A 71,828-nucleotide genomic window follows, 5' to 3' on the forward strand; every position below is an offset into this window, starting at 1 on the left:
GAACAAAAATGGAGTGGGAGGAGATGAAGAAATCCCAAAAAACCAAAATGTAAGTCACACCTGAACCAGCACAATGGTGTATGAGGAAGTGCCTGTTGAGGGACTGGGGTAGGACCATTGAGGCAGGGGGGGTGGGGGTTAAGATGGGGAAGTCTCTGGCTGGATGCCTGAACTGTACCCTCACTGAGGTTTGGCAGATTTCAAACATAACACAGGGCCTTTCTGGTTGAAAATGGGGTGGGGAGGTATGGTTAATAGTAATATTTCAGTAGATTAGTGTCTGCACTCATAAATGATACTTTCATTTTATATCCTAGGGGCCATTTGTGGGTACAACCTGCCACCCTGTCCTTGTGACATACTGGTGGGCATAAAGGCAGGGCCAGCAGGATGGTTGCCTGGTGGGCTCTCTAGGGCAGGAATGTGTTTGCATGCATGAGGGGGGAAAAGGAGTGGGTTCTGATTTGGAGAATGTACACTTATCTAAGAATATTTGGTTAACCCTGAGCTTAAATAAAAGGAAGAGTTTGGTAGAGGCAGGCAAGGTGAGAGAAGTGGCCCAAATCCTCTGTTGATTGGGGGACCAGCATGGGGGGTGGAGGGGAAGAATACTGTCTGGAGTTTGGCCAGGTTCTGCTGAAGCAGGTCACCCACTTAGGTCAGGGTCCACAGGAAGAACAGGTCACCTGGGCTTCTCTTCTGGTCACAGCTTCAGCTTTGGATGGCAGCCCCTGCCCAAGGATGGCAGGACCAGGCCAGGGGAGAGGGCTGGGTTGCCCCTGGTGGTTCTCATACAAGGTGGCCTGGGGTTAGAGGGCCCCTGGGCCGAACCTAGGCAGCAATAGGTGGTTCACAAAGAAATGTCAGGGAGACGCCAGCATTAAAAAAGAGAGATGTGTTTATTCCATGATCAGTACAGACCAAATGCATATTTCACTGTATGAAAGTCAAACCAGTCAGTGACTCCAGATTTTGGCCAACACTGAGGCACCAGCAACGTGGTGTAGAGTGGGTTCTCATGGCACGCGAAACCTCACCAAGAGCTCCAATTATAAAATTTTTTTTAAAAAGTGGAGGAAAGGCAGCCCGGCTGGTGGGCCAGGTGTCAGGTGGGGCAGCTCTGCCTTGTTTGTGGCCCAGGCACCCACTTTGTTCCCTGGCCCTTCCTTGTCCGGTTAAAAAAAAAAAAAAGATCTGATATGACAAAAACAAAGAGAACCAATGGGCGCAGGTGGGAAAATGAAAATAATGCAGCTTTCTGGTTTCGTTTTATAATTAAAAATAGACTAATAAAGTTTGAAACTGAGTAAAATATAGGCAGTTTTTTTTGCGTTTTGTGTGTTTTTTCTTTTTTTGTGGGTTTTTTTGCGTTTTCTTTTTACACCAGTTTGGTGGAGTCACCAACAACTTCAAACAAAGATATGCCAACTATGTTCACTACACAGTACAGCCACGGTCACACACTACCCACAGCGCGGTGGCAGCCGCTGCTCAATGAGGAGACGATCACACCATTTCGGAGATAAGCAGTGCCATTGTGTCTGGAGAAGAGAGAATTAAAAATAAAATAGAATCCAACAAAAAATATATATATAGAAAAACAAAACAAAACAAAAAAACAAACCCAGAAACACAGGTGGGAAGGAACTGACTTTGGTTGGTGGCCTCACTCGCCGGACGAGGCTGGCCCACACACGCACGTGTTGACAGTTACCTCGCTCCAAATTGCCATGGACACACACACACCTCCACGGCACTATTCCCTTTTGCACAAGCGAACACTTACAGAGAGCGGCTCTCAATTAAAGGCTTGTGGGGGAGGGGAGGGGTAGGGTCTGTTCAAGGCAAAGTCAGTGCCAGCAAGGGGGTGGGCCAGCGTCCTCGCCTGTTCCAGCTCACAGGTCTGCCCTGTCTCCTGGGTGCAGGCAGCAGTGGCTGGGGGTGGGGGTGGGGCGGGGAAACGGGGGACAACTCCCAGCAGGCAGGACGTCATGAACGTCACTTTCTTGGGGACAGAAAACCAGTTGTGGTGGCAGCAATGATGTCCTGTGTATACTGTGTAGACATTTGGCGGAGAGAAGGGCCTCTGCCCCGCACTCAGGGATGCTGGGGCTTGGGTCTGGCCGGCACTTGCTCATGGTGAGGCGTGCTCTGAGCTGATGTCCTGTGAGGGGTGGTGGGACATCCAGCTGGCTGTAAGGCAGACAGGCTCTGCGATCCTCAGCTGCCCGTCAGGCCTGCCCCGGGCGTAGCATGCAGGAGGGCCAGGCCCGGAGATACCCCCCTTGCTGCTGCTACTGCCTCCACTGCTGCCCCTAACACTATGGTGAGTCAACGTTTTGCCAGAAAATCAAAGTCAGAAGTCACCTAGGTGCTCTCAGAAAAGATTTTCTTCAAATATTGACAATAGATCACTCTGGAAATTCATGTCAATGGTAGCTGCCATCTGGAGGGGAGAGGAAGGAAGAAAGGAGTGAGACGTGGTACCCTTCTTTGTTCTTGCTTTGGCTCCCAGACACCCCTCCCAAGATCTCCAGCATGGGCTGCTCCTCCAGGGCCTATATCCTGGAACATCACAGCACCAGGGACTGAACCTAGTAATGTGCAGACTTGCACCCTCTTAGAGGGTGACGTCAGGCTCTGGATTCAGGGACCTTTTTCCAACCCCTCCAGAGGATGAACCCCTCACCCAGTGGCCCCTTCACTTACTGCTTCCCGGCGTCTTCGCTCCTGCTCCCGCTTTCGGGCCAGCTCCCTCTGCTGGTCCAGCATGGACTGGGGTTGGGAGCTCTGGGCCTGGGGGGCAGCAGCAGCAGCCACAGCAGCTGCTTGTTGCTGTTGCTGCTGCTGCTGCTGCTGCTCTTGCCGCTGCTGTTGCTGCTGCTGCTCCTGGCGCCGACGTGCCTCCTCATGGGCTCTCCGGGCCTGCTCCAGTGCATCCTCATCCTCTCGGCTCCTGAACAGAGTAGGCCTCCTGGTCAACCTTGGCTCTTCAAGCCCCAACAGTCCTGAATCCCACCTAGAGCCCACACCCACCTCATGCGCTCCTGCCGCAGCCGTTCCTTCTCCTTTTCTGCATGCTCAGCCTGAGCCTTCAGGGCCTTTTCCCGTTCCTCCTTCTCCCTGGCAGCTCGGCGGAACTGCTCAAAGCTGTCACTTGATGACTTGGCTGTGGAGGATGGGGTGGTGGGATGCTTCTGCACCAGGCTAGCCCAGGAGCCCATGTTCTTGATTTTTAGGTCCTGCAACACAGAGAGACCGTGGGGAGCATGAGGGGCACAAGCCTTAGGACATAGCAGGAAGGATGAGGTGTGGCTGAGAGCCTATCAGGGTACAGCCAGGGTCCACAGTCCCTACCTTTTTGGGTGCAACTGGTGTCTTTGGCTCCTGTTTCTGCTTGTCTTTGTCAGGAGCCCCTGGTGGGGGTGCATTTGGCTCAGGGGGTCGAATCACAGGCCTCCCGACATCCACAGGCTTCATCTCTGCCCCTGGAACACAAATAGCCAATCTTTGGGCTTAGGTCCACTGTATCCCGAGGAGCACAGCTGACTGGCCCACAGAATAATTTCATTCAGCACAGGCCTGGGGGGCAGAAAGGGCACTCACGCTGGGGTAGGTGGACGGGGGCCTTGATGTTTTCTGGGTGCTTGGGGGGCTCTGGCCGCAGCGAGGGGCTGAAGGGCTCGCTGCGGATGATGGGCGAGTGGATCTTCTCCTCCTTCACCACCACCAGGGGCTGGGGCTGGACCACAGAGGCTGCGCGCAGCTCCTGGGATGGCACAGGCATGGCAGCTGGTGAGGTGGACAGGCATCCCTGGCCCTGGTCCGTGCCTGGCCCAGGGAGCCGTGGCACAGCCCTGCCCTTTACCTGCTTCTTAGGCTGAACGGTTTGCTGGGGTGGCGACTGGTGGGTCAAGCTCTGGAACTGTGGCATCTGGGGGGAATGTATCATAAGCGGGGAGGGGGCTTCACGGAGGTGACCTAGGAGAGGAGACAAGGAGCATGTCAGCAGGGTTGGTCTGGAGGTGCAGGACTCAACACAGGTGGAAGTCTGGAATTGCCCTGTACTGTGGCAGAGCTGTAGAATCAATTGTGGGCTCGTGGTGTTTGCAGGAGGTGGGCCAGGCCATCTACCTTCATTTAAGCAAAGGCTGAGGAACTCAGTCACAGGGTTCTAACACTTGGGGCAAGACACGAGTCCAAAAGCCCCAGTTCAAGCCCCCTAGGAGGAGGCCATCATAGCATGTAAGCCTGACACTGGGCTTTACTGCTGAAGAAGCAGCCCTTTGTCAGTGGACCAGCAGCTCAGAACCGAGCAGTTGGAGAAGTCACTGAGTTCAGCCCAATTCTTTTACCCATTCTAGCATAGGACACCACCTTGCTTGAATCCCTGATATGATCTTGGCCATCTCCAACATGGGACAAGTGCCCACTCTGCAGCACTGTGCTCCTGGTGCTTCCTCGTACTTCACTCAACAACCTCACTAGAGCTCTGCCACTGACATCCTCCAGGTCTGCCCCTGCTATCACTCTATTTTTTTTTTAAAGATTTATTTATTTATACAAGAACTGGGGTACAGGCCAGATGCGTGGGAGGGTAAGAGGATTCACCAGAGACAGAGAGGGGAAAAGAACAGGCAGACTGACAAAATACACTGCTGAGGGGAGCAGCGGGCGAGACAGGAGAGATCTGCCGCGCCATGTGGGATTCTCGCCGGCCGGTCGGGATCCAATCCGCGCTGGAGAGGCTGTGGGACAGCTTCACAGTGCAGCACTCAACCACCTGTACCACCAGGGAGGCCCTGCTATCACTCCATTAACACAGATGACCTCAGACCCTCTGCGGGTGCCCTAGTCAGGTGTCTACTTTCAAGAGCCTGGAGCGGATCACACACTCCAAGTATGACAACTCCCATGCCCCTCTCTCTATAGCCAGAACCACTCCTAACCCCAGAAGGTAGCCAGTTACTCTGAAAAGACACAATATTGGATCCCATCCTGTCCCTACACCTTAGCCTGAGCCCCATGTGACTGGTCTCACCACCCTTGGAGCTGGGTGGTTTCAGTCTTAGTATGCTAGCATTCCACAGGTATATTTCCTAGGGAAAACTTGCTGAGACTGACCTGGGTGATGGTAGGTTCTTAAGCCTCTGGTTTATGGGAATCTGGGAACCACCTGCCTGCATCACCCATCAGCACCTAACGGGATTGGTGCCTGCATGATAGCTGGATGCCTGCCAAGACTCCTTAGGACTTTAATAACTGTATTTGGCCCAAAGTCCTCAGATGGGCTCCAACCCACCTCACTCTGATCCATTTTAGGCCTTGGGAAAGCGGACCCAAGGACTTATAGGACAGGTGGTCAGAGGGAACTTGCCCCACCCAAGTGCTAGTTCATCTAAAGGCCACTGTTGTCCGCCCCCCGCCCCCTCAGGGAAGCCAGGCCTTGTTCAAGTGTGGGAACAGGAATAGCTGGCAGGCCCAGCCCCGGTCTTTCACAGTGAGGATGGCCAGCTGTTCCCACTCAGGGTGTGGCAAGAGCAACTTGGCACCTGGCAGCTTTCTGCTAGTTTAAGATCAGTCACAGCTTAAAGTAAACATTGTTCAGACCATGGGCAATACTGCTGCATCCAAAAATGCTACACAGGGGCCTCCCTGGTGGCGCAAGGGTTAAGACACAGCCTGTGAAGCTGTCCGCAGCCTCTGTAGCACGAGTTCAATCCCCTGCCGGCCAGGGAGCAACCCACATGGTGCAGCAGACCTCTCCTGCCTTGCCCGCTGCTCCCCTCAGCAGTGCATTTCAGTCAATCTGCCTATTCTGTTCCCCACTGTGTCTCTGGTGAATCCTCTCACCACCCCCCACCTCTGGCCTGTACCCAGTTCTTATATGCATAAATAAATAAACCTTTAAAAAAAAATGCTACACAGCCTACACTGCCTAATCTAGGGGCCTCACTCAATCCTGACCTTCATATCACAAGTCTTCAACTGGAACATCTCCCCCCACCCCCTCCTAGGGGTCAGTCAGGACATTTTGGTCACACACACTCAGAAAATATGTGCCTAGGAAAGGTGAAAGGGCGCCTGATCAAGGTTGGCAGGAAAAGGGGAGCCTAGGCCAGGCTGGAGATAGGCTTAGGTGGGCCCCAAAGCTACATCTGAGCTTCAGCCCAATTATCCTTAACTACAACGTGTGTTTGTATGTGTGTGTGTGTGTGAGAAAGAGAGGGAGAGAGAAAGTGTGTGTGTGTGTGTGTGTCTCTCTCTCAAGGCCAAGAGCAGGTCCAAAGACCCCAACTGTCTAGCTCTCCCTCCCACCTCTGCCTAGACTTACTCCCCACCCTGTCTGGTAAACCAGCACCTGCTCATCCTCTGGTCCCTTCCAGGAAGCCTGTCCCAGCTCCCAAAGGTGGACAAGGTACCATCCCTCGGCTCCTGGATTCCGAACTAAGCAGAAATCACCATGCATCTAAGAGCATTATTCTCAATCATCTCACCTTGCAAGATAGAAATCTGACAGACAATGCATAAAGCACTAACATCACCTCCTCTCCAATCAACACAGGGCGGCCAGGTTGACTCTGAGCCATGTCAACCTGTAATGCAAGCTGACCTGTGCATGGCACAAGGTAAGACTGGGCTGGAACCAGCCTCCCCAGAGCCCAAGGGCCAGAGACCACTTACCAGTTGAGTAGGGGTCCGACTTGTGGTGCCGGGGTGAAGGGTGGTGCTGGATGACTTGCTGAGGCTTGGCAGGCTGTGGTGGGGGTGGCTGTTGGCTTTGGGGTGGGTGGGGGGGCTGCTGGCCTGGGGGTGGCGGGGGCTGCTGGATGTGAGTGGGGAACTGCATGGGTTGCATGTGCACAGGCCGTGGTGGGGGCTGGTGCTGCTGCTGGGGAGCTGGTTGTGGCTGGGGCGGTGGTGGAGGTGGCTGCTGCTGCTGTAGCTGCTGCACTGAGGGGTGGGGTGGGGGAGGCAGGGGTGGCGGGGGCTGGGACTGCACCTTCACGGAAGGGAGTAGTGGTGTGGGAGGCTGCACCTTCTGCAGCTGCTGCAAGTACAGCTGCATATGCATGGAGGTGAGGGGCGGGGCAGGTGGCTCTTCATCCTCCTGGAGCAGCACTTGGGGAGGCTGGGCCATGGGAGGCTGTGGGAGTAGTGGTGGCTGGGCCAAGGCAGGTGACACAGTCGGGGGTCGGGTGGGTTTGGGGGGCAGGGCAGCAGCTCTGTTGCTGGGTCGCGATGGCTGCTGGGGCAGTGCGTTGTGCAAAGCTGCAAGGACCAACAACACAGCAATAAGTGGGGCCCAGGTGTTGCAGTCTGGTATTTCTGTTCCATCCTGACCTCCCACTGGTCTCCCTCCAACCAGCAATCTCTCCCACCAACTCCAGAACAAGAACGGTTCCTAGGGAGATCCACAAGATCAGTCTTTGCCAGTGTCATCCTTCCTTGGGTTCTGCACCACCCCTTCCTAACATTAGCCCTCAGGTCTCAGGGCAGGCCTCCCTTGAATCCCCAGGTATAGGTTCTCTGGGACAAGGGGCAGTGCGTTCCCACCCCTACCCCCTACTAAGAGGGATCACATCTTTTTTTATCTCACACAATGCCAAATCCAGCAGAAGACTGAGTCACTGTCTTGTGTATCAAAGCACTAATTCCATGCTAAGTCTGTCCTGGCGGAAGAAGGGCTCCATGTAATTTCCCCAACTGTTCTGGGAAGCTGCTGACTTCACCATAGAAACACTATAGCTGAGAGGAGTTAGACAAAGGACCTAGGGTGCCCCGTACCCCATGGTCAAACCATGGTGGGAAGGGGGTCTCCTGAGGCTCACCTGGAGGAGAGACCACCGAGTGCTGGTTGAGATGAGGTGGAGTGCTGTGCTCGGGCGCCTGGGGCAGGTGGGGGGGCAGCTCAGGCTGCGGCAGGTGCAGGATGGGCTGGGTGAAGTGGCCTATAGGGTCGAAGACACTGCCTGGGAGCTGAGGCTCCAGGACAGGCACCTGGGCGGCGATGAAGGGTGGAGGCGAGGACTTCATTGTGGGGGCCCCCTGCTGCGGCATGGACGTGGGAGGCGGTGGGGGCGGGGGTTGCTGCTGCTGCTGCTGCTGCTGTGGAGGTGGAGGTGGTGGGGGTTGCTGGGGAGGCGGCGGGGGCTGCTGGGGCACCGGGACTGGGGCCGGCTGCATCTGCTGATGGTGATGGTGGTGGTGCTGCAGGCAGGCAGACGGACAGACAGACAGCTAATGTTAAGCAGGCAGAACCCAATAGGCCAGACCCAGGGTTTCTTCTCCCCCAAGGCCCACAAAGACAGGTGGCCACTGCTCACCTGATGGAGGTCACCCCTGAGACCACGTACCTTCTTCTGCTCCCTCCCAGGGTGCCCCTTCTTTTTTGACTTTGGAGCAATCTCTGTGGAGGAAAAGAAAATGTGGTGAGGTTCCGGGGAGAGGACTGTAAGGTGGCTAGGGGCACAGATCAAGAGGGTGAGCTCAGGAGCAAGGGCCCGTAACCACAGGGGAGGGTGGCTGGATTCTGTCTAGGATGGAGTCAGTCTCAGGGAAGGGAAAGACATGTGACATGCAGGGTGTCACCTACCCATCTGCTAATTTCCTAGTGGGAACAATCCCAACCCCCTCCGCCCCCCAGCTGCACACATGTGGCTCCATGAAAGCATAACACCCATGAACAGTGGGGACTGAGCTGCAAAAACTACCTTGTTCACTGTCTCCCCTTGCTTACTGGTCAGAGGTCACTATGGTGACTGAGTGTACCACAACTTGCTTTATCTTGGAACACGATATTCAAAATGACATCTATTTGACAGGTAAGCAAAGTGAGGTTCAGAGAAGTTAAGGGACTTGACCCAGTCACACAGCTCAAAAGTAGCAAAGTGGTGGCCTCCACTGCACTGTCCGGTGGGGTATGTGTGGTGGGGGGCTTGCTCCTTCCCAAGGGAGAAGAGTGATGCAAGGTGGAGTGAGAGACTGACCAATGGTGCTAGCTAGCAAATGCCACAATCTGGCCATAAAGCCACAGGACAGGTGAGGAGCATGCTGACATGTGGGAAGGACTCAAGGGCACCTAGGGGAGCATGTCAGGGGAGGGAGGTAATGAAGAGGGTTGGCCAGTCAGCCTCCACAGGATGACCAGAAGCAAATGGAGAGTGCCACTGTCATGGTCAACAGAAGAGGAAGCTGCCTCCAGCTTCCCTTTCTTCCCATGGAACCAGGCTCAGAGAAGTCCCTGTGTTGGATTGTGCCCTGGCTCCTTGGGAGTCATCAGCTTGCTGCCATAGTTATGTGTATAGGTAAGGGGAACACCTGTTTCTGTTAAGGAGCATTGAAGTATCAGCTCATCCCCTTTGCCCCCACTGACAGGAAAGCTTTGCCAGCTGGATGTCCCTCGCCAAACTCTGCTAAAGATCCAAAGAGGGAAAGTCAGAACCAGGGGCTAGAAAATGATGGGAGTCTCACCAACCATCAGGTGGGAGGTATGACCATGGTGCCTTTTGGATTCTTGTCACCGAGGCATCACATGGCTCTGCCTGGCACCCCCTGAACTCCTTGCCAGGGTGCTGACTCTTGCTGTTGGTGTTGGAGAACATGTTTTGCCCAAAGTGAGGTTACCTCTGCCTGTAGCTGCTTCAGGGAGGGCAGTGCTAAGATGCTGTGAGGTGTATGGCTTCAGGGTGCAATCTGCACCAAAAGGGATGAGAAGGGACCTTGTGCCCTGCAAGAGCTCATCACTCCATTCAAGAGACAAGACAGTGACACAAAATGCAGCAGCTACAGACACATGTCCTCATACAAATGCAGCAACTGGAGACACCTGGGACATGGAACTGTAGGTCGCAAACCTGGACAGGATACAGGGCTCAGGAGTCCTTTGGATGACACTTGGGCAGAGGGACACTGTTGAGTGTGAGACATAAACAGTGGAGTTTGGGTGATTTGCAGGATGAGAGCCACCAGGCTGGCAACTGTTGAGTTGGGGAGGAACACTGGAAGTCCAAAACCAAAGGAACCTTTATGTGCTGGGGAAAGCACAGTATGGTATGCAGAGGCCACCAAGCCAAGGGAGGGAGAGCCTGAGGGGTTCTCCAGGACTGGTTCTTCTATCAGCATGTTCCTCTATCAGCATGGACTGCAGTAACAGAAACTGCAGCTTGCGGCAGGGCAGCTGCTGGCACAATGGGCATGCCTTTGAGGGGTATGGGAGTGAGGGGAAGGAAGCTAGGGGGATTAAGGGCCAGTAGGTAAAGTCTGACCAGGAGATGACACCCTGTGTTAGAGTAGGAGGCGGCTGGGATGGACAAAGGTTGAGGGAAGTAGTTTTCCCTACCATAAATGAGGGGTGGTTGTTCTTAGCTCTCCCTCTCCACAGCTGTGAGCAGAGAGGGCCATATAAGAACATGTGTGTGTTTGTGTTGGGGAGGTGGGTTCTAGGGAGCAAGTATCAGCTGCCTTGCAAAGGTCACTGGGAATAATCCAGGCCTCTCCTAAGTACGGGGGTTGGCCAGACATTGAGTGAGAGAAAGGGTGAAGTGCACAGCAGACCACTAGAACCCAAGGACTAGATAGAGGGGCCGGCGGAGGGGACCAAGGGTGTAGAGCGGCTTGGGATAGCTGCATCTGGTCTTGTGGCCCGAGCCTCTGACGGGAGTTGCCGGTAGGAAAACAAGACAGGAAGTGCACAGCATCACGACACACCAGCCCCAGACACCCCGACACAAAACTCTCTAGAAAGGGTTACATGAAGATGGCCTCAAGTACTGTGTGATCTTTATTCCATGAAAATCTTGAACTGAACACAAATTTCATCTTTACATAGGTTAATTGTACAAAGAATTAAAACGTTTTTTGTAAAATCTGATTAAAACACTGATTTCTCCCCCCACCCCACCCTAAGGGAACGAAACAGGATAAAGGGGAGGACAAAGGTAGGGCAGAGCACAGAGCCCCTCAGATGAGCTGACAGGGAACCTCCCACCCTCCCATAGATCTTCCTTAGGCCTGCAGGCTGGTTAGTATGTCAGACTTGGTTGGTACCTCCCACTGCCACACTGGGGGCTGCTGACAAGGAGAGAGTAGTCCCTGGTTTCTCTACTTTGATCCTGGGACAGTGGGCACAGGTGACAGCTCAAGTCTAAAGATCATTCAAGTTCTCTGTCAGATGGAAGCCCAATGGACAAGAATGATGGCACCCCTGACAGTGAGGGTATTAGGACCCCTGCAGCTGAAAGCCAGCCCTTAGCCACACCCATTTGCATACAACGTGGAAGGTAGCAGTGCAGCCCATGGCCAACACTGTGGCAATCCAGGCTGCCATTTATTCCAAATAGCAGACCTTCCTGGAAAGACAATGCCAGCAACATCCCAAGGTCCTGTGGGAATCTCCAGGCATGAAGCCCCCCAGTCCAAGCCATGTACAGCTGCACTAGGAACACATCAGGCACAGTCCAAAGAGCAGCTCAAAATAAGTCTGTTTGGCAAATGGAGCTGGAATGGAGGCCAACTGGCCAGAGGATCAGGGAGCACCAGGAATCCCCAAGTAACACTGCAGGGCCTAGGAAGCTCTGGGGAAGCTGAGCTAGAACCCAAAGCCAAGGCTGGACTAGGGCAGTTACAGCTGCACAGACCCCAAGGAGAATGGGGAGGCGTGGCCCATGGGCTTACATCACCATGGTGAAGCGAGCCTCCTCAAGCCTGCTTCTAGCTCCAGGAGAAAGTCAGGCCTTTCAGAAGCACATACAAATTACACTTAAAAACCAAAAGGGAAAAAAAAAAAAAAAAAAAAACACAAAACAAATACCCCCCAATACCCACCAACCCCCAAAAAATTCCCCCCCCCCAAATAATAACAATAAAACAAATCAAAAAAAATCTCCCTGAAACACAGATACTGTTTCTTAGGGAACTTTTTGTGTCAGGCAGCTTGTTTTTGCTGCAACAACTAGATTCATGACCAAAAAAGGGCAGAATTTGTTTTTATAGGGGAAAAAAAGTCTATTTAGTACCTCTCAGAGGGCTTGGATGATGAGGCCACCCTGCCTGCCCAACCCCCAGGGCTGCCAGCATCCTAGGTGGTTGTACAGGACTGGAGACTGGGAGTGTCTGCCAATCCCTTAGAGATGAACACCCATCTGGCCCTGGGGGATTCTGAAAACCCCATCACTGACTGTTCCAATATCCAGGCTTCCAGAGCTCTTTCTTGCCATGAGCCCAGATGCCAACTATGCTGGGGCAGTAATGATAGACTTTAGGGGCCAGGTCAGCTGGCTGTGGGGCGGCTCCACCCAAAATGCTCCTCACACTGCAGCTAGGTTCTGAGATGCAGCCCGCTCCTAAATGCCTGGGAGAGCAGCCCGAGAGGTCCTTTCTCTATGTGACTGTAGGAGAAGAGGTCAAGGAAGTTGGGAAAATGCCCAATGGCAACATGGGAACAGTGAAGATGAGAGGAGAGCTCCAGGGATTTGAGAGTCAGCTGTGGCTGGTGAGATAGCCTCCGGCTGATGGGAGTCTCATCAGCTATCAGAAAGGTGGCTACGGGACAGCCTCACTGAGCCATCAGGCTATATACTTGCCTCTAAAGCCCCCATTCCTCACTTGGGAAAGCTCTAGATGTTAGAATGTTCTTCCTGTATGAGATCCTTCCTGGGCTAACATCATTGCAAGGCCCAGGAAGGAAGCAGTTAGGATCCAGAGTCCCAGAAAAAAGGAGGGGATGGAAAGAGAAAACATACTTGTGATGGGGCCCTGCACACGGAACAGCACCTCATGTATGCATGTGCAGGGGAGATTGTCATCACCCTCCAGGGGATGCCACCCACCCAGAGAACCCCAGATGACCAGGGAGGTTGGGTGGGATAGCCAGGCAGTCTTTACACAGGAGACCTGGGCGGCGGGCCAGGCAAGCAGCCTTCCCGGAGGCGGGACTAGGCGTGTGCTGCTGGACATGACTAATCCACCCGGGGGGAACAGGCCCAGGGCTCTGAGGAATTCCATAACTTGATGGAGTCCTGTCCCTTTCACAGAAGAAAATGGACTTAAGCTATAGCTTGCTGGGAAGGAATCTGGAACTGAAGACCGTTTTATTAAGAGTCCGTGTCCATTGATTAGGCAGGACCTACATAGAGGGAGAGAGAAACCAGTGTGAGAGAAATGGTGTGGAATGTACCATTCAAGTCACAAGAACAGAAGAACTGTAGACTAAGCCAGCCTCCTGTGCCCTGCTCCATGACAGGGCACGAGAGAATGGCACAGGAGACTAGGAGGCCTGCCCCTGCCTGCTCAGTCAAGGGTGGAGACAGACCCACCTTCCCAAAGAAGGGACACAAATCCAGCACATATGGATGTCTACAAATTCCTGCACCTGTTTATATTTCTAGACAGAACTACTTCCAGTAACATGTTCATACGCATCCTGAGAGCACGCTAGCATTTCCTTTACCTAAATTACTTCTTTTCAAGCTGAGAGGCACCCCTGCCAGCCCTACTTCTATCATTCCTGAATATCAGCCTGGTGCAGCCCTTGGATTAAGAGATTATACCCTCCAGGGTTGCTTTCCTACACTCCTTTATTTTAGGGGGTTGCTGGCCCTTTGGGCTTAGATTGAGGTAAAGTAAAAGCCCCTAAGAAAAAGGCTCTGAGGTACAGAACATCAACCAATGGCCTCATCTCTGATTTCCTACAAACCCCAACAAACAGAAAACAGATACACACATTGTTTAAAAACAAACAAAAAAGGCCAATGAAGAAAATCTCATTCCTTGTCTAGGCCGTCCAATGTGATTCCACTTAACAGGGAAGGGGCATGGGGTCCATTCCCACCCACAGGGCAGAGCAGATTCCTCTACTGGAGTCTCAGATGCAGCCAGCACTCCTCTCCCAGCTCCCCAAGTGGGTGCATGGGAAAAGCCCGCCTACTACCGGCTTCGCTCTAGACATTCCACAAGCTGCTCCCGCCCATCCATGAGCTGGAGAATCCCACCAGCTGCAACCCCTGCCTGTGTAACAGGTCACCTAGTTTCTTCCTACTCCCATCCTACCCTCATAAGAGGTCTCCTCCCTCACACACCCTCCCCCACCCCAGAAAAGTGTTGCACCCTTGGAGGGGGCAGCAGCAGGTCCCAAGATGGGACTGGGATCAAGACCCTCAAGGACCCTAGGGGTTTGAGCTGAGGCTGGATGTCTGGGAAGTTAGGCTCCATGGCCTCTCTGCAATTTCCAGTGCAAATCTTTCCAAAACACCAAGCATTCCTCTCCCCCCACCCCCACCAGCCCCAGAGCTATTAAGAAACACCCACATGTTCCAATCCTGGGAAAAAAGAAACCAAGAGACTGAAATAGCCGAAGTGTGCTCCCACTGCAACTAGAAGTCCAGGCCCAAATCCAGGGGAATCACTCCTCACATCTTCTACCCGGTCCAGCCCAAGTAGCTGGGGAAGAGGGTGATGAGTGCTCCTGAGAGGGACATGAGCTGGCAGTCCATCCCTACCCAGAAAAACCTGTGGGTGGCATTTGGGAAGAGCCTAGAGTCAACAACATGATGGTGTAAAAGCTGGAGGGAGGACTCCTAGGACACCCTTGGTGCCCACAAGGTCCCAGCTCTGCCCACAGTCCACCCATGACTATGGCAGAAAAGGAGGAACCAGAATGCCCACCTCTGATTGCCCAGAGAGGTCTACACGTGGATGCCATGGGGCTGGAGAAGGGTGGAACTAGTACCCTATTACACTCTCCCCATCCCAATAACGAACCCATGAGCAGAACCAAGGTTTAGCCAGAATCCAAGCACAAGGAAAAACTAAAACCCAAGCAGGTTCAAAGATGTGGGGCTGGGCTACCATGCTTTGTGCCACTGGGTAGGGGAAAGGAACCTGGTAGCATGGGACCAAGCTAGAAAAAGCAATTCCTCTCCTAAGTCTATGGGTGCACCTCCTCCCTTACTGCCCCTCCCGAGCAGCCAATGGTGGCATCTTTGTCTGTGGACAGCAGCTAGAAAAGAGGTTCCAGTTACCACCCCCAAGCCCATTTTTGTGCCTGTTTCATTTTGGTGAGTCATGTCTCAGGGCCTTGTTGACAGAACTGACCCCTCAGTACAAGTGACAAAATAAGCCCTCTTAGGAGTTTCAGTTCTAATCCAAATGGAAACACAAGAACAGGAAGGCAAAAACAACTATGCCTTCAAAAGACAAAAGGAATACCTTCAATAACCCTCACCCTGCCCCTGTCCAACATCACTTCTGGTAGGACTGCCCGTAACTGGTAACAGAAAATCAAGGTTACCTGACTCCCTGAACCCAGCAACTGCTGGAGGAGCCGCTGGGGAAGACTGTGCAGTTTCCAGTGCAGGACAGGGTGGTGGACAGTCAATTCAGGGGTAGAGGGCACAAACTATGGGGCAGGTCTCTCCCAAGAGAAGCACCCAGTTGGCTCACAACAGAATTCTCCAGTGTACACAGCAAAGGAAAAGCCAGGATCACAAAGACAAAAGGGAGTCACGCAAAACTCAAGGTGGGAGGGTGCCGAAGAAGAGCATCAAGTCAGAGGCAGCTGAGTGCACTGTGAGGGCCAGACTGCCAGAGCCTGGGAGCCTACAGACCGGCAGCTCTGTGACTGTAAATCTCACTCTCCTTTCCGCCAAGACAGCTGTTCCCAGGACTCTCAGATTACTTGTTGCACAATCTTTTCCCTTTCTTTTAAAGGGGGAAAAAAATGTGAAAAAGTAAAGAAAACAATCTCCACAGCAGAACTGCTGGAAATGCCCTCACAGCTGCTCCACAGCAGACGAGTGGAGAGGTAGAGACTAGGAGCCTTCCCGCCCAAATCAAATGCACCCTGAAGAGGTACTTGGGGGTCAGAGACAAAGGCCATGGTCATAGAGCGGTAGTAAAGACATCAAGATGTGCCACATCAGGAAAAAAAGCAACATCCCCCTCACACACACAATTTTAACTATAAGGTCCTCTACCAAAAGTTCAGCCTTTGGAGTTTTCTTTTGGTGGCTCAGAGTCCTAAGCAGAAAAGCCTGCAAAACTCTGAGTAGAAGCAGTCTACTAGAAAATTTAAAAAGTGCAAAAACCCAGAGCCAAGGCAGACCCAAGACATTGCTGGAAGCAAAAGTGAAAAGTCAACGGCCACTAGGAATGCTAATTAAGCCTAAGAATACAGCCATTCAGGGAATACAGGCCACTGAACACAGTGGGCTAAGGCTTGGGGCCAGCCTTTTCTGGACAAGCATGGTGCATGGTGCCCCCTACTGGATGATAAAAATTAAAATACAATAGGGATGGAGTTGATATGCAAGAAAAAGGGTTAAAGGATGGTGGCAGGAGGCCAGCATATTACCCACAGCAGTCTGCATAAAGCAGGAGTTCCCTAACTGCATAAAGAACAGTTTAATGAATTTCATGTCATTCAGAGCCACTGAAAACAAGGTAATCCAGAGCACTGAGAAGCCCTTATCCCATCCACTGCTTTACTGTAAAAGGGAAGAATAAGGTCCAGCTCACCCCTCACTCCCCCAAACAGGGTCATGTGCACACTTGCTCCAGAGTTGTTTAAGGGATCCTCACAGTTGCTTGGCACCAGGTCCCGGCATTAACATGAACCGATGGAGTGGGGCTTATTGGTTATCTCCAGTTACAATCAAATACCAGAGACGAAACAGGTCCATGAACACACTAAGAGTCTTTGTTGCCCCAAAACATGTTTCCCATGTGGATCTGCTCAATGAAGCCTGCCTGATAGGGTGTGCCTGAGGCCCTAGAGCGCTGCTCTCTGGCTTAGAGCTAGACCTGTTCAGGACAACTCGGCTCTCCCAGACATAGACGGCCTCACAGCAGGGGCTGGTTCCCAGGCTTCTTTCTTCCCTAGCCTCTCCTCTGGGCCAGTCTGAGCATCTGCTCCCCTGGGAATAATCAGGAAAACACACATTTGGAGGAAAGGAAGGTGGGTGGTGGGCTCTGTCCAGCCACCAGGGGCAAGGAATGGTGGAGTGGGCCAGTGGAGTGTGGGAGAAGGGGCTGTTAGAGGCACAGGACAGGCGTGTTAGGAGCAGGGAGCACACTGGGGAGGAGGGCAGTAGCAGGCGGGTGGCAGGGGCTGCAGCTTGCAAGCAGCACCACAAACACTAGAGCCCTGCCAACCATGTCCCTAGAATGGCCACACTGCATGCAGCTGTGATACACTAAGACACAGGGCTGGGCAGGGTCACACAGTAATGTGGATGCCACCACCTGAGCCTAACACTGGCAGCTGTGTCCTCTCCCTCCCACTCCCCATCCCGTCCCCCAGGGCTCCCCTCCCTCTCCACCCTGAGTTCTACACTACCAACATTCTTAGTCACTTGTCCTTCCCTCAGCCTAGGCCACGGGACATGTGTCACGCTACTCACCACCACCCCAGTTAGAGGGTTAACAGGGTGGTGGGATGGATGACAACTGTCTCCAATTGCCAGTAGCCTAGACACAGGGCTGCAAGGGTGTGAGCTCAGGCAGAGTGAGACAAGATATGAAGATAGATACCCAACCTGTTTCGGAGTCTTCGCTGTCAGATGAGCTGGACTCGCTGGTGCTCTCTGACTCCGAGGATGAGAAACCCTTCATCTTAGAGGAGCCAGCAATCACATCCACTTTCTCTGCTACAATCAAAGCAAACAGGGACAGTGTCAGGCAAGGCCCTGACCCAAGAGATGACTGTTAGCCAAGTGCACACCCATGCCCAGGGGAGTCAGGGCCAGCAAGGCAGGGGGCTGGCTAGTTTCAATCATTCTAGACTCTGACCAGTCCCATGTTCCCTAGAGGCACACTGTTAACCTACTGCAACCAAGCTAAACACTGGGCTTATGCTGGAATTTCAAGATCTTTCAATCTCTCAGAAAAACCTCTCGAGGATTCATCAAGGATTCAGAAGCTATTCCCCTAAACACAGACATTGGTTCATGTGGGCTCCCTCAGCTACTTATTTGGCAGTAGGTAGAGAAGACCCAGAAATCTTTCTTCCTGCCATGGCCTAGCTCAAAGGCAGCCATCCAGGGATAAAAGAAGCTGCTGATGAGAGCAAGGTTTAGGACAGAGCAAGGTGTAGGTGAGCCAGCATGGCCACGACAGAGAGTGAGTTAAACTTTACAACCCCCAGTTCTACATTGAGGACACAGATTTTGTAATCAAAACAAAAGTTTGCATAGAAAGAGGGCTAGGTTCAGAAGGTCAATCGTGGGTGTCCATGGGCCTAAGGGAAAGGGCACCAAGGAGAGTCCCAGGGCCCAACAGTCTTCTAGGCTGGTACTGGGAATAACCCGCCTCGGGGCCCAAGGACACCTTGAGGTTTCCTCTTCTTGCGCAAACAGGAGGTAACATAGCGCTCCAGTTCCCGCAGGGTGGATGGCTTCAGGGTCTCAAAGTCAATCTCAATCTCATCTGGATTGGAGTTCTTGAGTGATGGCTCCCTCGATTGGATGATGTGTACCACTCGACCTAATTTCTCGCCCGGGAGCTTGTTGATGTCCAGGCTGAGCTGCCGTTTCTCCTCATATGACATGGGCTTACATTTGTCCTCTTCCTCAGACTCATAGGCAGGTGGGGGTTTGCTTTTCATTGGCGCTGGCTCCTTCTTGCTATGGAGGGACAGATGCAGATATCATTAGGAAGGGAGGCTCCCTAGGTGAAGCAGAGAAGCACAGGCTTCCCAGGGAACACCAAGTTCCTCCACCTGTGCCCCAAACTTGTGGGAGAGAGGCCTTATCACATCCCCCTTTTGGCAGTCTTCCCATGCCAACCACACTCCCATCCCAACCATCCTCCCCCTCACCATACAGGGTAAGTACCCAAGGCTCATTCCAGGGTCCCTTTCTCCCCACCCAGGCAGAAAAGACTGTGGGAGGGAGGAGGGGGGTCTTGTAGGCACAGACCTCAAGGTGCTGTTGCTGTTATTTTTCTTTGTCTTTTTAGGAGGAAGTTCCTTAGCTTTGTTTTTCTTATTCTCCTCTACTTCCTCTTTCTTTTTGTGCTTTTCTTTTTTCTTTTCCTTCTTGTCTTTCTCCTTTTTCTTTGGTTTATTTTGCTGGGGCTGCGAAAGGGCTGCAAGCTGCTCATGCACCGCTTTGAGCTGTGAACCAGATAGGCAATACATTTCACCCATCAACCTGAATGGACCCCAGGTGTCAAGGTTTAAGGATGAGGGAACTAGGAAGGCAGGAGGGTAGGAAGGCAGACATGTGGCAGCGAGGGCTTCACAGCAGGCTTTGCAGAGAAAGGAACAGTCAGGCAGGCAGCCCCAGTAGAGATGGACATTCTGATTCTTGCTCAGCTCCTCCTTTCTGCCACCACAGGATCCAGAAGCCTTGCTTCTACCTGGAGAATGGCCCGGCCCGGCCCTACCTGCCGCCCCGCCCCCATTTGTGGGATCAACAAATAAGAGATCTGCAAAAGGGAGAAATACTGGTCCCATGGGACCTAGAAACAAGGATCTCTTCTGAAGACCTTTAGTGAGACTACCCTCTATGGTTCACGGATCTAGGAAGACTGGGAGTGGAGCTGGCCCACTGCTTACCTGCTCCTGGAGCTCAGCCAGTCGTTGGGCCCGCTCCTCCTCAGAGTCATCAGTGGAGCTGTCACTGTCTGTGGAGCTATCACTGCTGCTGTCGCTGGACGAAGGTGGAGCCACAACCTTAGTGGGGGGTGGCACTGCCGGGGAGGACACTGCCACCACAGGCTCTTCAGGCTCATCTGGCATCTTGGCAAAGCGCATCTCGAACACATCCTGGGGGGAAGCCATGCCCGTGAGCAGGCCGTGGCCCAGCATCACCATGAGGAGCAGAGAGGGCTGGACTGATGGAGAGTCCCCTCCCAGCTCTCCCAATGTGCCTCTCTCAAATCTCACTTTGAAGAGAAAGGTGCTCTGATGTGGCCTGGTATCCACTCCCCAGGAGGCAGTCAGCCGGCTGAGGACAGCAGTGGGCTGAGGGCAAGACCCACAGAAAGTGTGCCCTGAGGCTCTGCACATCCCAAGGGAACCTTCTGAAGGCCAGGCTGGCTTCTGGACACTGGGACCCAACAGTGAACACAGTAGGAGGTGTTGTCCACCTCCAGTCCACATTCCGGCAAGGAGAGGGTGGAGTCTGCAGTTTCAAAGAGAGCAGTTCAGGCAGAAGCAATAGCATGTGCAAAGGTCCCAAGGTGGGATTTGTGCCCAGCAAAGAACACACGATTAGTGAGGAGGCAGAGTCCTGGCTGCTGCAGGTATGTGTCTGTCTCTACTCCCCATTCCTCACATTACCTCTGCGGCAGACAATGCAACTGAGCCATGCCACTGGACAAAGGAGTCTCCAGGATATGCCAGGGAAAGTGAGGAAGATAGTATAATGGACATGGGTACTGATGACAAGTTACATGGGAGGAAGACCCCTATGAAATACAAATTCAACTCTAGGATCCAGGAGTTAAATGAAACTGTGTAGGGAGTCACAAATTAAGTCCTAGAGCAGGTAAGAGGGCAAAGAAAATGTACAGGAGGGATGCTGACCAGAGACCATCACTGTCTGGACTGTTTAGGAATGGGATTCCAGGAAAAGAATGGTCTTCACTTCAAAGTGGAGGCCCCATCAGTGAACAGACCCTGCCTGACCCCAGTATCTTGGATGCAGGAGGCTCAAGTCCCCAACTGGCTCACATTAGTATCCAGAGAAGAGCCAGGGTTGCTGTCCAGAAACAGTGGGCAGGCTAGAGAAGTGAGTCGAGCACTGAGAGGTGACCATTTACCAAGCGGGAGCAGCCAGACAGTACCACCTGGTCACAAGGACATTCCTGGTCCTTCCTTCAGGCTGTAGTATTGTGGAGGCACTTATACTCCCCAAGATCCCAAAATCAAAAGCAATAGACAGGAGACTAAGCAGGACTGGCTGGGAAGGCATCCCAGGGCCTATGGCACTGGGGTTGCCAGCTTCCAGTCACACCCTACTGCATAAACATCATCCTCCAGTCTGCTCCGGTCCCAGTTTGGTGTATCAGGGAAACACATACAGCTCTAGAGCAGTGAAACCTTCCTGCTATTGCAGGAAACCTTCCCAAGTAGCCAAGACCATCTTGTACCTGCTAGATACCAGCTCTGCAGTAAATAGGAATGATGTGTATTGTACCCTATTCTCAAGGGACATAAACAAGCAGCTGTGGAAGGCCTGTTAAGTGCTCAGGTGGTGCTGAGCACATGGGACCTGAAACCTATGCAGGAAAGGGCAGCTGAGACAGAGATCCAGGCAGGATAGCACCAACATGGGGTCGGGCAAAAGGGCAGCAAACCTAACAAGCTGTACTCAGGGGAAGTGGCTGCTAAGGGAGGACAGTGATGGTACATGAATACCTCCAACAACCACATCCACTGCAAAACCAGCAGCATCTCTTGCAGATGTGCCCAAATCTCCAACCCACTCTAACACTCTGGGTTGCAAGTGAATTCTCAGCATTAGCAAAGCACAATAGTTTCAGAACAAGCATCTCCTTCTCATTATAATACTGAATAGCATCACCTAACTGGGTGTCATCAGATTCATTGGGGAAACAGGTCCTCATTCCCTTTAGTGAAACCGATGCTGGGGTGCTGGGAGGTTTTATGTCCAAAGACCACCCTCTTATCCCCCTGGTAGTGGGGACTTCCCTGGTGACCTAGGGGTTAAATTTCAGCATTAACACCTCTACGCCCTGACTAACCCACATATGGCACAGCAGACCTTTCCTATCTTCGCCCACTGTTTCCCTTAGCAGTTTATTTCAGTAAACCTGACTGCTCTGCTCCCCACTCTTGTCTCCAGTGAATCCTCTCACCCGGCCTCTGGTCTATACCCCTGATTTTGTACACAAAAATTAAAAAAAAAAATCTGAAAAAAGAAAAACCTTTATTAAAAAACAAAACAAAGGGCCTCCCCGGTGGCGCAGCGGTTGAGCGCTGGGTTGTGAAGCTGCCCGCGGCCTCTGCAGCGCCGGTTCGATCCCCGGCTGCTCCCCGGCCACTGGAGGAGGGTCCCACATGGCGCGCAGACCTCTCCTGCCGCCCGCAGCTCCCCTCAGCAGTGTACTTCGGTCCTTCTGCCTGCTCTGCTCCCCGCTCTGGCTCTGGTGAATTCTCTCACCCTCCTGCGCTTCTGACTGTACCCAGTGCTTGTATAAATAAAATAAAAAAATAAATCTTCAAAAAAAAAACAAAAACAAACTAAAAAAAAAAAAAAAAAAAAAAACACAAAAAACCCCAAAACAGCCAGTAGTGGAGGACAGCTGGAGCTCCTTGGGGGATGCCCTTTGGCTAAAATTCGGCTCCCCCTCAGATAACCCCAGATATTGCCTGGAGCCTGGTCCAGAAAAGGGCAGGGAACCCAAGTGGAAAGAGGCCTACCAGGTGCCAGGTGCTGGGGGTACAGCCATGAGGGGAAGAGATTCAGACACACATACCCCCCGAATTTCCTATCTCTGGGATCTAACTCAGGATTCCAATGTACTTTTTTCAGCTAATGTTTTCTTTGCTATATAAAGACTGTATACCACTTTGAATGGTCATGTTTTCTCAAAATAAAACTGACAATCGACCCAAGCACCAAACTTCCAAAATACCTTTCAGTTCACAACAAAGCACAGAGTGGAGAGTAGTACCACCAGTAGTTCTGTGCCCACTAGCTGCATTGGGACACTCAGCCCAAGCTGCCTTCAAGGTCGGAAGGAAGCCCCAAGTGTAGAAGCTCCTGACCTTTTTGTGAGTTAAGCTGTAAGACAACAGATACAGTTTCCTAAAGGCCTGAAATTTAGAAGGCTGTAAGAAGAAAACAAAGTGGGATGATCCAGTTCCATATCACGTTCTGAGTAAATCTCACCCTCTGGTCTAATCAAGAAAATAATTGGTCCCAACAACTCTCATGGAAGCAAAAAGGAGAGGGCCTTGTTCATCCCCCTTCCCCACTAGGCTAAAGCAGTGGGATCAGCTAAACCATGCAGATTCAGGAGCATGTAGAGAGAAAGAAGCAAAACAAAACCTGAAAAGCCACAAACACAGCAACTGCCTTCCAGATGAGAAGCTCATATAGGAAGGCCTTCATGTCAACTCTGCTGTTGAAGCAGAGACACCTGGCAACGACACTTTCAGTAACATGCAACCCACACTGAGGGAGGCAAAATGGGCTGGGAGTAGAGGCAATCCATGCTAAGGGACACATTGCTCACACATGAAGTGGACCCCTGTGTTGAGGACCCAGCCTGGCAATTTGGAGCCAATTTGTTTAGAAGTTCAAAGTAACAACCTTTTGGTGCTGGCAATGAATTTGCTTTGTTTTAGCAGTTTGCATGAAGGCAAACAAAGGGCATGGATCTCAGTCCTCAAAGGGAGGATGGAGAGGGAAGGGAAGGGGGGGGGGCGCCTAAGTTGCAGATCCAAGTGCACACTGGCCACCTGGTGGCCATGTATGAAAACTGCAGCAAAATTATAAAGCCTGAACCCCCAAATGGAAAATGCACAAGCAAGCTCAAGGGTAGTCTCAAGTGAAAAGATAAGGCATCCTCCCCGCCAACTCAGAAAATACAGCAGAAGTAACTCAGGGTCTTGGGGAAAAAGAAGCTGGGAATTTTTATATTATACTTGCCACTGTAAAGATTAAAAGAAAAAGCAGATTATAAAAGCATTAAATATTGGGCCTTCCTGGTGGCAAAGGGGGTTAAGTCTTAGCACTAGGAAGCTATTGGCAGCTACTGCAGCATGAGTTCAATCTCTGGCCAGGGAGGTGACCCACATGGCACAGCAGACCTCTCCTGTCTCACCTGCTGCTCCCCTCAGCAGTGTATTTCAGTAGATCCGCTGATTCTGCTCTCCACTCTGTCTCTGGTGAATCCACTCCCCACCCCTTACCTCTGGCCTACACCCCAGCTCTTATTGCATAAATAAATCTTTATAAATAAATAAAGGCATTAAATATTGACTTTATTCTCCATAATTCTGACTCCTCATTGTGCTATCCAGAAACCACTACTAAAACTGGGAATATTTTTTTCTTTTTAAAAAATAAACAGATGTGGAGTTAGTTCATATCTATCTGTAATCTATCACCCTTCTATCAAAGTATGCACTTTATAGCGTGTACCACTGAGGTGACAACTTGAAAGTGGGCTTCTCTCATTAGGAAACTGACCACATGGCATATATGGAACATTAACAAGCAGCCACCTTGCAACTAGAAGGCAAACATACAATTTCAAAGCTCTGATGAGGAAATGAAGGAAATGTCAGTATGTCAGCTGACAACTGCAACAAAATGTCTACCTAGCAACAGTGTCCCTCTTCCACTTGAAATAGGTCTGTTTTGGAGAAGCGATTGGGTCATGCATAGCATGCTCTTCTGGCCAAGGACAGCTGAATGCAGATAAAGGGGATGGGGTCTTACTGGGATACCTCAAAACAAAATACTTAAGACCAAAATCAAAACCAACTATCATGTGTGTTAATTATAATGAAACACTCCCAATGTAAAATGTCATGTTATTCTGACTTGAGTCCACTCGTCCAAAGCAGCAGGGCATCATACCAAAGCAGGAGACAAAAATGAAACTGCGAATGCCTATGAAGGCCCACCCAGAACCCCACCTGCTCTTTGCAGGTCTGGCACCACAACCTCTCCACAGCCTCACCTGCAGTTTGCGGGCCATGGCCACCACCTCGTGGTCAGGAGGGTTGTACTTGTAGCAGTTGGAAAACATCAATCGAACATCAGCACCAAATTCCTGAGCATCACGATACTCACGGGCCTCCAGTTTAGACTAGAGAGACAACAGAGGTCCTGGTTAGCTGTGTATGTCTGTGCTTTGAAGGGAAGTGGCAGCAGGGAGCACTGCCCATAGGAGCTCTGGGTTTAACCCAGACCTTAGTGGGAGAGGAGCCTTCACCCTGGTTCTCAGTATCAGGTGGACAAGGAGATACTATAGCAAGTCTCAACGCTAGGACTACCCAGCTAGAAGCCCTTCCACCAGGGTTACTCTAGAAGGGGCAAGTGAACACAGAATCCAAGAGGGCAGAGTTGAGGCAGAACCAAAGGGAAGGCCTGGGTACTACCAACACTAACCTGGTGCTTATGTGCCTTAATGACACAGGACGGGATAAAGGTCAAAAGCAGCACAGCATTGCTCCCCTGCTCTACCTACCCCATGTTGGCACAGGCTTTCACCACTCCCAGAAGATCAAAAGAGTAGAAATGCTTTAAATAAAATCCTCTCTGGGGCCTCCCTGGTGGCGCAGGCAGTTGAGTGCAGTGCTGTGAAGCTGTCCGCAGCCTCTGCAGTGCCAGTTAGATCCCCGCCGGCCGCAGAGCAACCCGCATGGTGAGCCAGACCTCTCCTGTCTTGCTGCTCCCCATGGCAGTGTATTTTGGTCGTTCTGCCTGTTCTATTCCCGCTCTGTCTCTGGAGAATCCTCTCACCCTCCCACATGTCTGGCCTGTACCCTGGTTCTTGTATAAATAAATAAATTTTTTTAAAATAAATTAATAAAATCCTCTCTGGCCTTAAATACTACAGATTTGTCATGTGTCTTCTGTATCTAGACTCTTTCCATCACAAAGCCTGACAAAGTCACAAGACTCTACACTCTCCTGGAGCCTCTGCCTCAGGTAAAGTGCCCATGGGCACAGAGAACCATGACCACAAAAAGCTCATCCTCAGAAGAGGGCAACATTGCCATCTGACCAAAATTGCCGGCATGCTGTCTCAGAGAATGTCCCCACAATCTCCAGCAGAGGGTGCTGGGTGCCTTTGAGCTGACGAGAAAGTCTATGTTGCTCTTAGGGCAGTTTCACCATCTCCCGTGGACATCATCTCCCACAGATATTCTACTGGACAGGTCCCGACCTTCCTTGACTCCAGAGCCCCTCTCCACTCTCAGCTCAGGGGTGTACTTGCTTACCTTGATTGTGCTCATGTCCATGGGGTGCTTGATGATGTCACAGTAGTCGTGCAGGCCCAGTGCCTCCACATCCACGGGCTTGTAGAAGGGCCAGGCATAGGCAGCATGCTTCTTGGCGAACATTTCCTTAAGGATGCCACTGCAGCACTTGAGCTGTTCTGAGACCTTGCTGGTCTTATCTGGTGCTGGGTGCTGCTGTGAGTCGGGTACGTCCTTCTTCGGGGGTTTCACAGGCCGGCTGCTCTCCCTCCGGGGGCCTATCTTGGTGGCCTTGGGCTCCGGGGGCAATGAGGGCGGCTCATGAATGGGGTCGATGGTGGTGGGAGTGGTGGTGTCCGCTTTCCTCTTGACCCCCTTCTTTGTCTGCCGAGAGCACAGGCACGATAGGCACAGTCAGAGGTAGTGCCTGCACAGCTGTCCCTCGGGGGCACTCCTGGAGTGAGGTCCTTTCTAGGATGCCAACACTCACATGGAATGGGGCCCACAATTTCACAGATGAAGGACTGATAATAGAGACAGCCTGTCCCACCACTCTGTTCTGCAGCTGGAATGGCAGAGACCCTACCAGTAGCAGGAGAAAGTACATAACTGAGGGCAGTTCTGCATCAGAGGCCAAAGAAAGCGTCTGAAGTATAGCTATCTATACAAGGCTGGACAGCTCTTTGAGTCAGCCCTGTACTCTGGCCACCAAGTGGGAGGCACATATATTCAGAGCACATTTGCACATATGTACAGGCAAGAGCGAGAAATGGAATGGGCAGCAAGCCTTAGGAGATGGGACTAGAATACAGGATCTGGGTCAACAATGACCCACTTAGAAACACTAACAGTACCCTAGGCACCAGGACAGGTCCTGAACAAAGCATTAGTGAAGCCAAATGACACCCCCACGAGCCTCACTGTCATGGCACGTAAGAGGAGCAGTTGGCGGAGGGGGTAGGAGCAGTTAGCACGCACAGGATGCTCACCTTCACAGGCTGTGGGGTGGCCGCAATGATGGGTGGGTGGCTCTGTACGGGCTGAGGGGCTGGAGCAGGTGGGGGTGGTGGCTGGGGGGTCACCAGCGGGGGTGTCTGCAGTGGCTGGGGGGGTACCACTGTCATGACAGGAGTCTGCACGATGAGGTCCGGGGTGACAGCAGGAAAGGGGTGAGGTGTGGCCTGCACAGGCAGAGGGTTCTGCTGAGGGGTCTGGGTCTGCGGAGGAGTTGATGCTTGCGTTGTGTTTGGTACCGTAGAGACACCAGGTTTTGCCGTCCCTACCAATCATAAAAAGGACAGTTGGTTAGATGCTGTGTTTGACACACACTGGCTGACCTTTGACATATACTGGCTGACTTTACGGGGACACTGCCACACATGGTGAACACACATCTGTGTGGGTATGGCATGTGCCTAAGAGACAGAACCGCATGCACACCATGGACCTTGGCCAAATCAGTCCACCTGCCCAAGGGACTTGGAGAGCAGTCACATTGTAGACAGAGAACTCAAAATGTTCTTGGAATTTTCAGGCAGAGCTGTCCTAACTCCTGAAGTGCTCACTGCCTTCTGAGTGTCTCCAGCAGGGGGCAGGTATTGACTCTGGAATCTGGCAAGCCCTGACCTCCCTGAGCCATTGGGAAGGCGAGACTATTGCAGCTGTGCAGATGAGTCCACAAACAGTTGTCACCTGGCATCACTAGCCAACCCCAAGAGTAGATGATGATCAGAGCTTAGATGTGCATGATAGACTTTGACTTGCTAACAGGGAAAGGACCTAGGACCACATATTGAATTGTCACATCCTCCCATGCACACAGGCTGCATGAAAAAGAACAGCACTCTATAAAAGCAGCCTTCACGGTGGGTGGGGGGATCCTTCTGGAACCCCAAGGAGCAAGGGTGAGCTTCTATAAGTTTTCCAGTTCTCTTTCTCCAGGGACTACTCGGGCTTCCCCTAAGAAATGAAACAGAGAAAGGTGCCCCATATCTGCTCAGACCAAACCCCTGGTTCCAGTGAGTGAGGGCAGGGCTCCTGGGTTTTAATGACAATGGACACCTCTTAGCAGATACAGCACCAGCTTTCCATGGCTACCACTCAAGACCAGCTTTCTTTGGCTACCCCTCAACACTACAGGGAAATCTAGCAGATCCCCTTTGCTCCAATGAAGCAACCACATCTGCGAAAGTTGGAAGCCAGGAGAGAGTAAACAATTTAGCCATGTGCCACCCTGGAACTCATCGCCCTTCTGCAGCTTCGAACTATAGATGGTAATATATAGAAGGCCTAGTGGAGCTTTTCCTGGATAGAAACATTTCACTGAATGGAGCCACTCCCCACCAGCTGCCTTGGGATCCTGTATCAGGTGAAGAGAGAGGGGTGAGGAGTGTGCAGAGACAGACTAGCAGGGCTTGACTCTGACTGAAAAAGACTGAGTGTCCAAAAGCAGGCATCACTCTGACACAAACACATGAAGATAATTAAAATGATGCTGAGATTCTAAGATGGTAAAATTAGTTAAAATTGTCTGTGGTCCGATTAATTTCTTTTCTCTAAAATGGAAAAGCAACAGATTTTCTATGGCACCAGCATGGTGAAGAATTCAAGCAACTTAAAATGCTTAGAAAAATTATACTTTCTTTTAAACTGAGTCCGTCAAAAAAGGCAAGGCCCAAATATTTCTACTTGGGGGGAGAGCACATGTGCTCCTCTAGGTGCAGGTCCACCAATGAACCCAGCCACACCTTATCCAAAGAGCAATATGGCAGCAAGTATGTAGTTAGCTATCTTCTCATTACTCCTAGTCTTTCACTGAGCTTGGGAATGGGGCAAAGACTAGGGAGGATAAAGCCAATGCCCTTGCTATTTCAGTGCAGGACAAACAGTGCTAGAAGGAAACAAGTGCACTCTACCTGTTTCTTTCCTCCCACGTCCTCTTCCTTTTGCCTGGACTATCATGATCTCAGTTTCTTCTGTGGGCAGTTCATTGATTTTTTGCAAGAAGAGCTTCTCCAGAGCTTCTGCCATTAAGACGATGTCATCTCCAGGCTGGAAGAGGAGATAAGCGTAGTGAGGGTTGGGAAACCCTCCTCACCTTTCTAGACAGAGAAGAGCTATCTATCCTGTGACACCCACCCTTTACCCGAAGGTCAGGGTCTGTCCCAATCTGAAACCCAAAGGGCCAAAGAAATGGTTTCACTGAGAGATACCACACAGACTTGTGTGCCTGCAGGTGCCTGAGCCAGCAGATGTACCCCTGTACCTTCCTTGAAGCTCTGGCCTGTCTGAGAAACCAACCAAATGCCTTAAGCAATAAGAAATGCCAACCATTGTCAGGGTCCTCCCTTGCCACAGTTCAAGTTCACCAGGAATCACACAAGATTTCTTGCCACAGATATGATAGCAGGGCTCCAACAATGACCCCCTAGAACAGCTCCCTGGGACCTGGTAAATGCCAATATTGCAGTGCCCATTCTGTTGCCTCACCTACAACATGCTATTCCCAGAAGAACCTGAAGGAAAAGTAGTCAAGATCTCCTCAGTACCTCATCTGAAATGAGAGTCTCATCTATATACCCCTTTCGCTTGAGTGGTGAAAGCTGAGACTTTGAGAAATAGCAAACTTCAAGAAACTCACCTACCCATCTTTTATGGGCAATTTTACCACTACCAGCAGAGGTCAAAAATTGAGTTCTGTATAGGGTTTCCCTCCAGGGCTATTCTATTTGTAGGGGTTGGTATTAATCATATCTATGGTCTGAACTGTAAAAAATGATCTGGCTCATGGCACAGTTGAGTTAAAAGGTTTGGCTATGAAGTTAAGTGACCTTTGTGTATACATGAGACATCAGGGGACATGTGATTCCAGAGCCACTATTTATCAATGACTGAGTCCACAGTTCTAGGTGCAGCAAGCTTCTGCCCTTACCCCCCCCAATCCTGCACTGTCCCTTACTAAAACTTCTGCTGGCATATACCTTTGCACAACTACATTTTAGTCGGCTCCTACCTGACAATTTATGTCATTCAAATAGATGGTATACTTCTCTCACCTTCTTCACTAGACATGCTCAAGAACCAAAATCCCCAGGGCATCAGAAGCACATGCTTTAAGCTAACAAGGCCAGCATGGAAATAAAAATGAGGTCAGCAACTCCACCCAGCAAAAGCAATACACCTAGTCATAAGCAAAACCCCAGGTCCCCATAACTCTGTCTCCAACAGCTTTGCCTCAGACTGTAATCCTACCAGCTCCCAGCACCCCTGCTCAGGGACTCCAGATATACCTCTCCCTCCTTCCCTCCCCAGGGCAGCTTAAGATAGCCACCCCTACCTCTCACCTTATTATAGATGTAACAGTTTGTAAACATAGTGTTGAAGTCCTGGATACATTCCTGAGCATTCCAGTAATAGTTGTTTTCCAAGCGCTTCTTTATTGTTCCCATATCCATAGGCTGTTTAATGATCTTATAGTAATCCTGGAGAGCAGAGAGAGCAAAGGGTGATGTCACCAGAGTTTCCACATGGCACTCAGGTCAACCTGAGGATCTCACTCCAGGTCACTACCACAAGTATAGGAAAAAGCCCCAGTGAGTGAACCTAAGGGAACTTCAAGGTAAATGCTGAGTAGCAATTTGGAGGGAAAATGTATGCGTCTACTAACTGCCTTGTCTGGGAAAAGACTGTCTTCCTTATTGAGACCTATGTTTTTTCTATTTTTTTTTTAATGTTAAAATATCCTTTAAAAAAAAAAAACAAAACAAGAATGAATGACTTTTAAGAAGCAGTTCTTATCTAATAAACCACCTGTGGCAGTTCTACTTTCTAGCCACCATTTGAAATTTTACATGTTCATAAAATGCAAAATTCTACAAAACCAGCACTCAGTCTGCCTTTAATAACTGGATCCTTTAAAGAAACTTGGGAACAGAAGTCCCTACTTTATATCAGGTTCAGCAACTGCTATTTCCTTTACTCGTACACAGGCTGGTACCAATAAGGATCTATCAGCAACCAGATACAGTTGAACAACTAACCAGTTTAACCATGAAGGATCAGTCTTCACAGTTCTCAATATTAAAAAAACCTCCAGATGATCCTCAAATCTTAGTATCTTATTCTGCAAGTGTCAGACAGAAGGAGCCAGATCCAGGTATAGATGTCTCAAAGCCCTTCAAATCAATTTACATTACTGTCACTGAGCTTTGCTCTAAATCTAAACTCTTTTTTCTTACTTTTTAAACCTATTCTAAAACCAAACATTTTTAAAAAAAATCACAAAAAGCAGCACTCAGGTCTCCAAATGAAAGGAGCACAGAGGGCAGGGGGAACCCGCATATACTCTGCCCACGAAGACCTGCATTCTGAGGTCAGCACTCCCGTGATTAGACTTGGCTGGGGCATCAGGACCAAGTCCCAAGTTGGAGTCTGAAGGCAGAAGGGCAGGCTAGTGGTAGACAGTACTGGGAAAATGAACACAGAGTGAGGTTTTAAGTTGCTCTGACACCTATGAGAAAAAAAACCAAAGCCACCAGCTTACAAGTAAGGTCTGACACAGATCACAATCTTGCCTGGGCAAGGATTATAAATTCATACTGGAAGCCCCAGCCCAGAAGCCATGAAGGGGGACTGAAACCAGGTTTTCTGTATTATATTGTGCTCTGATCACCTTATCCAAGAAAACCAAGTCCAGATACATCTGTCCCAATGGAAACTTAAACTTTTTATTATTCTATGGCCAACAGTCTCTTAGAAGTATGGTTGGTGTTTCAATTGGCCACAGTATGTTAAATGGAACAAGGGCAAACAGGACAGGACAATGGTAGAAGGGATGACGACAAAAGACTGCACTCTGTGTGTGATTGGGGGGGGGGGGGGCATTGAGTTTAGGGCCATAACAATCCAAGCATACACATGATATAAATATACTAAGTGAAACATCTAATATGAATCAGGTGCCAAAGACAGGTAAAGATCTAGAAGGCATCAGAAAACAGAGAAAGAAGGAATTCTTTTTAGGGTGGACCCAATGACATAGAGGAGTCTCTGGAAAACTGGTTTTAGCATGATAATGCTGTCAGCTGCCCTGGCCCTCCCCGCCCCTCCCAAGACAGCTCCTGGTACTCCCACTTATCTGAAGACATCTGGTCTGTGGCACCATTCATCAGCCTCTTTTTCCTAAGTCAGAACTGCCAGGAGTGTCAACAATAACAAGGATGCACACTCTGCCCTCCACCTCCACTTTACAGAAAGTGGTTCCAAATCCTCAAACCATATCCTAACAGACTACCTATCACACGTGTCTGTCCCACCAGAAAGGAGGTTGCCATCTCAGGACCTCAAGCTCCACAGCCCCCTGCATTCTCTATATCACCCTCTCAACCCTCCTTGCCTCTGCAACTTAAAAGTTTTCCTGTAACAAACCATCCCTTCTCCATCCTGGTTCAGCCCAGCTTTCCCGTCAAAGCCAAATTTCTTGAAATGATGGCTTCACATCCTCACCTGATCATTCACACCGGCGAGAATCTGGTTTCTACTTCTGCGTCACATCTTCCTAAGGTCACCAATGCCTTCCTAAAGGCCAACAGGAGGGTCAGGTCGGAATCCTTCTCTGTGACCTCCCTGTAGGTTCTGATGTGTAAACCTGGGGAACTGCTCTCTGCCAGTGATTCTCCTGGCTCTCTTCTGTAGGCCTCATACCTAACCACTGGGCAAAGCTCCCCTGGTTTCCCCATTACTAGCTCCTTCTCTTCCACTCTTTGTATCTGGTTCTGGAAATATCACCCTAACCTGTGGACCTGCTCAGTCCACTAGACCAGCCCAGAGTCTCATGCAGTAAATTCTCCCAAGAGTCATTCTCCAGTGACAGATTGACTGTTTCTACTCCTTGTCCTGGTCAATGGTGAGAGTGGAGTCTTGAAGCCCAGAACTTCATAAGGATCTCCTTTTGCCTTTACCCCTTTTCCTGAGTCAGTTTATGACCCAGGCCTACAGTGCCTTTCCTCTCCCCCAAGCGCATATGAGGATTATTCAGTGGATAGATAGTACTGGACAGAGGAACAGTCAAGTTCCTCTTTCCTGAGAATGGCAACCTGACAAGGGCCAAGGCTGTTCCTACACCATGCACTTTCAGCACTGGCAGACCACACCTGAGTCATGGTAACCATCATCTAATTCCAATCCCCTCACTAAGAAAAGGTGTGGGGTTTGGCAAATAGCAGATGGCAATTTAAAGACAATTAGTCCTTGATGCTTTGAAGAAAGGAAAAAAATAAAAGCATTTAACCATTTGCTCCTCAAGGTTTAGTCAGGGATACAATCTGAGTTTTCAGAACCATGTACTAAGGGATATGGGCAAAGGGAAAACTCCAAGAACGAGAAGAGGACCAGAATACAAAAGAACAAATAACAAGTGCAGTGTGGCCATGACAGGCCAGGGCAAAAAGTTCACCCCAGGGAGACTAGGTATGCACACTTTAGAGGCACCCTCTTCTCTATGGTGTCCTTTCTACATGCCTACTCCTTAGGAGAGATGACCTCTACTTTCTCCTTCCCCCTGCTCAGGGTGATGATGTTGTCAGTACCAGAACACCACTGCATCAAGTCAGTTCCCCTCCCACATAGCTCAACCAACCACCTCTGCTCCAAGGACAGACACTGTGCCTGAGAAGAAAGGGCCCAGGGTGTAAATGCAACTGACTTCAGCTACTGATGAAACTGGATGGAAAGCTGCAAGCACTCCTTCATCCCCATTTCACCTCTCCACATATTTTCTGGGAAGTAAATAGCTAAGAAACCAGTTCCCTTTGAGGGCACATAGCACACTCTTGCTTCTTCCCTGTTTTCACTTACTGGGACTGCTGAAATGCTTACTCAAGGGTCTCCATGCTTATACAATGACTCCAAATACCTTTCCAACCTCCCCATGAGTCTGTCCTCACTAAGAGCATTGCAGGAAGAGGCCAAGGACTAGGGCCTGGCCTTGCCCAAGTTACTCACAGGGAGGTTCAGTTTGACGGCGTCCACAGGCTGCTGGAAAGGCCACGCAAACTGATGTTTCCATAGTGTCTTGAGCACCACTTTGAGCAGGTATTGCAGCTGGTTGGTCTGCCTCTTGGGCTTGTTGGGGTTGGAGGTCTCTGGGGGTGGGGGGTTGGTGCTGGCTGCGTTGGTTTGCTGGGGTTGGGCCTGGGCCTGCGTTGTAGACATTTGGGTAGTTTCTAGTCCATCCCCCATTACTGGCAGATTTCTCAATCTCGTCCCAGGGCCACTCTCCGCAGACATGCTACTGATCCCATCACATTCTTCACTGGGCACTCTACAAGGAAGAGAAAAGCCACCGTCAAGAGACCAGGCAGCAGATGGGTATTGTTCAGAATGACATGTCCCTGCGTGCATATACCACCCCCAACTCCTGGTGTCCTCCAAGGGCTCAACTCCCCTGGTGGAGACAGGGAGTCACTCCACGTACCAACTAAAAGCACCCCAGTATCTACTCTCCTTATCCACAGAAAGAGACATCAGTTATACCAAGAGTGAGGGACAAGGCCTGGAGTAAAAGCCGACTAGGAGCCCACAGGGGCTGAGAGCACAACAGTTCACAGAAAAGGGGGTACAACAATAAACACACCAGGTTTTCACAATATCAGAATTCTAAGAGGACAATGCTTGTGTGAGAGAGAAAGCATGATCTAGCTGCAAGTCCCCAGGTAAGTTTGCATTAAAATTCTGTGGTGTCTTTGTGGCACATGAAGTATTGAGCCACATCAATAATTCCACTTGGTGCGTGGGAGCCAGGCAGGGAGCAGGAAGGTTAGGCCTGGAACACAGTCTATGAAGTTCACTGCTGAGTGCTGAGTTCAAAGCCTCATGCACATTAAGAACATTTTCTTGGTATTTAAATAATGCATATTTGTTGACTAAAGAAATCCCACAAGGAATCCACCGTTAACAAGCATAAATCCATACCAATCTATCATTCTCTTGACCAGCTTTTCAAAACTTGCTTATAGAAATGCAAAGGGGGTACCTTCTGCGACCTGCATAGGGGGTAGGGCAAGAAACCCCTGCTCAATGCCTTATGAGCACCCAGTACTGTGTACTCCCCTCATCTGAACAACTTCTGATTTGGGCCAAAACAGTGTGACAGATATCTTACAAGGACATTCTGTGTAGCTGTCCAGTTATTCTACTGGGACAGTCATAGATCATGGGGTACACATCATTTTATTGCCAAACTGCCCTCCAGAAACACACTAAAACCATCCCTTATTTGCAGTGCCAAGAGTTGCCATACTCAATAAGAAACATCTGCTCAAATGTGTACTGACCATTTACATTTTATGCACTGTGTTTCTGAAAGGCCTCCACTATAAAGAAAAAGAACAATCAGCTTTAAACTCAATCTTAAACTCAATCTTTGGCTTAAGAAAGACTATGTGAACTAGAAGCCTCTCACAAGCCTCTCTGGTAATAAATCCAGGAAATCAAGTAGGAATAGGAAAACACTTCTGGCTTGGGAAGTCAGACAAAGATTGAGGAAGAGTACAAATGTTAAGGTCAGAGGATGGTGGTGGCCATAAGGGGGAAAAGACAGGCAAGCTGGCTGGATCTGTCCAGGCTCTCACTCTGGAACTTGTTATGTTCCCACACAGGCTAAGAACTCTAGTTGCTGATGAATTACTCATAATTTAGTCTAAATGTAATTTAAACCAAGGTTTACATAAAGGTTTTTGTAAATACAGCTCTGGCAAGTGGCCAAAGTTTAAAAGCATCAGGGGTGTGTCTGCTTCGTACAGTCACTCGTCAGTGGGGTCTGCAGACAGCTTTCCTATCTGGCCTGAGGTCTGACAAGGCAGAGACTGACAGACACAGTTTGCTACCAGGGTGTTCTGACGGCAGGTTTGACTATGAAGTAGTGAAAGCCTGCCCTTGGTAGGGGACTCATGGGGGAACAGCCCAAAGCACCAGGGTAAAAGACCCCAATCTTACAAAGTCAGTCCAACAATTCAATATTGCTTGCTTTAAGAAGGCTGTTCTTTGCTCTTTTTCACCAGATTTTCAATTAGCAATAATCAATTAGCAATAATCGCGCCTCGGATAAACCTCATTGGCTACGATACTGCCACTGCGCAAAGCTTTTTTTTCACCAGATTTTAAGGATGTCTTTCATCTATTCTTAGATGGGCTGCCAATCACTTAGAAATACTGACTCATTCAACCATTTTTTAGCTCACAGGAGAGACCAACACTGGAGAGAAGCACTATTACCGCCCTGAATGGAGACATCTAGGGCTGTGGAGGATGTTACAGCACTGCCTGTTAGTTGTCCAGAGGTGGTAATAAACTTCAACTTAATGAGGTTCAACTGCGTGCAAGACATAGGCAAGAATTTACATACTGCATCATCTCAGGGTACTCCCCAAGAAGGGAAGGGATGGCTCCTAGGGCACCCTTTAAGACGGGTGTGCTCTACCCACAGAATACCCAAGCCAGTAAGAATACAAGAAAGGTAGATTAGGGAGGGCTTTGTAGGTACAAAGCTATGTTCCTGGTAACTCTTGCACACATTCTTCTAGAAAAGGGAAATCACACTTAGAGCTGAAACCAGATCAGCATCAGGCATCAGAATCTGATGGCGACTAGAGACGGGGCCTGCTGGGCAGCAACCCATGGTGATCCTCCTCCAAAGCCAAAAAAATTGTGTGTCCCAGCACTTCAAGGTGAAGGGGGACATTGCTGAAGCAATCTCATTTGAACATAGGCATGGTGAAACACTGCAAAAGCATATTAAGTTCGGGGAACGTCACGAACTCCAATCATTTTCAAAGCAAACTGGGCAGACCTGCTTCAGGCTTCAGGCATACAAGGCACCACCCCCTGCTTCACGAGGGGTAGTAAGTTTGGTCCTGGAAAGAAGCGTCTATAGCATGAATCATGGCAGGGGAGCGGGGATGGATGATGGAGATGCTGCTAGTAGAGGAGAGCACACATGAGATGTACTCAGTGAGGGTTAGAAAAAGATAGGATGGCTCTGGAGTCCAGAAACCCAAGGAAAGCAGAAAAGAGGCCACACACAGAGCTAGGGAGGGAAGCACCCACAGACTGGAGTTAAGGTATAGAAGTCAAAAGGCGCTTGCTCAGAGAAAGGTGACATCACAGGAGGAATCTGGCCAAGAACATCACTGCTGACCCTGAGTAAAGCAGGGTGTGGTGAGCAATCTGAGTGAAGGACAGAGGGAGGCAGCACTGGACCCTACATGGAGCCCTGCAGAGAAAATTTTTTTCTAAGATCTGAGGTTCAGTTGATAAAGAATGGGACCCTCAACGTTCAGAGACGTTATGTCTATAATCACCTGCAGAGCAAGAGACCAAGGCTCAGGTAGGACATGGGAAGGTTTACAGAATTAGGTCCCTGGAAGCCACCAGGGGAGTATAGACTGGCTTTAGCTGGATGCTGTTTAATCATTCAATGTGTGTTCCACTCTATTCTCTTTCTAGTTTTGACAAGGAAAGTTCCTGTTTGGTAGCAGTAAAAAAGGCTGCCCACAGAGGTCACAGATGTTTCTAAATATGATTTAGGGGTCTCCCTGGTGGTACCAGGGGTTAAGCATAGCAGTTTGAAGCAATCCACAGCCTCTGCAGCACAAGTTCGATCCCCAGCTGGCCAGGGAGCAACCGACATTGCGCAGCAGACCTCTCTTGACTCGGCCGCTGCTCCCCTCAGCAGTTTATTTCAGTTAGTCTGCCTGTTCTGCTCCCCACTCTGTGTCTAGTGAATCCTCTCATGCCTCTAACTGCTGGCCTGTACCCCAATACTTATATGCATAAATAAATAAATCTTAAATAAATAAATGGGATTTAACTGTTACTTGTTCTCATGGCATTTAGTTTTACTAAATTTCTGTGTAACTTTGATTTCCTTTTAAAGTAAAGATACAATAAACAAAAATAATGAAACTGATAAAAAAAGGATCAAGACAGGAAAGGATGGTGACAGTCAGGGAGCGTGTCTTTAGAACTTCTGTGGGACCACGAGGATCAGGTAGGACATAGGAGGGCTGACAATATGCACAGAGAGCCTCTGGCTTGTTCTGCCTCCAGAGGGGAGCCAGAAAGGATTGAGAGATGACTGAAGGTAGAGAAACCACTGGGTCAGTACTTTTGAGTTTGCAGGAAACTGCTAGAAGAGGGAAGAGGATACAGAGGTTTTCACAGCATGCAGAGACTGTCAAGCCATCTTCTCAAATCCTTTATGGGTAACTGGATGGGGGCATTTATTGGGTAACTACAGAAACTGGGAGTAGGGGCTGGATAGATAGGAGGAAGAATGAGGGAAAATGATGTGGAGGATGTGGCAGCTGGCCAGGGGACTTTGAACCGGTGGTCATAGCCAAGACACAGAAGAAAGGAAATATGTCAGTGAGGTTTAAAGACACCTGGAGTTGGCTGGGAGACAGTTTCCATGCAGCGGGACCAAGATACCTGAAGAAACAACTGGAGACAAGTATAAGATGACCCCAGCAAGAAGGGCGGCCTGGAAATGCTGGAAAAGTAAGCCTGGGAAGAAGGGTGGGCAGGAAGTGATATAATTTGGCTTAATACTGTTAGGATTCCTCTATAAAGAAGCTCAAAAATTATACAATCAAGCACCAGCTAGGTTATTTGTAAAAGAAAGAGCAGGTGAGGAGGGGGCCCATATGGAGGAGAGGCTTCAGCCTCAGGGCAACAGCGTTCTATCAGTCTCAAGTACAAGGGTCACAAAGGGACCCAGCAAACATGACCAGGAGAAAACTGCCCCACAAATTTCCTACAGTGTCTGAAGTGTGCGGGGAGGGGGGGGGGGGCGCCGCAGCCCGGCCCAGCCTGAGCTGGGCAGGCGGCTAGGGAGCTGGGCCTTTCTCTTTCTAAATGAACTCTCTCAGTGAAGCCGAAGGACTACTTTTCCTCACCTTCAAAAAAGTCGGCCCACAGCGAAAGACACAATAACAAAAACAAAGAGAAACCCCACTGACTGGGAGAACATTTTTGCACATAACACTAATGATAAAGGACTGATCACAAAAATCTACAAAGAGCTGATGAGACTCAACAAAAACAAAGAAAATAATCCAGTCAAAAAATGGCGGCAGAAGAGCTAAAAAGAAACTTCTCTGAAGAGGAAATGCAAATGGCCAACAGGCTTATGAAAAAATATTCAACATCACTTGTAATCAGGGAAATGCAAATCAAAACTACACTGAGATAATCATCTTACACCAGTGAGAATGGCACATATTAAAAAACTAACAACAACAAATGGTGTCGAGGTTGTGGAGAAAAAGGAACTCTCCTGCACTGCTGGTGGGAGTGCAAACTGGTCCAACCACTATGGAGAGCTGTGTGGAGATTTCTGGACCTACTAAACAGAGCTTCCATATGATCCAGCAATTCCACTCCTAGGTATTTACCCAAAGGACACAGAAACATCCATTCCAAAGAGCACCTGCACCCCTATGTTTATAGCAGCACTGTTTACAATAGCTAAGCTTTGGAAACAGCCCTAATGCCAAAAAATAGATGACTGGATCAAGAAGATGTGGTACATGTACACCATGGAATATCACTCAGCATTCAAAAAAGATAAACACATGCAATTTGCAGCAACATGGATGGAGCTGGAAGGGATCATGCTCAGCGAAATAAGCCAGAAAGAAAAAGAAAAATACCGTATGGTCTCACTCATAACAGGAATCTAGAAAACTTAAATAAGGGACCAGGAAAAAGAGTAACTATAAGAAAGTAAATTAAAAAAAAAAAGAAAAGAAAGTAAATATCAAAATCAACAAACAACTAGGAACCAGAGACTCTATGGGGGGTGGGGTGCAGGGAGGGGAGGGATTGGGGTCAAAATAAGGGGGTCGCAATTGTATGGGGAATATAAAAATAAAATTTATAATTAAAAAAAAAAGTCAGGCCCAGAAGGGGAGTGAAATTTCTGTTCACAAAATGAACAGAGAATTTTCTACAGAAAACCTGACCCTCCAACTTTGACCCTACCTAGGCGTGAAACCACCACCAATAGTCAAAACACACTTCCTAGTCAGACCGTATTTGACACATGGTAATATTTAAATCATGGAGCATCCCTGAAGTCTCAGCCCTATCAAGCAATCGCCAGTCACTGAAGCATGCGTTCAATCCTAGGCTAGGGAGCTACCCACATGGTGCAGCAGACCTCTTCTGTAGTGCCCACTGCTCCCTCAGCAGTGTATTTCAGTAGATCTGCCTGTTCTGCTCCCCATTCTGTCTCTGGTGAATCCTCTCACACACACCCCACCCCGGATACCCTCTGGCCTACACCCCAGTTCTTATATGCATAAATAAAAATAAATCTTTTTTTAAAATCCTCAATAAATTCTGAGATTGTTCTGTCATATCCCCCACTTTAAAGAAAACTGAGCCACAGAGAAGTTAAGTAACCTAGCCAAAAGTGGAATGCCAAGGCCTAACCATCAGGGTGGCCCAAATCTGACACACAATCCTTGGGAAGCACTAGTTGGCCTTTGAACCAAAGTCCCCACTTGTGAGTTGAACACGTACTTCCAGAAAGGTCCAACTGAGTCAGACGGGCCACCACCCCAACATGAGAAACTATGCACAAGACCCACACACTTGTAACAACTAAGACCAACCCTATATGGAAATTTTTGGAGGCTATCAACTCTAATGTGACGGCAGATACATTCAACAGATGAGAGACCTGGGAGCCACAAGCATCTCCAAGTTTCTTTGTTTAAGATTTATTCATACATACAAGAACTGGGGTACAAGCCAGAGGTGCAGGGCAGCGTGGGGGCGGGGCGGGGATGAGAGGATTCACCAGAGACAGAGTGGGGAGCAGAACAGGCAGACTGACTGAAATACACTGCTGAGGGGAGTAGCGGGCAAGACAGGAAAGGTCTGCCGCGCCATACTGTGGGTAGAATTCTGGCCAGGGATTGAACTCATGCTGCAGAGACTGTGGATAGCTTCACAGTGCTGTGCTTAACCCTTTGCACCACTAGGGAGGCCCCTCAAGATTCTTTCAAAAGGCTCTGAGGACAATGAATGACAGGTGACATTTATGACCCTCTATTCGCAAGGGATTACCACATCAGAAGGACTGAGCCATGGGGATCACCAGGAGATTCCCAGGCAGCACTGAACCTTGAGAGGTCATGCCCAGCTAGCTTGCATCTTTCATCTCAGCCCTCCTGGAACTGTGGGCATGTAAAATCCTTAGGAAGGGCCTCCCTGGTGGTGCAAGGGGTTACACAGTACTTTGAAGCAATCTGCAGCCTCTGCAGCACAAATTCTATCCCTGGCTGGCCAGGAAGCAACCCACATGGCGCAGCAGACCTCTCCTGTCTTTGTTTACTGCTCCCCTCAGCTGTGTATTAGTCAGTCTGCCAGTTCTGCTCCCCACTTTCTGTGATGAATCCTCTCACCCCCACACCTCTGTTCCCCAGTTCTTATATGCATAAGTAAATAAATATTTTAAAAAATAAAATAAAATCCTTAGGAACCATCCAGAAGCCTTCACTCATACTGTTGTAAGGAAAATGAGGCTCCATGAACAACTTTACCTTAAAGTCTGGATGACTATCCTCTTTTAATGGTCATATATTTTATATCTACTTAACTTACTTGCATATACTAATATATTTTAACACAGGAGGGTTATACAACACAATTTACATATGCACATATAACAAATATACATTATACACACGCATTTTAACAAGGAATACTTGGTCTCAGTTCCTCCCATCTTTGCAATGTTTTTGTTCCAAACAAAATTTTTATTATATTGGTTTACATCATTGTTAATATTTTGGAAGTATAGGATCTCCCCCTTCAGGTGTAGTCTCCCTGTAGCACTGACTACAAAAATATTCATAGTCTTCCTATTCTCCCCTGCCGCCCCAGTATTCAGATACTGACTTTTTCTAAGGAGCAGATCTGACTAGGTGCCTCCCTGGGTAAATTCTTCCTACAATGGTTGTCTCTAGCCTATGCTGCCCCAGATCCCTAGCATCAACACTCCCAACAACACAGTGGCCACAACAACCCTATCCTCCACAACCCCCATGCCCCTCAGTCTTTCATTAGTCATCTCTGGTATTTCCCTGATCTCTGACTAGTGGCTATCATCATCGACCCATGGGCAAGGTCATCTTCACTTCACTCTGATACCCCCCTCCCCCCCCGTACACAGCACATGCTCATGAAAGATTCAGGTACAGAAAAGTACCCTTCAGTGACCACAAGCTAATTGCCACCCAGGGGCTTTCAGCTCAATCTCAAAGCTCTGTGAAAGGAAAGTACCTCATATGCTCAAATGGGAAATGTGGTGACTGCTAGACTTGATCATTTGCTCAACCAATGTGTACCATCTGAACTACATGACAGGTCTGGGGACTATGAGGTGGACACCACATTCTTTGACTGGATCACAAATACCTAAGCAAGTGAAGGAGAAGGGCAGGATTGCTCTGGCCATGGACAAAGAGGCATCCCAGAAGAAGCCGCAGAGGTAGGACTGAAAGAACAAGGAGTGTACCTGTGATAGATTGAGGCAGAGGGACATGGCTTATGAGAGAAACAAGAAGGCACGACTGAAGCCGTGACAGCACTCACCTGGAGTGAGAGAGAGTGCATTTGAGGATGAGACGGCAGGCAGGAGAGCACAGTACAGGGGCCATGTAACTACAGTGGACTTTTTTTCCTTAACAAGTCCTAAAGGTAGGGCGGGGAGACAGTCAAAAGACTGCAACAATAGAATCCCATTCCTGCCTGGGATTATATTCTCAACTATATCTGACATATATGCAGCATGCTGTTTACAGATGTGAAGGATGGGGAGAACTCAGGTGGGGAGTGGATAAACCAATTAGGGTGCATATACCGCAGCTGTCTTCTGTGTGTTCTGAGTCCTGCAGGAAACAAACAGCTCTCAACTCTAAGTACCATGGCTCTAAGTACCATGATTTCCGGAAAAAGGTTGAAAACTCAGAAACTTGTAAATTCACCTGTAGATATAAGAATATTATTGCTTGGAATCTGGTAACAGAGCAGACGTAAAACTTAGGTTGAACTCGTTGAAGACCACATCTAAAAGATCCAAAAATGCTGCTCCCTGTTTTCACACTGGCCTGTGGCTAAGAGGTAGGAGCCATGATTCACTGTGCTGACTTAGATGAAAGTCAAGGGACAGTAAAAGAATTCCTAACCATTCTTTCTAACCTAAAGTTAGTTACAGGGTTTAAATAAGTGCTCTATTGTGGGATCTACTCCCAGCAGATAGCCTATACAAAATGTTCCCAGTTCAGAGGAGTAAGATAATGATGAAGTTGTTAGCCTGCTGGTTCCCAAACTGAGTACCACTGAGTAGCCCCAGCCAGTATGCCATGGGAACCCAGAGGGGCACTGTAGGACCTATCAGCACAAGGCATTTAATCATTTTAATGTCAGATAACACTATAACCCTTGTGATGTCACATGCAAAGCTTCTTGGTCAACAGTGTTGTAATAGAAAGCAAATATCACATAAATACAGTGGCAGGTATTCAATCTGGTTCCAAGGTTCAAAGAGTTGTGCAGTGCCCAACAAATGCACACAATCCACTAGGAAGTAACTGTGGTTATGCAAGGATAAAACAGTATTTTTCTTTTCAATATAGGTGTTTTAGTTTTATCGAACACTGATTTTTAGGTTTTCGTATCTTACTAACCAATAAACAAAAACGTTAGATATTTCTTTGGCCTAGGAGCATCACGGAAAAAAACTGAGATGTAAGGATGCTGAGAATCATTAGCAACCTCTGGGTTCATAAATTTAAAAATGTAAATTCTTTCCCTAGGTTTAATAAACCCAATTATGCATTCCTGCTTTCAAAGATAGCAACTGCTATCATCTAACTCATCTGTGTTACGAGAAAATTTTAAAGACTGACAGTATTTAGCAGACAAAGGCAATGATAATGTTTTTCAAATTTCAACAGAAAGAAATTATTTTGTTTCCCAGAGATTAGGAGGCAACACAGAGAAACAGACACCGATGGGCCTAGTTCTGGGATTTTGAGGGCAAGCAAGCAAGAGAAGAAAAGAGAAAGACCACATATAACAGCTCAGAAATCGGTTGATTTCCGGAGATTCATTCCCAGATTCTGTCCATTATGAGAAGCTGAGTAAACCTAGCAGACTGCGACCAGCTACACTTTGTGCTTGTGGTTCCACCTGAAGTGCTGGTCTCCCAGAGGGTTCATGAAGCCCAGTTACCCTGGCTCAACTCTTTCCTGTCCACTCACATTCACCCCTTCCTCCTAAGTGACACAGCACTTGGGCAGCAAGATATCAGGGAAGGCAGGAGCAGTGCAGGTTAACCAGGACTTTATGGACCTCCCACAAATACGCTGATCACACTTAGCAGAGCTTTATATAAGTCATCACACACAGTAGGAAGGGTCAGGAAGGCGGCACCTACCACTTCCTGGGCTCGTGCTCCGAACTGAGCCTTTGACCTGTATCTGGTTAGTTAATCCTTGCAATGTCATCTTTATTCCCATGGCAACAAAGGTGCAGAGTGAGCAGTGGAATGGTCACTGGAGGTCACCCAAAGGTGCATGTGTCTAGAGAACTGATCCACAGCTGCTTCTGCTTGCCAACAACAGGAGCAGAGACCCAGCTGAACAGCACCACTGGGCATAGTAGGTGTGTACTTTGGTTGGGGGCCCCTATTCCAACACCCTGTTATGTATTTCAGTGGGCCTGCGCTTTTCAGAAGCAGCTGAATCCACATGGCTTGGAGCTGGGTCTCAAGTCAGGTTTCCAGAAGTGGTATTTCCAAAGAATTTCACCCCTGTAAACAAATCAGAGCTGAGACAACTCTCACAACACCTGGCCCATATCATGTGTGAAATTTGAAGCACGCTTCCCTGAAGTCCTGAGGCACAGGCTGAAGGAAGCAGAGAACAAGTGGTCATTTATTCTTCCCAAACAGTAAGGATCCTAAAGGACTATGACTTGAACATGTTTTATGAGAAGCAAAGTGCCTATCAATGCCAAATGATCCCAGCCCCATTTCACAGTTACACATGCCCTTCAGATAGAGAAAAGTTACATCCCTAAAACTGCTCTTGTATAAAATTGCTCTGGGATCCTGATTAGTGCGTTTGTGGCCTGGCTCCCAGTCCTCTTGGTTGCAAAGTACCTTCTAAGGGGGGAACAGAGACCCTGAGTGTAATTTACATTCCCCTAGTAGGATGGCGGGGTAGAGCAATTTTATATAACAAGGTTCTTATATAAAGAATCATTTGGGGTAGGGCCTCCCCGGTGGTGCAGCGGGTTGAGCGCCGTGCTGTGAAGCTGTCCGCAGCCTCTGCAGTGCGGGTTCGATTCCCAGCCAGCCAGGGAGCAACCCACATGGCGCAGCAGACCTCTCCTGTCTCACCCGCTGCTCCCCTCAGCAGTGTATTTCAGTCTTTCTGCCTGTTCTGCTCCCTGCTCTGTCTCTAGTGAATTCTTTCACCCTCCCGCACCTCTACCTGTACCCCAGTTCTTGTATAAATAAAAATTTTTTTTTTAAATTTAAAAAAAGAGAATCCTTTGGGGTAAATTCAAGAAAGATTCTGCTCAGGGAAAAGAGAAGGGGAAGGACCCTTAGGAAAACTTGGTAATTGCTCAATGCTAGCTAGTCAATTTGCAGCAAAATAAACACCTGTTAAAATGCAGTTACACTCCCTTTTACATTGCTGGTGGGAATGCAAACTGGTCCAAACACTATGGAAAGCCGTGTGAAGGACCCTCAAAGCTACTAAAAATGGACCTACCATATAATCCAGCAATTCCACTCCAAGGAACCTATTCAAAGGACACAAAAACATTAATTCAAAGGGAAGCCTGCACTCCTGTGTTCATTGCAGCACTATTTACAGTAACTAAAATATGGAAACAACCTAAATGTCCAGAAACAGATGACTGGATCAAGAAGCTGTGGTATATATACATAATGGGGTACTACTCAGCAATCAAAAAAGACAAACTTAATGCCTTTCGTAGCAAAATGGATGGAGCTAGAAGGGATTATGCTCAGTGAAATAAGAAAAATATTGGATGGTTTCACATATAGGAGAAACACAGAGAAGCCATTCAAGGGATCGGGGGAAAAAAGGAACAAAACTAGCAGGCAAATTATAAATTGGAGACATTCAGTAGGTGAGGGGGAAGGAGAGGGATCAATACAGGAGGGGGGCCTCCCCGGTGGCGCAACGGTTGAGCGCTGGGTTGCGAAGCTGCCCGCGGCCTCTGCGGCGCCGGTTCGATCCCCGGCTGCTCCCCGGCCACCGGAGGAGGGTCCCACATGGCGTGCAGACCTCTCCTGCCGCCCGCTGCTCCCCTCAGCAGTGTACTTCGGTCCTTCTGCCTGCTCTGCTCCCCGCTCTGGCTCTGGTGAATTCTCTCACCCTCCCGCACTTCTGACTGTACCCAGTGCATGTATAAACAAAAACAAACAAACAAACCAGCAAACAAATAAATAAAGCATGCCTCTATATAAAAAAAAAAAAAAAAAAAAATACAGGAGGGAAGAGCACAAAGAATCTATGGTGACGGATCACAGAGGTCTTGCTAGTGGTAATTTTTTTTTAAAGATCTATTTATTTATACAAGAATGGAGGTACAGGCCAGATGTGCGGGAGGGTGAGAGAACTCACCAGAGATAGATCGGGGAACAGAACAGTCAGATGGACCGAAAACACTGCTGAGGGGAGCAGCGGGCGAGACAGGAGAGGTCTGCTGCGCCATGTGGGTAGCTCCCTGGCGGGCCAGGGAGCGGCAGAGGTGTGGACAGCTTCACAGTGCTGCGCTCAACCTGCTGCGTCACCAGGAAAGCCCTTGGTAGTGGTAATTTTATGGGGACAACACCTGAGAGGAGAAATCAAACAGTGTACTAAAATGAACAACAATGTAAAAATATATAAATGAAAAAAAGGCGGGGGGGGGATTTTACACTGGTTACTGAACGTTGAACCATTCCCTATGGATCCCAGAGCAGATGCTACTTCCTGTACATGGCAATGGCCTGTTTCATTATGTGATCTGTATCAATGCAAAAGCACAAACAGGATTACTTTTTCATCTGACTGGCTCAAGAAGCTGGTGAAAACAGCACTCCTGTCATCAGCTACACTGTGCTGTCTGGAGTCTAGCCAGTGGCTATGTGCCAAGGCAGCTCTTAAAGCCTTAATCCTCCTTCACACGATTCATTCACACCCTGACCCCTGCCTGTTGAACCTGCGAAGTTAGGGCCCCATTACCTCAGATTCAGCCCTACAGCTTTCCCAGAACCAGGCTACCCAGGCAGAGATGAGCCAGTTGTCTTCCCACTCAGGGAATGTAGATTACACTCAGGGTCTCTGCCCCCCATCCCCCACCCTGGAAGGGACTTTACAGCCAAGAAGACTAGGAGTCAGGCCACAAATGCACTAATCAGGATCCCAGTCCCTTTGCTTTAGAAACCAATCAGTAGGCTTTTTAAATTAGGTGCCCTTTGGTCCTCCCTGTTGTCGCAAGGGGTTAAGAAGCAACCTATGAAGCTAACAGCAGCTACTGCAAGCACGAGTTCAATCCCAGGCCAGGGAGCAACCCACCTGACACAGCAGACCTCTCCTGACTCACCCGCAGCTCCCCTCAGCAGTGCATTTCGGTCAATCTGCCTGTTCTGCTCCCCACTCTGTCTCTGGTGAATCCTCTCATCCTCCCACGCCTCTGGTCTGTACCCAAGCTATTGTATAACTAAAAAATAAATCTTAAAAAAAAAAAAAAATTTCCAGAGACATCAGGAACCTGATATTTGAGCATCACTTCAGCCACAAGCACCAAGAAAACTCCCTGAGAGAGGGGCAAACGAGGGCATCAATGGCCAAGAGGCAACAAGAATATTCCAAGGAGGGCCTCCCCTGGTGGCGCAGTGATTGAGCGCTGGGCTGCGAAGCTGCCCGCAGCCTTTGCAGCACCAGTTCGATCCCCAGCCACCAGCGAGGGTCCCACATGGCGCACAGACCTCTCCTGCCGCCCGCTGCTCCCCTCAGCAGTGTATTTCGTCAGTCTGCCTGTTCTGTTCCCTGCTCTGGCTCTGGTGAATTCTCTCAGTGTCCCGCACTTCTGACTGTACCCAGTGCTTATATAAATAAATAAATCTTTATTAAAAGAAGAAGAAGAAGAAGAAGAATAGTCCAAGGAGCCATAACGGACATGCAGCTATGTGATTGGGGGTTTAGAAATGCAGGGGCCTGGTTTTCTTGAAGAGTTAACAGTTATGGGGTAATCCTTTCATCAATGATGTTACCCTCTGACCTTCATTGTGAAGCTGATGGTCAGGCTGTATTTGTCCGTATCCGGGCTCTCTCAAGAAGTGACTCCAGGGCCGCCCTGGTGGTGCAAGGGGTTAAGCACACTACTATTAAGCTATCCACAGCCTCTGCAGCTAGAATTCCATCCCCAGCCAGCCAGGGAGCCACCCACATGGTGCAGCAGACCTCTCCTGTCTCACCTGCTGCTCCCCTCGGCAGTGTATATTTGTCTGCCTGTTCTGCTCCCCACTCTGTGTCTGGTGAATCCTCTCACCCTCCACACCTCTGGCCTGTATCCCATTTTTTGTATGCATAAATAACTAAATCTTTTTTAAAAAAAGAAAAAGTGACTCTAGGAAAGATAACTTTCTCTCATGCTGCCTCACTTCTCCAACAGATGCGGAATCTGAATAAGAGTTGGGAGAGGGAGAGATCCCTTCTCTCCCCAACCCTCCAAATAAAGCAATGCATAAAGTGACACAAAGTTAACATAAGAACCGGAAAGACTGTGAGTCATGCTTTACAAAGTGGGAACTGAAGAATGATCCAAGGCCCAAAACCACCAGTCACTGACAACTGACAGTGTCTAAACCAAAGAACACACTTCAAGGGTACAGCAAAGGCTGATTCTATATCTTTGTAGAATCCTGTCAAAGAACCCCAGGGAAACATATATCAGTGATGTCAGCGTTAGGCAGTCTTGATTCCCCATCAGGAACTTCTCTCAGGTAATGGATTGGCCACTCAGAAAACCATCTCCACATACTGCTAAGAGGCCTCAGCCCTCTCCCGACATTCACAGTCCACTTCTGTCCCCCAAATCTGAGTCAGTTTGACATGGGTGCTGGGATTTAAATAACCAAGATTCACTCCATCTCAGTAACTAGAATTGAGCAAAGACAAAACTCTCCAGTTTGAGTGTTGCTCAGGAAGCAAAGGATTTAGAGCTTTGTGAGAAATAATGTTCCTGCTTGCTCTTTTAATTCTACCTAACTTCCACTGAAGTAAAGGACCCACAAAACTCAAGAATCTCGGTTACTGACAGGAGCGGACATGAGTACTGGAGAGAAAAAGGTAAACGACATAAAAATGTTTGATCTTACAGAGTTTGCCTGCTTTCAACCTTTTGTGTCCAACCCAGTCTCTCCTGGGCAATACTAGCCTTGATGGCATCTCATAGACTTAAGACTCAGCTACACAGTCCAAGATTTGCTCCCTGGCAGATACTGTCATCTTATCCTTAGCATCCACTTAAGACTAAGAGTCACTCACTGGTGAAGAGCTTTTAGGTTGTCAGAAACCCAAACACCTGCCCCAATGCAGATTATCACACTCACAATGAAATCTGCAGCATTCCCTGGAACTCCTCCAAATCTGAAGTTGTAGAAATGCATTCATTAGGTATGAAGCTTCACAGCAGGGTCTAGTGTACTGAAGGACTGAATAAGCAAAAAAAACATGCACATGAACATCTCTGAAAATGGAACCAGCACTGGTAAGTGACTAGTCTGCGGGCTGTGGACTTTCCCCAGCTCTTATATCTCTCTGGGATTCTATGGGTGTCCCCAGGCTCCATGCTATACATGTCTTAGGGGACTGGTGGGCGTAGCAGAGTTGAGCTGGAGGATGCCCTCCCTCCCATGATTCCTACACCTCTACATTGAGAACCTGGGGCAGAGAGATAGGGAAAGAGGACTGGAGAGGCATTCTCCCAGGTACCAAGTAGCACAAATCATTTGTTATGCTCCCTATCCCCCAAATCTCTGGCAAGTGAGATGTGCCAGAGTCCCTTCCCTCAACCAGCCTATAACTGATGGAAGGAGCAAGATTTCCAGAGCAGGCAGGACTCAGTGATTGGCAATCAGGCCTGAGATCTCATCAGGACAGAATATGAGAGACTCTAGTTAAGAATTGAGGGCCTGGGGCCTCCCTGGTGGCACCAAGGGGTTAAGCACAGCACTGTGAAGCTCTCCACAGCCTCTGCAGCATGAGTTCGATATCCAGCCAGCCAGGGAGCTACCCCCATGGCAAGCAGAACTCTCCTGTCTTGCCTGCTGCTCCTCTCAGCAGTGTATTTCAGTCAGTCTGCCTGTTCTGCTCCACAATCTGTCTCTGGTGAATCCTCTCATCGCCTGCACCTCAGGCCTATAACCCAGTTCCTGTATGCATAAATCTTTAATGAAAAAAATTCAGGGCCTCCCTGGTAGAGCAAGAGGTTAAGTCTCAGCACAATGAAGCTATCGGCAGCCACTGAAGTTTGACCCCAGCCAAAGAGCTAACCCACATGGCGCAGCAGACCTCGCCTGTCTTGCCCGCTGCTTCTCTCAGCAGTGTGTTTCAGTCTGCCTGCCTGTTCTGGCGAATCCTCTCACTGGCCCCCACACACCTATGGCCTATACCCCAATTCTTGGGTACATTAAAAAAAATAACTCTTAAAAGAAAAAAGAAAGAATTCAGTTATTACAAGAGGAGCTGGATCAACCAACTATTGAGAGTCTGTCCCCACTGGGGTAGTTCTCCACTGATATTGGTGTGGAGTAAGAGTTCTAATCACCAGAATTAAAATACTCAGAAGCAGCATCACATGATAGTCACGGGAATGAATGGTACAACCAGCGTGGATGAGGAGGCACAGAACCCAAAGACCACACCATCCTGGACAAAACAGGGCAGTCTTCTATACCACAGGAAGATCCAAAATCAAGGAGTCTGGAGAAACACTCCATACCCCTGCCTTACAAAAGGTTCCCAAACAACTCTGCCTGCTACCTGCCTCACAGTTGCACCTGGGAATTAGAGCAGCATGGTCTCCTGTGGTCCAGGAGCCCAGGTCCTCAACCAGGAAAGGGACAAGATCCCAGGAAAAAGACAAGGCCTGTGGGCCAACCATGGATCCATGTCTTGCAGCAGAGAAGGAATGGGAATGATTGGAGCAAGGGAGTAGAAGGGGGAAGTAAACAACATATTTCATTGAATGCAACATGCCCAAAATATCTTTTCAGTGTATAGTCACTATAGAAAACTGAGATTTTTTTTAAAAAAAGATTTTATTTTTGCATAGAACTGGGGTGCAGGGTGAGAGGGCCAGTTTTCATTTCCCTTTTTCTGGCCTAGGCAATCAAGCCATTGGTGCTACCTAGGATGGGGCCCTGGGTGGACTTGCAAGGATGATGTTAGGAAGTCAATGCCTGAGGGCATCTGCAGAGCAAGGTGGCAGGTATTGTCCCCAGAAGATGGAGCAGAGCAGAGCTGTGATGTGAGTGTACTGTTTGCTGAATGGCATGAATGAGCTCTTTCAATGATGAAGGGGAATTCGCAACAGTACTATCTGCTGAGGGGAGAGAAAGGTCAGAGAACACAGGCACTGAGTTCTCAGACCTCACAGTTTGGTGAAAGGGAGCACCCAGGTCCCCACCATGCCAAGACAACTAGAATAGGCAAGGGCAGAACATGAGGATTAAACAGAAGCTACAGCCTCTCTGACTGTAACAACTGGAGAAAAACAAAGAGCAGAACCATACCAGAATCACTTCATGTCTTCCCCTTCTGTTCAGTTCCCACTCGGTAGTCCAAACTCACATGCTTCCATGCTCAGACACTAGTGTCTGAACCCAGTGAGCGTTGAGACCCTTCATTCAAGATGTCTTTAAATTACTTGTTAGAAAACAAGGAATTTGGGGGGCTCCCTGATGGCACAAGGGGTTAAGATGCAACCTATGAAGCTATCCACAGCCACTGTAGCACAAGTTCAATCCCCGGCCATCCGGGAGCTACCCACATGGCGCAGCAGACCTCTCCTGACTCGCCCGCTGCTACCTTCAGCAGTGTATTTCAGTCAATCTGCCTATTCTGTTCCCCACTCTGTCTCTGGTGAATCTTCTTACCCCCCCCCCCACACCTCTGGCCTGTACCCCAGTTCTTGTATTCATTAAAATAAATATTTTTTTAAAGATTTATTTATTTATGCATACAAGAGCTGGGATACAGGCCAGAGATGGGGGTTGGGGGTAGAGGATTCACCAGAGACAGAGTTGGGAGCAGAACAGGCAGACTGACTGAAATACACTGCTGAGGGGAGCAGTGGGTGAAACAGGAGAGGTCTGCTTCGCCATGTGGGTTGCTCCCTGGCTGGCCAGGAATCGAACTCATGCTGCAGAGTCTGCAGATTGCTTCATAGAGCGGTGCTTAACCCCTTGCGCAACCAGGGAGGCCCAATAAATAAACCTTTCTTTAAAAAAAAGAAAAAAAAAGGCATTTTTTACTGACTTAAAAAAATCAGGAAATAGGCAGGCATCATTACCCAATCACAAACCTCTATCAGGATAGCTAACTCAAAGAATCCTAGAGAATGGAAGCTGGGAAAGTATGGGGTTTATGTGAACACTGGGTCCCCTCTCCCACACAGGACACCACAATCAGGAACTCATCCTTAGAAAGGAAAGCACAGGTGCTACTTCCCAGGGGATTGCAGCAGGTCCTGTAGTCTGGAGGAGGAATTCACATTTTCATTTTGTCTCTTGGAGAGGTTTGCAAGTAAAAACTACCTGACTTCCATGCCTGGGAGGCGGGAGGATATCACATACTTGAACACAAAATCCCCCCCCCCCCAAAATGACAGGAGTTGGAACAAGGTATTTTGAAATCCAGAGATGGAACTCCAGAAGACTTTACTGAGGATATTACCTAGGATTAAAAAATAACCTCCCATTGAGTCTGCATCCACCCCCCCCCCCAAAAATACCTAATGACATCGAAAACAAAGCCAAAATTGAGTGACCTGGAAATTATTTGAAGTGTATTCAACTGGATTCAATGTTAAAACTATAGTACTGGGGGGCCTCCCTCGTGGCCTATGAGGCTATCCGCAGCAACTGCAGCATGAGTTCGATCCCGGGCCAGGGAGTTACCCACATGGTGCAGCAGACCTCTCCTGCCTCGCTCGCTGCTCCCCTCAGCAGTGTATTTCAGTCAATGTGCCTGTTCCGTTCCCCACTCTGTGTCTGGTGAATACTCTCACCCCCCGCACCTCTGGCCTGTACCCTGGTTCTTCTATACATAAATAAATAAATCTTAAAAAAAATTTTTTTTAGTACTAGACCATTTCAATTCTCTTCAAAATGCACTGACTTACAGTGGTATTTTTGCTGTAACTCCGCTAATTCTGTTACCACGTTAGAGCACAAAAATAGAATTTGTTCCCTTGGAGTTTATCAGTTGCCATAGAAATGGCATCATACTTTCAGATGAAGAACTGCACCATGGGTGTTGAAGAAGAAAAACCCCCATCATATGCAGTTCAAACTCAAATCCCTTTAATAATGGGTGGAAGGCAACCTAGACCACAACCCAAACAGACATGCTCTGGGCCTAGAGAAAAATGATGCAGCTACTCAACACGCAGACCAGCCCCTTGCCAAGACCCTCCAGGGAACCATAACTGACCCAGTCAGGCTATCCTCCTAGCTGGGACTTACCATACTTTAACTCCCCAACTGGAAGACATTACAGAAGCAATGGAGCTCATAATACACATACCTACCTTCTTTCCACTCCAGGCTTGCAGTTTAGGTTTTTTATTTCCATTTCCATACTCACCCCTGTTTACGAATATGCAGGTTTTCCCCCAAATAATCACAAGTTCCCTCAGGGGTACAAAATATTAAAAGCTTTTATTTCAACCCAAGGTATGATTCGAGAGGTTTTAGAATATATTCTTTAGCAATAAACAAGACCCTACAAACTCCAAATCAAGGGGTGTAGTAAGGGATGAGCTTGCTCCTTTGGTTAAGCAAGCTCATCCCTTACTAAACCCCTTGATTTGGAGTTAACTCTGTTCCTGTGATTCGACTGTTGCTCTCCATCACTAACAAGTATCAATATGGTCTGCCATGCTTGCTGCTGATATGTGCTAACACGCATGACTCTCAAAGGTGACGTTGAGATCAACAGGTCAAAAATCAATTCTGGTCCAGGCTAGTCAGGGAGGATGACTGGGTATATCCTGCCATTTGTGTTCATGGTTTAGAGGGAAACTCTGAACTTATGTGGCTGCTATCCACAAACAACTAATATCTTGAAACCCTGCAGGCTCTTGGGATTCAGGACAAAAAGCTTGCCCTCATGGATTCCACTCTGGCCCAGAGGTGGAGAGATGGGGACAGAGAGACAAATAAGAAAGAAAATTTTTAAATTATGGATGTGCTGGGCCTCCCTGGTGGCACACAAGGGTTAAGTACCACACTATGAAGCAATCTGCAGCCTCTGCAGCATGAGTTCGATCCCCCAGCCGGCCAGGGAGCAACCCACAGCAGACCTCTCCCTTTGCGTCTGCTGCTCCCCTCAGCAGTGTGTTTCGGTCAGTCTGCCTGTTCTGTTCCCCACTCTGTCTCTGATGAATCCTCTCACCCCTTGTACCTCTGGCCTGTACCCCAGCTCTTGTATAAATAAATAAATCTTTTAAAAAATTATGGATGTGCTATGGAGAAATAGGGGGAAAAGGAGGCAGAAGCACGCAGGAGTAAGGGCATTTTCTTAATCTGTACTTCTTGGGACTTTCACAAAATGAGACTGGTTCTAACCACCTCAGTTCTTTACATCATGCATTAAAGGGATAGCAGTCCACACTGACAACAAATTCTCTCCACTGAAACCTCTCCTTCATGTGTATATTACTCCCCCAATGACTCCTCCATGTATGTATGTATTTTTGAACATGGGGACTTGTTACTTAAAACCACAGCTTCCATTCAGTGACAGCATCTTCAAATCATCATCTTTAAAGATTATGAAAAAGTGAGACTACCGACTTCTGAGAATTTAACAACACAACTCCTTCAAGTCATTCCATACTACGACTTGACATTTTGCCTAGACACTGATTACAAGGAATGTGGGCATATTTTCCCACAGTCATTGTCAATTCAGTCATCCTTGATGCCACCCCTCAGGCAGGTTTACACTGCTAAGCAATAAGGATACTAATTCCTTCTGTTATACCAGTTATTTTACCGGTAGTAACAAAATGATTCCCTAAATGAATGACACAATTGTAAGCAGTGCTGAGTGACAGCTACTCAGCTAACCAAAACCTAACTTTTCATTTAACAAATATGCTCCACCTTTAATTAGAAAGGTCCACCAGGGGGGGGGAAAAAAAAAAAACCCTTATTATAAGTCACTGTCCTTAGTAGCCCTACCCTGATCTCTCTATCCCAAAATCCTCATAAGTTGCACAGCTCTGTGGGTCAAGACAAGAGAGCTTCTAATCACAACTATCTTATAACCCCTACCCAGGACTAAAGACTCAGGTGACTTATCTATACCTCAAAAGGTCTCTCTTTGCTGCCAAAATTGCTGGCATTAGAAACCCTTGGTATTATTTGAATTACACAACGGACAAAGGAGATGTTCCTTTAAAAAGCTCAAACAGGGCCTCCCTGGTGGCGCAAGGTGTTAAGCACCACACACTATGAAGCAATCTGCAGCTTCTGCTGCACGAGTTTGATCCCCGGCCGGCCAGGGAGAAACCACATGGCGAAGCAGACCTCCCCTGTCTCACCCACTGCTCCCCTCAGCAGTGTATTTCAGTCAGTCTGCCTGTTCTGTTCCCCACTCTGTCTCTGATGAATCCTCTCACCCTCCCGCACATCTGGCCTGTACCCCAGCTCTTGTATGCATAAATAAAATCTTAAAAAAAAAAAAAAAAAAGCTCAAACAGGCCCTCCCTGGTGGCGCAGGGTTTTAAAGACAGTGTTATCAAGCTACTGCCAGCACTACAGCACAAGTTCGATCCCCAGCTGGCCAGGGAGCAACCCACATGGCGCAGCAGACCTCTCCTGCCCTGCCCACTGCTCTCCTCAGCAGTATTTCAGTATTTCTGCCTATTCTGCTCCCTGCGCTGCTGAATCCTCTCGCCACCACCCCCGCCCTGCATCTCTGGCTTACACCCCAGTTCTAGTATGCATAAATAAATAAATCTTAAAAAAAAAGAAAGAGGGGAACATAAAAATAAAATAGAAAAAAGAAAAAAAAGAAAACTTTTTTTAAGGTTCCCCCCCCAAAAAAAAAGAAAGAAAGAAAAGAAAAGCTCAAACACCCCAAACTAAAAGCATCCTTGGTTTGGTCACAATCTTGAACCTGAAAGAATTACAGCAAAGGAAGAAGAGCAGCTCTCATCACTGAGTGAGTAGGTATGAGGATGAGCATCTTCTGAATTCAGTGATGTGAAAGATTAGAGCCTATGCTGGTCCACCATGCTAAGCGCACATCCTGGGTACTCATGGCATCTACTATGCATGCCAATAACTTAAGAGGCCAACAGAAGCACAACTCAAAAAAGTGATATGCAGATGCAAAACCAATGAATAAACAGATCTTTTCCCAAAATAAGATTAAGTAAACCTCAGATGCCATCAAAACTGAAGCTAAAAAGCAAACCTGAGACTTAATAGTTCAGCTACACTAAAATGGTTGTTTGAGATGGTCCTGGCTTCCGGTGAAGGTCACAACTAAGCCCCATACCACCAGAGAAGCAGGCTTATCTTTATTACTGGATACCAAATTAGAAAGGGGAGAGAGCAGTGAAAGACACAGGAACTGGAAGCAGTAGCTGGCAACTAATAGCAGGTAAGGAGACAACAATGCTGTTTTACCAAAAGAAAAAAATAGCCAACAATTTTAGAGGTCAACAGCCTTAGGCAACCTGTGCAGGCTGTGGTAAATAGAACAGTAAATAAACAGACTCATTAGTCTGTGGTAAATAGAACAGATCCAGCAAAGCTGCCTCAACTAGCTACTGAAAAAGAGGTAAGGCACACATTTTTTTACTGTGGTAAAATATACACAATGTAACATTTACATTCCCTACCACTTTAAAAAAAGGTACAGTTCAGTGGAATTAAATACACTTGCACTGCTCTATAACCATCAACACCCTCCTTTCCTATTAATATTTGCCCCAAACTGAACTTCTGACCCCTCTGTCACCCAACAATAATTCACTCAGCTCTGTCCTCCAAACCCTGGTAACCACTATTCTACTTTCTGTCTCTATAAACTTGACTATTTTGGGTTTCTCATATGAATGTAACCATACATATAATATTTGCCCTTTAGTGTCTAGCTTCTTTCACTTAGCATGTCTTCAAGGTTCTTACATGTTGCAGCATGTGTCAGAATTCCCTCCATTTTCAACTGAATAGTCCATGCTAAGGATATTTTACACTTTGTTTATTTATCCCTCAGTGAATGAGTTGTTTTTATACCTTTTGGCTACTGTGAACAGAGCTGCTGAGAACAATAGTGAAGACACACCCAATTTTACCTCAGGGCAAAGGTTCTGGTAATTTATTTTAGAAAATTTTCCATCCCAAAAGACTAAGAGAAATATCAACATCTTGGGTCTCCCCGGTGGCACAGGGGTTAAAGTCTCAGTTCTATTACCAGCCACTGTGGCCTGAGTACCACCGCTGGCTAGGGAGCTATCCCACATGGCGCAGCAGAGCTGCCTGTCTTGCCCCCTGCTCCCCTCAGCAGGGTATTTCAGTGGATCCACCTGTTCTGCTCCCCACTCTGTCTCTGGTGAATCCTCTCACCCCCCACACCTCCTCTCTACACCCCAGCTCTTTTATGCATAAATAAAAATAAATATTTTTAAAAGGGGGTGCCATGGCAGGACATAGCAGGTGTCTGTGAGTTTACACAAATGTAATTCACAGCAATTTTTACATGATCTGAAACTAAACATTTCTTTGTTGAGTAAAACAAAGAAAAACACTGAGGCAGAATGTTTCCTTCCAGGGCCTCTCCGGTGGTGCAGCAGTGCTGCACTGTGAGGCTATCCGCAGCCTCTGTAGCACCGGTTTGATTCCCAGCCGGCCAGGGAGATTCCCACATGGCGTGGCAGACCTCTCCTGTCACACCCGCTGCTCCCCGCTCTGTCTCTGGTGAATCCTTTCACCCTCCCACACCTCTGGCCTCTTTTTTTTTTTTTTTTTAAGGGAATGTTTCCTTCCCTTGCATTTTTGCAGCTGTAAACTAATAAAGGTCTGGACACGCAGCTCATGGTATAGGAAATACACACTGGCCCTATGTACATCTGGCAAGTAGGCACCAACTGCACTGTGATCTTCACCAGTTAAGAGGAAACACCCTCATGTATGTATAGGTTTCTTTTCTAATCCAGCAGCCAGGAACTAGAGGAGGAATGGTAGTATCTGATTCTCCCATGAACACTGACACACCAAAACTTGGCTATAATTACAGGGCTAATTTCTGATTGTGGAAATTTCCCCTTTCCCACTGTTTTTTTTTTTTTTTTTTTTTTTTTTTTTGCAGAAAAATCTAAGGTTCATCAAGTCAGGTCTTGAGATTTCTCTGCCTGGTTCCCAGCGAATGTTGTAAATGATGGCTGGCTGCCAGGACTAATCAAAAATGAACAGAATCGCTGATCTCCTCAGAGCCTGGGGCTCTGAGACTGGCTGACATCCAAGATTCCTGGGATGCAGAGAGTCAGTGTGTGTGGGGCAAAGCCTGGAGTTTGGGGTCCTTCATGAAAAGGGATGGCAAGACACCAAAGGTCGTTCAGAGAACAAAGAACAGTTTGACTTCAAAAAAGGGAGGAGATAAAGCTATTTTTCGGCTATGACTATTACTCTAATTACCGACACCATAGTACTATTTTGTACTGATTAAAATTTCCAAGTTTGGGCCTCCCTGTTGGCGCAAGGGGTTAAGCACAGCACTGTGAAGCTATCTGCAGCCTCTGAAGCACAAGTTTGATTCCCGGGTGGCCAGGGAGCTACCCACATGGCACAGCAGACCTCTCCAGTCTCGCCCGCTGCTCCCCTCAGCAGTGTATTTCAGTCCGTCTGCCTGTTCTATTCCCCACTCTGTCTCTGGTGAATCCTCTCACACATACCACACCCCCCGCCCCACACCTCTGGCCCGTACCACAGTTCTTTGTATGCATAAAATAAATAAATTTTAAAATAAAATAAAATTTCCAAGCCAAGCTACCATCTAGAGGTTCCAGGAAGGGGGACAGAAGCCCACAGAACAAGCCCTACAGATGAAGCTGAACCTGCCCACCCCAGAGAACCAACCTGCTGAAGGAAGCCATACCATATCCCAACTCCTAATGCAATCTGGAGTTTATTGTTTGTAGACTATGTCCCTGGCACCTCAGTGCACTGGGCGACATGCCAGGAGCCCAAGAACTCAAGTCAGGTTCCCTTTCACAGAGATGCTCACTATTGCTCACACAGGAACTAGTCTGACATTCTTGATGCCTTCCTTTTAATACACTAGGCCTTCTCTGCCTGGAATACCCTGTCCTCTGCAGTACCCCATCATGGCAAACCCTCTTCTAAGAAACCTTCCCTGAGGTTCCCTACCCTTTGCCCAACTCAAGTCTGTCTTAGGTGACCTTCCCTAGTGTTCCTGTGGCCAGATTTTGTCTTATTACAATCACAGGATCTACTTAATACTGAGAAACTAGATGTTTTCCCCCCCTGAGATCAAGACTAAGACAAGGATGTCTTTTCTCACTGTCCTCTTTCAACACAGTGCTGGAAAGTCCTAAGTAGTACATTGAGACAAGAAAAGGAAATAAAAGTAATACACAAGACGGGATAGAAAAAATAAAACTGGGGCCTCCCCGGTGGCGCAGCGGTTGAGCGTTGGGTTGCGAAGCTGCCCGCGGCCTCTGCGGCGCCGGTTCGATCCCCGGCTGCTCCCCGGCCACTGGAGGAGGGTCCCGCATGGCATGCAGACCTCTCCTGCTGCCCACTGCTCCCCTCAGCAGTGTACTTCGGTCCTTCTGCCTGCTCTGTTCTCCGCTCTGGCTCTGGTGAATTCTCTCACCCTCCCGCGCTTCTGACTGTACCAGTGCATGTATAAACAAAAAACAAACAAATAAAGAAATAAAGAAAGAAAACATGCCTCTATATTAAAAAAAAAAAAAAAAAGAAAGAAAAAAGAAAACTGTCTTTATTTGCAGATGGTATGACCATCTATGTGGAGAATCCCCAAAAGTGACAAACAAAACACTGACCACCTGGAACTAAGAAGCAACGCTAGCAAGGTTATTGGATATAGAAGTCAACTGCTTTTCTACACACCGACAATCAACAACTAGAAATTCAAATTACAAGCAACAGCATCTATCAAATTGTGATTGTGTTTATTCTTCTACTTCCAAATTCATATTGCTATGGACAGTATACTTAGCAAGATGAAAGGTCCCAATAAATGTTTGAAGAAACCTGGAAATTAAAGATTCTAGTCACATGAAGCTTAAAACCTGAAACAAAGCCCCCACCCCCTCCACTCCCAACCCCAAAGGGTAGGAAGCAACAACTGGCAGGAAGAACCACTGTGTCTCTAGACAGCATATCATGGGTTGTAATGTAGAGCGTATCACAGGTTGTTAAAGTTACAGACAGCTGAGAGAGCCAGCACAGGGGGTACGGTGCCCCCAGTGCTAAGTCTAATGACCTCTCAAATGTCCTGAGAACTGGCTTCTGAAGCAGCACTCTGCCCAATGATAGATTTTAAATGTGAGTTTTGAAAATCCAAGATTCTACAGGGTGAGAAACCAACTTTGAATTCTCTGAAAATCTGCTTAACAAAGGAGGTATGTCCACAGAAACTTCTCTAACTGGAGAACAATTGGTTTCTCCCTGATCCTCTAAGCGCATACTTTTCTTTTCCTCCCTTTCATGGACAGAGGTGTGAATAAAATGCATTCTTCATTTTAGTAAACACTGGTTCGGATATTGCCTATGTGAAGTTGAGCAGGCATTGCAGCCCAAGGTTCTACTTCTACTGGAATTTTGTGCTATGTAACCTTTATTTCTGCAAGGACTAAAATAAGAAAAAAGCAATCACATAGCTTGTAGCAAACATTAGAAGAAAAATTAGGGCCTCCCTGGTGGCGCAAGGGTTAAAGACAGTGCTATCAAGCTATCACCAGCCACTGCAGCACAAGTTGAGCAACCCACACGGCACAGCAGACCTCTCCTGCCTCACCGGCTGCTTCCCTCAGCAGTGTATTTCAGTAGATCCTCCTGTTCTCTCTGGTAAATCCTCTCACCCTCTGCACCTCTGGCTTACACCCCAGTTCGTATGTATAAATAAATCGTTAAATAATAATAATTAGTTCTTTAACCCTCTTCCGCACAAATAGATTACAAATAGGCAAGATGTGAAACAGTAGCAACCCTCAGTTACAATCTCACAATCCTGACAAAAGACACGATGTGACATGGCATCCATGTCTGATATGGTGCTGGGAGTTGTTCTGGCATCCTCAAATGTCAGAAAGGGCCTTTTCTGCCACCCAGATTATGAGGTCGTCCCATGTTGCTCCTTCTGCAATTCTAAATTTGCTAAGAGCTTTTCCTTTTCTGCTGCTAAACAAATTTCAGGTGCAATCTATTACTCCCTCATGTTAGCAAACAAGCAATGTACAAGTCCCTCTTTCTCTCTACACAAAGTTTGTACATTGTCTTGGGGGACTCCAGTTGGCTTTCAAGTATTTTACTCATCAATACCTGACACACTCTCACACCTTCCTTTGTTGTGTCCACTGAATAGCTAAAAGGAAATTTTATTTGCAAAGTTAATGGGTTTCTTTATGTCTCTAAATGTTGACATTTCACCTACTTTTGGATTTGCCTTTGTGGTGGGTTCAAGTCTAGCAGAGAGGCCCCAACCTGTTGACAAGAGACTACAGATGCAGGCTCCAACTTGGAATCCTCGTTTCCTCTGTATGAGGAAGGTCAGTCCTCATCCCAGTGGATGATGTAAGACACACACAAAGCAGCTGGTCCACTTGGAGTGGAAGTGGCGCTGCCTCTGTGTGTCCCCATCACTAATTTCAGGCATTTCTGGCAAGCTCATCTTCAAGGTGAAGGCAAAGCATAACAGGAAGTTCTGTTATCAGACATATCCCTAGCTAGGAGAACCACTAAGAGCCACAACACGACAGGTAGCCAGACACCAGGTTAGACAGTAGCCAACACCCACAAGAAAGGCTCCTTTGTATGCAGACAGTGGAGTACAGGTACTCCAGCCAGGCCCTGTACTCACAACCTAATTCATACTTTATTATTAAGCAATGTTTTACTGGTGGAGTCTGCAAAAACACACACATGGGTACACAATGAGGAACACTTACTGTAAGCACTGCTGAGATATTTGGCTTGCTTTTGCCTGAATTTTGGCTATGGCTAAGTCTGTACAAAACTATAGTTAACAAGAATGGCTGTCAAAAAAAGAAATGCAAAATGTTCTTCTTGCAGTTATTATTTCCCCTCAATGGAAAATAATTTTTGAGATTTTACCAGATGCAGGATCTGTTCGTGACATTAAGCTCCTCTTCCTTTGCATTCCCCATGAGTGTTTACTCAGGCAGTCTGGAAGAGGGCAAGGTTAAACATAAAGGTAGTATTGATAAACTTCAAGTTAATCTTTTTCAAGGCCTGTCACTTTATATGTACCAACAAGGAACTGCCAAGGGGGAGCACTCAATTCTTGGTTCCCACTAAACACCTTTTCAGCAGGACAAAGTCACTGATCACTTCATGGTAGTGGATAAAACCACAAGAGGACTGATAGTCTTCTCAGCTCACAATCACTGGAGGCACTGCTCCTGATCAGTTTGCCATATGTAGTAAGGTAGCCCAGGCAAAGAATTTTGTATTTATCTCAGTATGGTGATGACAATCCTTTCATCCAGTCTCAATACAGGCAATCTTATGCATCCTTAGTTGATCTTACAGGGCAGCTTCTTAGTATGCCAGCAGCTCTAACCCCCTTTGTAGTCTTTGCCCTGGGTAACTCTAATGACATCCATTATCTCATTCTGCCCAAACATTTGATTCACGGGGTCCTGCTGATCCAGTTTCTCGTGGGCCCGGTCTAGTTTCTTGTCACCATACACCTCTGTTCACCTGGATCTCCATGGAAGTGAATATTCTTCTTGAGTAGAGGGAGCAGGCAGTGTGGGAGTGGGCTGACCTGGCAATACTTCAAATTGCTGAAATCCTTCTTAGATTTATGCCAGTTCTTATAAACTCATCTTTTGTACTCATCACAGATATGCTTAGCAAAGATGGTCTTAAAGACTTCAAGGAATTTCCACAGAGCTCACTGCCTCCAACCTCTCTGCTTGTTTACGTTGGATCCTGGCCTAGTGGCCTCCGGCAGGATATGCATTCTGTCAGTCTTTTAGGCCAGGAAAGTTGTGGGGTGAATGGGCTTGAAATAGCCATTGCTGGGGAAGTGCTTCACCTTTTCATGGTATCAGCTGCTGTACTTCCCAGGCAAAAAACAAAGGGATACACATCTAGGAACAGAAAACTTCTTGGGAGACACCCTGCCTTAGAACCCTGGGGTAAGCTATAGTCCTAACATAAAATAATGTCTTTCACTTCTATCCCCATACCCCTTAAGAAAGGTATAAAAAAGCACTTCTTGGGCCTCCCCGGTGGCGCAGCGGTTGAGCGCTGGGTTGCGAAGCTGCCCGCGGCCTCTGCGGCGCCGGTTCATCCCCGGCTGCTCCCCGGCCACTGGAGGAGGGTCCCACATGGCGTGCAGACCTCTCCTGCCGCCCGCTGCTCCCCTCAGCAGTGTACTTCGGTCCTTCTGCCTGCTCTGCTCCCCGCTCTGGCTCTGGTGAATTCTCTCACCCTCCCGCACTTCTGACTGTACCCAGTGCATGTATAAACAAAACAAACAAACCAGCAAACAAATAAATAAAGCTTGCCTCTATTAAAAAAAAAAAAATTTTTTAAAAAATAGCACTTCTTACTAGCTTGTAGACTAAACCAAATCCTAACAATCTATTTCCTGCAACCAATAAATCAGCTTATAAATAATTCATTCTCAGTTAAAATATACAGTCAATCCAACTTCACCTGAGGTATTTTAAGAAATAAGGGATCTCCCACACTAAGGGATCTCCTACCCCCCAAACAGCTAGGGCTAACTTCCTGCAACTAGCTAGTTAGCTAGCTGTTAAGCATATCATTTTTATAAGTTGTGACCTAGGCATTTTCTGCCAGGACACTGCTGTCACCGAGGTACCACAAATATCTGCAGACACACTCACTTAGGAAGCAAGCATCCCTGGCTGCCCACACAAGTGCCTGAGGCACCAGTCGGGCATCAGCTACTTGTGATGTCACCATCTATCTTATGACAGAAGAGCTCACACTTCATTAGGTGATAATTGTGCAGGAAAGAGGGTCCCCCAAAAAAACACATTTAAAAGAATCCACCGGGCCTGCCCAGTGGCGCAGCGGTTGAGCACTGGGTTTTGAAGCTGCCCGCAACCTCTGCAGCGCCGGTTCGATCCCCGGCTGCTCCCTGGCCACTGGAGGAGGGTCCCACATGGCGCGCAGACCTCTCCTGCTGCCCGCTGCTCCCCTCAGCAGTGTACTTCGGTCCTTCTGCCTGCTCTGCTCCCTGCTCTGATGAATCCTCTCACCCTCCCGTGCTTCTGACTGTACCCAGTGCTTGTATAAATAAATAAATCTTTAAAAAAAATAAATAAAAGAATCCACCCCTTAAAGAGTTCTATAACTTTCACAGAAAGTCCCAATTCTGGGTCTCCCTGCTGGCGCAAGAGGTTAAGATGTAACCTGCAGGGCTGTCCGCAGCCACTGCAGCACGAGTTCGATCCCCAGCCGGGGAGCTACCCACATGGCGCAGCAGACCTCTCCTGACTCACCCATTGCACCCCTCAGCAGTGTGTTTCGGTGGATCTGCCTGTTCTGCTCCCCACTCTCTCTGATAAATCCTCTCAGTCCCCACCCCCTGGGTGGACCCAATTTTGTATGCATAAATAAATCTTAAAGAAAAAATAAAGTCTCAATTCTTTTTCAATGACATGTGCTCTGGTCAGAACAGTAATCAAACAAGTCCTTGGTTCCTTGGTAAGGGTAAGGAATGCAATGAAAGGAAATGGGGTAGGGCCTCCCCTGGTGGTGCAGTGGTTGAGTGCTGGGCTGCTAGACTGCCCGCAGCCTCTGCAGCGCCAGTTCGATCCCCAGCCACCAAGTGAGGGTCCCACATGGCGCGACAGACCTCTCCTGTCTCGCCCGCTGCTCCCCTCAGCAATGTATTTCGTCAGTCTGTTCTGTTCCCCACTCTGGTGAATTCTCTCACTCTCCTGCGTTTCTGACTGTGCCCAGTGCTTGTATGTATGTATGTATAAACAAACAAACAAACAAATCAATCTTTAAAAAAAAAAAAGAAAGAAAGGAAATGGGGTAAACATCTGGGCTATAGCCAATCCCAGCTAAGATGCTGTAGGGAAAATGGAGTGGCTCAGGCTTTTTTCCACTTCCCTGTCACTGGCCTCTACAGATGGCACCTGGGATCTTGTTTTCCTGCAAGGTTTCATTGCTCACACATGGTAAGATGTTGAAGCAAGAAGCACTTGGGAGCCATGAGGGAGACACCTGGGCCACAAAGTCAGAGCACAGGGCACACATACCTATAAGAGGATGATGAGACAAGACTAAGAGAGAATGTGAGAGAAGGCAGAGAGAGCATGGAGACTATGGGACTGGAGGGCTCAGCTGCTGCTTGACTTTCAGCCCCCTGCCAACCTGCTTGCTGGTCTGCCTGTGTCCAGTCCCCTGCTTCAGCATTAAAGGCTTGTTAAATCTATTGAGGGCTCCAAGACTCTTTTCCATCTACCCGAATCCACAGTGAACCTGCCCGTTCCGGGATAGTTGCATTAGATGCTCTAGCTTCAGACAGAACTCCTGATGTGAACAGATGCTGATAGGTATGCAGAATACAAACACATTTCTATGGCTCCTTTGGTGGCCCGATGTAAGGTAAATGAGTAAATCAGGCTTTTGATGCCCCCCCTACCACTAGCGTGGATGCCAAGGACCAAGGGGCATGGGCAAGGGGCTCTCGAGCCTTTGATTATGGAAACCTGGGCACAAGGAGCATGGGAGTGCACATGCGTTAAGTGCAGGTACCTGCACTGAGAGGCCAAGGATAACAGGGTGGTGTTACTCAGAGACGAGACCATAAGACTACCCAAGACTGAGATGGATAGCTCCAGAGAAAGAAGGAACTCCAGAAAAAGATGGATAACTCCAGAGAAAGATAAAATGCACAGAGATCTTGGGGGCTGGGAGGCTTGATTGCCCTGACCCTCCCAATGTCCTCCCCAACCCCCAAGCACCTGGGGGTGGCACCTGCTTGCCACTACACCCAGCATAAGTGCACTCCATGGCATGACATTCATGTTTCCTCCCTCATCTCCAGAGCAAGGCTGCAGGAACAGGGAAACCAGCAGGCCCAACATTCTGGTGCTATCTGTCCTTATAGAAAGTAGCAACCCACTTCTTCAGCTCACACAGCAAGTCCTTTAAAGGCCCATAAGCAAAACAAAACACAACTTAATTGCTGCTCTGGAGAGAGCTTGTAAAGTGATAGTTCTCATCTCTGGTCACACAGAGAATTGCTTGAAGAGTCTGTTCAAAAAAACCATGTGTAGAGTTGGAGGTAGGAGGAGAGACTGACTAAAACGAGGTATAAAAGAAATTTGGGGAGATGTTAAAAATATTCTGTACAGGGCCTCCCCTGGTGGCGCAGCGGTTGAGCGCTGGGCTGTGAAGCTGCCCGCAGCCTCTACAGCGCCAGTTCAATCCCCAGCCGCCGGCTAGGGTACCACATGGTGCACAGACCTCTCCTGCCGCGCCCACTGCTCCCCTCAGCAGTGTATTTCGTCAGTCTGTCTGTTCTGCTCCCTGCTCTGGCTCTGGTGAATTCTCTCACCCTCCCGTGCTTCTGACTCTACCCAGTGCCTGTATAAATAAATAAATCTTTAAAAAAAAATATTCTGTATATTGAATGTCCAAAACACCCTTGTCCAAGAGTGAATTTTAGGACACATAAGCCTAAGAAAATGAATTTAAAAAGTCCTTTTAGGACCTTTCCACTTCAGTCCTGCTGCTGTGTAACAGGGAGGACAAGGATGGTCCCTGCAAGTGCAGAGCAAACAAAAGGGACAGCCTGGTCTGAGCCTGGAGTTCCAGAGTTCCTTCCTCTAGAGTACTTTCAGCAACAGTCTTGTTAGGCTCACCTGTGAAAGGAGTAGTGAGTCCTCAGGGCTGTCCCATGGGTCAGCAGGCTTATAAAAGGTGCTTGTCATTTGTGAAGGGCTCAATTTTGTTCAATCATAACTACTGGGGGGGGGGGGCTCAAACCATTCTACTTTCTGGAATGACCCATCCATTCTGTGTCAACTGGGAGTTCCTCCACTACTGGAGCTACTGGAACACTATAGAACTGAATGTTTAAAAAAAATGCTATTCAGAAAGGAAAGTTCTAGTTTAAATTAAACAATGGATTCTGTGACTTGGGGTTTACACTTAAGACAGCAAAAGCAGCATGACCAACCCTTAAAGGAATAAGAAAAAAAATTCTTGTGGATGGCAAGATCATGGAATTTCCTATACTCACAGCAATTGTATAAGAGGTGCTGCTCACATTTCAGAGAAGGGGGAAAGATGGTAAACAGCAACTAAAGAGTGTTTACTATACAGAGCAGTACTTTAATTCTGTTAAGAAAATGAACTTGTGTGATAGAGCTATCGTGTAAAATAATACTAAATTCTTCATAGAAGCCTTTTGCCCAATTTAAATTTTTTAAAAGATTTATTTATGCATATAAGAACCGGGGTACAGGCCAGAGGTGCAGGGGTTGAGAGGATTCACCAGAGACAGAGCGGGGAACAGAACAGGAAGATCGATGGAAATACACTGCTGAGGGGAGCAGCAGGCGAGCCAAGAGAGGTCTGCTGCACCATGTGGGTTGCTCCCTGGGCAGGGATCGAACTCGTGCTGCAGTGGCTGCAGACAGCTTCATTGCGTCTTAACCCCTTGCGCCACCAGGGAGGCCCATTAAATTTTTGATTAAATCTAAGGACCAGTCAAGACACTGACTAGGCAACAAAGTGTAGGAAAAGGTCACCTCACACACAACACCTGTATTTTACATGTAATTAAGTTACCATCACAAGGTTACTTACAATCAATATTAATTTCCGGCATATTTTGTGCTCTGTTGTTGATGGGATATCTTGTGTACGGATTAGGTACTCTCATGTGACAGTCATTCTCCAGATGTTTTACACTGGAATGTTTTCAGTTTTTCAATTGTGGACATTATAGGGTTGAAAGGGATCAATAAACATTTGCTGAAATTAGTGCATGCCCAGCTCACTGGTCCCCTCCCTGAAAGGTGCACAATAAACCCACTGATGAAAATGCCAGCAAGAACCCTGGGAAAGTGCAACTGGAAGGACTCAAAGTGGGCACAATTCGTAACAGAGACACTCCATGAATAATATTGGCAATTGATGCCCTTCAGGCTCCCAAAGTCCTGTTTGACATTTGAACACACAGCATACAAAGAAATGTCCACCGCCCCTTCATGGTCATTCCTGTCCTCCAGAGCTAAAGGCACAGCCTCTGATTGTATCTATCTTTAACTGTATCCCGCCATACAACATCCTCATAAGTCATTCAGAAGGAATGCTGTCCCAGATATGCCAATGATCACCATATTCCCAGCTTTCTGTTTACTCACAGGCAGGCACACTGTATGTCTGCACATGTGGTCACTGGGAGTCACTAAACAAGCTCCTCAAGCCGAAAGGTCCTGGCTAGTAGTGTCTGGCCTCAACTTTGTGATCCAGGAAGCAGTCATTTCTAGAATGTATCAAATACTGTACTAAGCAGCTCTAAGTCCAGATGAGCACCTGCCTGCACCAGGCAAACTTTGCACTGGGTTCAATATTTTCCAAGCCACCAGTGCCAGGGACCAGATGAGCAGCCAAGCCCATTCTGGTCATGATGTTTCGAGTATTCTGCAGGTCAATATACTAGCAACAACTTCCCCAGTTAAATGCCAACTTTTCCGCAGTGTACACATGTTTAGGGAATACAGCTGGACTCAAACCATGGAGCAATTACAGAATGCCTACTGAAGCTTGGGGCTCAGCATGTTGGGATGCTATACTCCAAGCTCACATCCTTGTTCACAGAGGCATTAGGATCACTCATACATATATCTGCAAAACAAAACTTTACAAGTTTTAGACGAAAACTGAACATGTGACTGTAATTCGTGTTCTTCCCACCAACTTTAAAGACTCTTAAACTTACCTCCATTAAAATTAAGAGCTTCTGTTTATCAAAAGATACTATGAAAGTGAGGTAAACAAGGAAGAGGAAAATGAGTAAAATTCAGGAACAGGCATTCTAAACAAGGACAAATCATTAGAGTAAACAAAAGATGTATAGCCTCAATATACACTTCCCTGACAAATATAAGACAATGACATATCCCTCAAAATTGGCAAACTATAACAAGCTCATTAATGCTGATGTTAGCGAAAATCGGGTCCAACATTTTGGGATGTGAGAATACAAACTGATATCAACCATTTTTGAAAGTAACTTGACATTATGACATCCCAATGGGCCTGTGATTTCACTCCTGTGCACTTAAAGACACTTGCACATATCTCGGATGCATGAAAGCGATGCATGCACACCAAAAATGGCTTACAGCAACAATGTTCAATAATGGCATCTAGTCTACCCTATCTTTCCCCTTCAATAAAAATAAATATAATGGCCTAGATGTCCATCGATATGAGAAGTGAACTGATGGTCATACCTTGATGAAAATGAATGAGCTATCTCTTAAATGAGGAAGAGACAGTAGTATGCAAATGGTACACAGCCACTGATGATATAAAACTGAAAAACAAAACCAGGCTAAGTATTGTTCAGAGGTGTATGTAACTAAAACAAAACTAAAATGCAAGATGGGCAGGAAATGAGGTAGGGAAAGGAGCACACATGAAGCAGAGGGTAAGCTAGACATTATGAGTCCCCTTTCTCTGCCCTTAGTGTTCTGTGACTTTCTTGCCCTGAAAGAAACCTGTCTGGACACCCAAAGTGGCACTGCTTAAACCACCTCTTACACCCTTGTGTATACTTTTCACACTTGCTTAATAAAAATCCTACTACCCCAGTGAAACAGGATGTGGGAAGTTTGATTTGTCCAGCAGGCTGCTGTGTTCAAGTTCTAATTTTTTTTTTAAGATTTATTTATGTATACAAAAACTGGGGTACAGGCCAGAGGTGCTGGAGGTGTGAAAGGATTTACCAGAGACAGCGTGGGGAACAGAACAGGCAGATTGACCGAAATACACTGTTTTTTTTTTTTTTTTTTTTAAATGACACATTTTATTTTATTTTATTTTTTTTTATAGAGGCATGTTTTATTTATTTGTTTGTTTTGTTTTTGTTTATACAAGCACTGGGTACAGTCAGAAGCGCGGGAGGGTGAGAGAATTCACCAGAGCCAGAGCGGGGAGCAGAGCAGGCAGAAGGACCGAAGTACACTGCTGAGGGGAGCAGCGGGCGGCAGGAGAGGTCTGCGCGCCATGTGGGACCCTCCTCCGGTGGCCGGGGAGCAGCTGGGGATCGAACCGGCACCACAGAGGCTACGGGCAGCTTCGCAACCCAGGGCTCAACCGCTGCGCCACCGGGGAGGCCCCGAAATACACTGTTGAGGGGAGCAGCGGGCGAGTCAAGAGAGGTCTGCTGTGCCATGTGGGTCACCTCCCTGGCCAGGGATCGAACTCGTGCTGCAGTAGCTGCGGATTGCTTCATAATGCTGATGGCTAATGACTTGTGCCACCAGGGAGGTCCCAAGTTCTCATTTCTAACCTGTGCTCTAGCTGAAGACAAGTGATTATTTGCACACTGGTGTTCACTACAGCATTATTCACAGTAGCCAAGACATGGAAACAATCTAAATGCTTATCAAGAGATGAATAAAGAAAATGCAATATTTACATATGAAGAAATATTATTCAGCCTTAAAGGGGGGGGGGGAGGCGGAGAAAGACCTGTCATATATAACAATATGGATGAACCTGGAGAATATTACGCTAAGAGAACTATGTCAGTCGTAAAAAGAAGAGGACTAAAAAGTCAAGAAAACGAGCCAAACTTTAAGAAACAGAAAATAGAATGATGACTGCCAGGTTGGGGGTGGGGGAAGAAAAGAAAAGGAGAGTTGTTCAATGAAGGTTCAGTTTTGCAATATGGAAAGGTTCCAGCGATGTCTTACAACTATGTATAGTTAACACTACTGTATACATTTTAAAATGTTAAGACAGGGCCTCCCAGGTGGCGCAGTGGCTGAGCGCTGGGCTGCGAAGCTGGCCACAGCCTCTGCAGTGCCGGTTCAATCCCCGGCCAGCAGCGAGGGTCCCATATGGCGTGCAGACCTCTCCTGCCGCACCTGCTGTTCCCCTTGGCAGTGTGTTTCGTCAGTCTTCCTGTTGTTCCCCGCTCTGGCTCTGGTGAATTCTCTCACCCTCCCGCACTTATGACTATACCTAGTGCTTGTATAAATAAATAAATAAATCTTTAAAAAATAAAATAAAATGTTAAGACAGTAAATTTTAAGTTATGTGGTGGAGCAAGAGGTT

General features: G+C 48.0%; 1 protein-coding gene across 4 annotated transcripts; it reads right to left on the reverse strand.

The window, feature by feature from the left end:
- Nucleotides 1–2,377: 2,377 nt before the first annotated feature.
- On the reverse strand, nt 2,378–34,192 carry BRD4 (bromodomain containing 4; the record flags this gene model as incomplete). 4 transcript variants are annotated; one of them, XM_084249700.1, is made up of 19 exons in its annotated part: nt 2,378–2,446; nt 2,710–2,956; nt 3,037–3,242; nt 3,358–3,488; nt 3,607–3,769; nt 3,869–3,981; nt 6,685–7,272; nt 7,833–8,211; nt 8,358–8,410; nt 17,535–17,645; nt 18,325–18,620; nt 18,915–19,111; nt 19,556–19,765; nt 24,661–24,789; nt 25,928–26,290; nt 26,896–27,185; nt 28,822–28,957; nt 30,250–30,387; nt 33,908–34,192. In XM_084249700.1, 19 exons carry the CDS (start codon nt 34,190–34,192, stop codon nt 2,378–2,380), a joined length of 4,104 nt encoding a protein of 1,367 aa, XP_084105826.1. The 4 variants fall into 4 exon arrangements, with proteins under 4 accessions (XP_084105826.1, XP_084105825.1, XP_084105824.1 ...); XM_084249699.1 differs by having other exon boundaries at nt 2,710–2,974; nt 3,031–3,242; XM_084249698.1 differs by having other exon boundaries at nt 3,607–3,981; nt 7,833–8,208.
- Between the last annotated feature and the right edge of the window lie 37,636 nt (nt 34,193–71,828).

The sequence above is a fragment of the Talpa europaea genome, assembly GCF_964194135.1.
Source record: "Talpa europaea genome assembly, chromosome: 12".
Taxonomy (NCBI): domain Eukaryota; kingdom Metazoa; phylum Chordata; class Mammalia; order Eulipotyphla; family Talpidae; genus Talpa; species Talpa europaea.